This window comes from Talpa europaea (assembly GCF_964194135.1).
Source record: "Talpa europaea genome assembly, chromosome: 14".
Classification (NCBI taxonomy): Eukaryota; Metazoa; Chordata; class Mammalia; order Eulipotyphla; family Talpidae; genus Talpa; species Talpa europaea.
In genome coordinates, this window is record NC_140082.1 from 14489323 (window position 1) to 14558427 (window position 69105).

Genomic DNA, 69105 nt, shown 5'->3' on the forward strand with positions numbered 1-69105 from the left:
TCATGCCTAAACCAGACAAAACATGAGCTATGTCCAAACCACCAGTATGACCAAATATTTCCTTATCCATAAAGCAATTGCTGCTTCTTTATCAATGGAAGCTTTAGTCTCAACATAGTCTTCTCTCTTCTCCATAAGGTTTAAAATACCTAATCAGAACATCTAATCCAAATCAAAATCTTGCCTCTTTAAATCCTCCTCCAAATCACCTAATGCAAGCCCAAATGCTAAATGTCCTTTATAACACTCTGCTACTTAGATAAACCCTCCTCCCCTGTGATCCTCCACCCTGCCCCCAGACTCCTGCTTCACTGTAACAAGCAATAAATGAAATTTGTTCAACCACCAGTGAGTTCCTGGCAGTTTTGATCAGAGGGCAATGAAAGCTTCCAGTTCACTGGTTAGTGATTTTACTAAGTAGTTTCCCTCTGTTTTCTCATCTGCAAAAGAAAAATAGAGATTTATTCCTACCTCAGAAGATTGGTTGTGATGATATGGAACAGGTTTTGCCCTGGGTGAGCTCTCAATATACTTTAGAAATGCCTGCTTTGAAAAAGTCACAGAGACCATCATTAAAAAGGTACTGAAGCCATTAGCTTCAGTTAAGACAAACTTCCTGAGTCTATTCCCCTTCATTCTTTTGGTTTCCTCTGTCAGAAATGAGGTCATTCTCATGGTCTCTTCTGGAAAGCAATAACCATATTCCCAAAACTTTCATGTTAGGGAATCGGCGCTGTTTATTTTTTCATGTTCTTGTTTTTAAAAACGTTCCCAAGAAATAACAGAATTGGAATTACCAAACTCAGAAGCACTTCAGCTTTGAAACTATGTCCAATTATATCTTCTCTGCTAAGCATACAGAGGGAATTATAGACTCCAGATGCTCTGCTGGTGGTATTTGCATTTATTCTACTAGAACCCGGCATGTGGTTTATATTATTTGATGCCTACAGCAAATTGTTCTGAATAAAAAAATATTCATTCAATAGCAAAGAACTAAATACACAGAAGTGTTCTGATTTCTTTCTCTACATGCTCTGAACAGCTCAAGTACTCTCATTTTAGCGGCTCTAACCTTTTTCTTTCCTTGCCCTCTTGCCTCCCCTTAATCCTTTAATTCTACTAATAATAATTGCAGTTAATCTTTATTAGCTGTTTATTAGTGTGCATATACCTTGCCCAGGATTTTATGCAATTTAATCCTTATCCTGTATTGTGAAACAAGTCTTATGACAGGTAAGGAGCTACAGGTCCAGAAAAGTTAAGCAATACATTTAAGATAAGAATCAGGTTCAAGACTAGAATCTCCCCACAAAACCGACTTCTTTGGAAATGCTGTTTGTGGCCGCAGAGGAGGGCCTGTGAGAGATGGAGGGAGAGTTGGGGATGGAAAGGAAAGAATGGTTTGGGATCACAGAGGAGTGGAAGTCCATTTAGAGGTATTCAGATTTTCTTCAGAGAGCAGATGGAAGGGATGGTTAGGGGATACAAGAAAAGTAGGAGGTTGTTGGAAAGCCTCAGAGGGAACAGGATCTGAGCCAGAGTTTGGGACAACACAAGGTGGATAGTCAGAAAGGGCAAGTTATTGGGTTGAAGAAGGATGTGATTAAGGACCTGAGGCCTCAGGTGTTTACCTGCCAGGTAAGGAGAGGCAAAGCGTCTGGTAGACATTCTGACCTATTTGAGCTGCTAGGTACCACTTCATTGGGCCTCAGTTTTCTCATCTGTTCTCATTCTCTCTCTGGGAGAGAGAATTTCAGGATCCCCAAGCCCAGTTCTGGTAGGTGGGAAGGAGGTGGCATCGCTTTTTCTTCCAGTCTCCTCAAACTGACAGAGAGAAGATTCCCAGGGCTTTACCCATCTCCAGTCCTGTCCAAGCTTGGGTCAGATTCCTTTCAGGGGTACAAGAGGCTCAGAGAAAAAGACCAGGTGAGGAGACAGAAGTAAGAATAAGTCAGAGAAAACACAGAGGAGGTGTGCCAGTTAGGAGCATGGCCTCATTGATTACCCAACTCAGGGCAAATTCCTTGCTAAGTGCCTTCCGCTATGTCATTGAATCCCTGGGTCTCAGGGTCCTCTCATTCTCTGCATGCAGGTTCTAAGGTTAGGACGAAGCCTTCTGCAACCCTGGCATGCAGTCTCCTACCCCAGGACAGCTCAAGGTCTGTTTCTTCTGCCTCCTTCTGTGGTCCAGAGCTCTGCCCAAGTGGTGGCCCTGCTGAGTCAGGGGAAGAGTGAGCCAGCCTGACCTCCCAGGTTTGGATCTGGGTAGTATTATTTGTTTAGGGACAAATAAACAAATAACAGAGGGGAGGGGTATCTCAGGGCCATATTCTGGAATCTTCTGAGAGCTGGGTCAGGAGGATCCTATTCCTGGGAGTTCGGCTCTTCCTAGAGTATTCTGGGATATTCCCAGCATAGATGAGGTATGGACAAAAGTCTAGGAAACCAAGGAAGGGAAAAACTAGTAAAAGAGAAAAACTTGGAAAGCACTGGAAATTCATGGGAATTGTGGGAAGGGAGACAGGTCACTCATTGGATAGCCCATCTGCCCTCGTACCTCTGGGAACCCAGGAAGGAAGGGAAAATGTTTGCTCAGTTTACTGCATGCTAAAAACTATGCGGAGGTCCTTTTATATTTTTTCAGTGAATCCTCTTAAAAGTTCATTGAGGAAAGAATTATTGGCCATTTTACAGAGGAGAAAATGGAAACTCAGAGAGGTGAAGAAATGTGGCCATTATTACATAGCAAGGAAGAAGAGCTAGATCCAGCGCTTCCATGTTGAGGAGACTACATTAGAATTCAATTTGCCAAATGAAATACAGGATGCCTAGTTAAATCTGAATTTCATATAAGCAATGAATGGGACATACCTATAGTAAACATTATTATTTGAAATTAAAATTTAACTCAGTGACTTATTTTTGGCTAATTTGGCAGTCCTAGACAGAAGGATCACCCCTGGCCAGGGCAGCATGACTGGGTAGAGCTAAAGACTGGGGTCCAGGAGAGAAATTCGAACCAGCGTGGTGACCCTTCTCAGATGTTGGGGAGAAGGCAAAGGTACTAAGGTCAAGGGTTGCTTGCCATCTACTGCCTTGCCACCAGAGGGCAGTTGAGGTCTGCATAGCTCCTGGGTGGTAGTGACAGGAAGCTTTTGGAGGGCCTGTAGGCAAGGACGACAAAAAGGGACAAAGATCCTACGTACACCCTGAACCCTATCTAGTCACCCTTAATCTCTCCCACCCCAGGAATTTGTTCACTCTTTGTTCTTCTAGTAATTGCTAGAAAACCTAGGACTTACTATTTTTTCCCCCAAGACTGAATAAAATTTGCAGCCAAAAAAGTCAAAATCGGGGCCGCCCTGGTGGCACAAGGGGTTAAGTCTTAGCACTATGAAGCTATCCACAGCTACTGCAGCATCAGTTCGATCCCCGGCCTGGAAGGTGACCCACATGGTGCAGCAGACCTCTCCTGTCTTGCCTGCTGCTCCCCTCAGCTGCGTATTTCAGTCACTCTGCCTGTTGTGCTCCCCATTCTGTCTCTGGTAAATCTTCTCACCCAGCAACTTTGGCCTGTACCCCAGCTCTTGCATGCATGCATAAATAAATCTTTAAAAAAAAAGTTCAAAACTGAAACATAGGTTTCAGTTCTGTGAATTTTTACATATGTACATGCCCATGAAGCCAGCACATGGTTCAAGGTGAGATGTAGAACCGCATGTCAAAGTGCAGTGGGTTTAACTTCACCTGGCTATTGAGTGTTTGAAATGTGATATTTCAATTGAGATACACAGTAATATAAAATGCACACTAGATTTCAAGCAGTAAGAATGAAAAAGGGTATAAAATAGCTCAATAGTTTTAAAATATTCATTGTGTTGAGCTAACATTTTACATATGGATCACAGAAAATGTGTTATTAAAATTAATCTCAACGGTTACTTTCTAAATTGTGACTAAACTTTTTAAAAATTACATTTGTGACTCACATCAGAGTTGTAGTATTCAGTGCTGGTATGGATAGAATCTGATTCACCTATAAATTAAGGACTGGAAGTTGTGGCTGATGTTTATACTGTGGGATGGGAAATCAGGTCAGGCTCCCCACAGTTGTTCCCCACTGTACTCCACTGCCACCTGGCCTAAATGGACTGCCATTTAACCTCTTCCTCAATTCCAACCCTTCCATTGAGGAGATGGGCCAGTTAGGAGCATGGCCTCCTTGGCTTTATCCTTTGAGATATAGCCAATTGGTCATATCCCCTGAGACATCAATCAGTCTTGATGAAAGTGGGGGGGGGGGCTTGGTACTAAATTATGCGGACTACCCTGGGTAGGGGGTCAAGGAACAGACCTCATGGATGAGGTCATTTAGCCAGACACTTGAAGAATGGGTAAGACCAAGCCAGATGAAGGAGGAGGAAGAGAGTTTTAGGTAAAAGAAGCAGCATATGTGAAGGCCCTGAAAGGGCCTGGTGGTCGAGGAAGTGGCCTACAGGGCATGGATGGAGCAGAGAAATGGGTGGATGGTGAGGTTACCCAGGCTCAGATCCTGCAGGCCATGGCAGGCTTCAACCTGAAGGCTGGGGGTTCAAGGGACAGACCTGGCCTGGCTTGTGTTTTAGAAAGATGAGGCCTACTGATCTTATCCTAATAGAGAAAGCTGAGAAACATAAAGGCAAAGGATTTGTCATGGTCACACACTGAGTCAAAGCGTAGACCCTTGTTGAGAACCAGATAGGTGGGAGAAAGGACAAGAAGGCACAAAATCTCCTGTCTTCCTTGTTCAGTTTCTCTAAGAGGCGCTGGCTTTAGGTGCCCAGTAGGTGGCAGCAGAGGTTAACTGAAACTCTGGGGTCTTCTGCCCACCCTGTGATCACACTGGTCTTCCTGGTCCCATGTTCTTGATCTGAGTCCCCTTTTCCAGACCCCAGAGCAGCAAGTAGAGTCCCGACACTCTGCTATCAAGAGTCTCAAGGTATAATCCTAGCTCCAACTCCTGTATGGTGTTGACCTTGGGCAAATTCACAGATAAAACTGTTTGAGAAACTTGAGTCCTTGGCTATAGAAATGGGTATTATTTAGTCTACTGGGGTCCAGATTCTGCAGTCAGACCTTCCTCTGAAGCTCCTGCACCTCCTTTTATGCTCCATATCCATCTTTTTCATCCTGCTGAGTAAGACTTCCAGGGCCTCTCAAGAGCCCCCATGGCCAGGCTAATACTATGAGGGAAGGAGAGGATATGAGTTAATTTCGCTGAGTGTGAGTCAACGATGAGGTCAGGTTTCCACCTCAGTCAAAGAGCTTTGTGTAGGATGAAAGGGTGGATAAGCAGCAGAGCTTTGGGCAAATCCTATCTCCTCCCTGTACTTCCACGTTGAAGTGGGGGTGAAGAGTTGCAGCCCTGATTGTTCTCACCTCACCTCCACTGGGTAGTGTTGCCAATAGAAACATGGGACATCCTGTTAAATTAGAATTTCAGACAACAACAACAACAAAATAATTACACTATTTGGAGCATATAGCTACAATAAAAATTATTCATTGCTCTCTGAAATTCACATCTAAGTAAACATCCATCTTTTCTTTGGCAACCCTGCTACCTGGCTATCGTGCAAGTGTCAGCTGAATAGGAAGAGTGTGAACCTTGTACTCAGTATCATTCTGTTCCATGTTCCAAGGCCCTCTCTGCCCCTACTGTCCAACTATAGGATCTCAGTGCCCATTTTACTACCTTGTTCCTGATGTTTTTTTCTACAGTTCATAGGTGGGAACTCATGCCACATGAGGGACTCATGTGGGCTCTTCATGAACTTTTTCTCTCAGTGAGTGCCTTTTTCCTTCTTAGAACCACATCCTAGGGGAGGTAAGAAAGGTAGGCATGTGCATCCTAATCAGTAGAACACACTATGGGGATTCAGCCAAGGTAAGTGATTTGGCCAAGGTGGCCCAGTGAGGAGAAGCAGAGCTGGGGACTGAAGCCAGGTATGGATAAGGATCTGCTGAGCCTCTTAGGACCCTACTACCAGGCTTAAAGTCAGTTGGGAGATGGAAAGAGTCCACATTCAGTAGCCTGGGCAACTCGGCATCAAATCAGTCATACTGTGATTCTGCCTGGCTCCTTTCCTTAAACCCACCTCTAAACAGAGATCCTACTTACAAAGGTGTTTATCAGTCACTGGAGGACTTTCTATACGCTTACGTTAATCTTCATGGCACAGGTATTATTCTTTTTTGTGAAGACCTGGGGTATAGGCCAGAAGTGGGGGGTGATAGTGAGAGGATTCACCAGAGACAGAGTGGGGAGCAGAACAGGTGGATCTACTGAAATACACTGCTGAGGGGAGCAGCGGGTGAGACAGAAATCAGCTACGCCATGTGGTTAGTTTCCCAGCTGGGGATCAAACTCAGGCCAAAGCAGTGATAGCACTGAGACTTAACCCCTAGGCCACCAGGGAGACCCATAGGTATGATTCTTATCTCCATTTTCCATTGAAGATCAAAGAAGTGAAAGGATTTGCCCAAGATCACACAAAATGTAAGAATAAAGCTAGGGACTCAAGTCTGTGTCTGTCCTGGGCTTATTCTGTCCCACTGCAGTGCTTTCCCCATCCTAGGTATTGGATGCAGCTGGAGTTTCTAGGTAGAAAAACCAACCTTCAAACAGTGACAGTTATGTTTCTTCTGTTCCAAACTAAAGAGTTTGTGTTTATTTTTCTTGTGCTATGCATGGGCTGGGACCCATGATATGTCCCTGAACGCTTGTTGTCTAATGTTACATAACAAATATTTGAAATCATTCTCTCTGAAGAACAATAATTTGTTATCTCACACAATTTCTGCAGGTTAAGAATTTAAGAGTAACTTGACTGAGTGGTTCTGGCTCAGCATCTCGTAAGGTTACAGTGAAGATATCAGTTCTGCAAAGAAGTTATGCAAAGAAGATATGCAAATAGCCAATATGTAAAAATAAAAAAGATATTCAACTTCATTGTCATTTTTTTTGTATCAGAGAAACAAACCACAATAAAATACCACTTCACATCCCACTAAGATAGTATGGGTGTACAAGGCTCCTTTCAAGTTAGACAAGAACAGGACACTTGATGGCCCTGGGGCAATGGTATACACCACCAGGTATGAACTGGGAATGCCTGGGGCTGGTCGGGGGGTTAGGAGGGGCGGTGTTGACTGATATACTTTGGTCCCAGGGACTGATCAGTGGAACACCTTGTTAATGAGATTGGAACCATGGGCGGGGATCAGGAGTATATCAGCAGACTCACCCTCCTTATAACCCTAAGTCCAGTTTTCAGTTTGAGCCACCCTTTTCTCTGTCACTCAAAAAGCCAGGAACTTGCTCTTGAGCAGTGTCCTGCAGTCTGCTCCATGACTCTTCTTTATTTTCTTTATCAGTGTGTGTTGCTCATGCAACAAGATAATTTTATAAAGACAGAAAATTACAAGTGTTGGCAAAAAATGTGTGGAAATTAGAACTCTCATATACTGCTGATGAGAATGTAAAATGGTGTAGTTCTTTAAATATAAAGTTATCAAATTTCATACCTAGATATATATACAAAAGAAATAAGGTCATGTGTCCATATGAAAGCTTATATATGAATGGTCATCAAAACATTCATAATAGGGCCTCCCTGGTGGCGCAGGCAGTTGAGCCCCACACTGTGAAGCTGTCCACAGCCTCTGCAGTGCAGGTGTGATCCTGGTCAGAGGGTGAGAATCCCACATGGCGAAGCAGACCTCTCCTGTCTCGCCTGCTGCTCCCCTCAGCAGTGTATTTTGTCAGTCTGCTTGTTCTGTTCCCTGCTCTGTCTCTGGTGAATCCTCTCACCCTCCCATGCATCTGGCCTGTACCCCGGTACTTATATAAATAAATAAAATCTTAAAAAAAAACAACATTCATAATAGCCAAATAGTAGAAACAATGTAAATATCCATCGGTTGATAAATAAACAAAATATGGTATATACCTACAACGGAATATTACCTAGTCATAAAAAGGAAAAAAGTATTGGCACGTGTTATAACACAGATGAATCTTGAAAGAATTATGCTAAATGAAAGAAGACAGTCACAAAAGATTATGCATTCTATAATTCCACTTGTAGTAAATGTACAGGATAGACAACTCCATAGAGCCATAAAGTAAATTACTGGCTAGTTGGGGACAGGGAAGCAGAAAGATTAAATGACTATTACTGTGTGCAGGGTTTCTCTTTGGAATAATGGAAATAATCTGGAATTAGGTAGTGGTAATGGCTGCATAACTGGGAACATACTAAAAGTGACTGAATTGTATACTTAAACAGGTGAATTGTACAGCACATGAGTTATAGCTCAGCTAGCTTGCAAAAAAAAAAAAAAAAAAGTCAAGGGCCTCCCCAGTGGCGCAGCGGTTGAGCGCTGGGTTGCGAAGCTGCCCGCGGCCTCTGCGACGCCGGTTCGATCCCCGGCTGCTCCCCGGCCACCGGAGGAGGGTCCCACATGGCGCGCAGACCTCTCCTGCCGTCCGCTGCTCCCCTCAGCAGTGTACTTCGGTCCTTCTGCCTGCTCTGCTCCCTGCTCTGGCTCTGGTGAATTCTCTCACCCTCCCGTGCTTCTGACTGTACCCAGTGCTTGTATAAACAAGCAAAACAAACAAACAAACAAACAAATAAATAAATAAACATGCCTCTATTAAAAAAAAAAGTCAAGTTGACTATATTCACCTGAAGACTCTGTTGGGTCATAATGTTATGTTTCTAAGCAGCTTGCTCATAGGCCTGTTGACAGGAGGCTTCCATTCCTCACCATGTGGCCTCTACTTGAGTATCCTCATGACCTGTCAACTGGCTTCCCCAGACCCAGTGTCTCTAAGGGCGAGAGCAAGAGATAGCACAGTGCCTTTTATGATTTAGTCTCAAAAGTTATGTGACTTCACCACATTTTATTTGTTAGAAGCAAGCCATTAAGAACAGCTCATACTGAAGAGGAAGAGCTGAAGAGGAATAGCTCATACTCCACCACTGGAAGGGAGGAGTACCAAAGAATTTATGCACATATTTTTAAACCACCACAGTTTTAATGTTGCTCAATTAGATAGAATGATTTCTGCAGTGTCTCTCTCTCCCCCTACTTTATTTATTTATTTATTTATTTATTTATTAAACATACTTTATTTTTTAAACATACTTTATTTTTTTAAGATTTATTTATTTATTTATACAAGCACTGGGTACAGTCAAAAGTGCGGGAGGGCGAGAGAATTCACCAGAGCCAGAGCGGGGAGCAGAGCAGGCAGAAGGACCGAAGTACACTGCTGAGGGGAGCAGCGGGCGGCAGGAGAGGTCTGCGTGCCATGCGGGACCCTCCTCCGGTGGCCGGGGAGCGGCCGGGGATCGAACCCACGCTGCAGAGGCTGCTGGCAGCTTCGCAACCCAGCGCTCAACCACTGCGCCACCGTTTCCCCCTACTTTAATAAGCTATTGGGTTGGATCAAATATATTTCTTCTTATCTATGCAGATGTTCTTTTACACAGGACAAGGATGAGTCTCATCCCTGACTCCCTTAGCCCTGGGCTGGACTCAGTCTATGCCAGGTGTGCTAGTGTCCTCCTGCCTAGAAATCTGTGATGGTTGTGTACCCATGATCCCTATTCCTTAGTCCTGGGATCCCCTGGAAGAAGATTGCTTTCTGAGTTTCCTCCCCAGATGCCAGGCTCCATGTATGCCACTAGGTCTCCATGTATGCCACTAGTGGGGGCCGCCTCAGCCAAAAAGGAGTGAGTACCTTCCTGGGTGTGGCAGTCACTAGCAACGAGGAGAGAAGCTAGCTGCCAGTCTGCTGTGTCAGCACTTCCACCATCTGAACCAGCACTGGAGTCCGCTGTCTTCCTGGGGTGCCCCCAGCGAACGACTGGACATGGGGGGGCTCTAGGGCCTGGCCATTTCAGCCCAAGCAGGGCTCTTCTATGGGCAATCTTTGCACCAGAGTCTGTGTTGACTGGTGGTGACTTTCTCAGAGCAGAATTCTTCTTCTCAACCCTCTTTCCCGGCTACTCTCTGCCTGTAGATCTCAGACCTTCAACAGAGTCTGAAGGCTGTCCCTGCCCAGTCCTGCCCCCTCCCAGATCTTGCACAGGCATTTCCTCCAAAAATTCTCTTGAATGTCTGGCCATCATGGTGGTGGCTTCCCAGAGGACCCAACTCCCCCTCAGGCCCTCAAGGCTGACAGACCCCTTACCTCCAGGGGATGAGTTCCCTCTCCACCTCCCCTTGAGCATGCTCTGTCCAGCTTCTCCTCCTCTCTGTCTGGGACCTTGCCCTCTGCCTGACACATAATGGGCACTCAGTAGCTATTTGTTTGTGAATGAACAGCAGAATGTTCTGGAGCTAGGCACTGTGTGTACCAGTCTCCTGCCACAGAGAGCTGAAGAGTCCTCTGGTGGGGGGGGGAGGCAGCTCCCAGGGGTAGAAAAAGGGCATCTTTCAGGCAGTGGGAAAGAAAGCCTTGGGGTGGGGAGGCTGTGGGGAAGCTGAGAGTCTCCCTGGGCCAGGGGCACCTCCTCCCATAGGCCTGGGGAAGTCTGACCTGGCTTCTCCCCTGATCTGCTGTGTGACTCCTGACCCCTCTTCTGGGGCCTCTCTCCAGCCATCTCAACAGTGGGATGAGAAGCTGTCTCACCTGTCTCCCAGGGAGGGGCAGGGGTTGTGAGCAGAGATGAGGTCATGGCTGGGGACGTGGGAATGGGAAAGGGCGGGAGCACCAGGTCCTGGGCTGGGGGTCAGGGCGTGGAGGCGGAGGGTAGGCAGAGAAGAGAGGAAGAGAGAAGAATTAGGAGAGAAAAAGAGGTGGGAATACTAAAGGAGGGAAGGAGACACGCAGACACAGGAAACAAAAAAACAGAAAAACTATGGGTGAGGCAGAAACAGAGACAGAGAGAGAAGAGGAAAAGGAGAGAGAAGCCAAAAGACAGGAACACAGGGACAAGACAAGATGGGGTGGGGGAGTGAGGGGGAAGGAATTAAGAGAGAAATGCGGAAAAGAGGGGAAATGAGCGTGGGGAGCAAGCAGAGAGAGAGAGACTCGGAAATTGCAGGGCAGAAAAAATGAGACAGAAATTAAGAAGGATTGGGCCTCCCCGGTGGCGCAGCGGCTGAGCGCTGGGTTGCGAAGCTGCCCGTGGCCTCTGCGGCGCCGGTTCGATCCCCGGCTGCTCCCCGGCCACCGGAGGAGGATCCCACATGGCGCGCAGACCTCTCCTGCCGCCCGCTGCTCCCCTCAGCAGTGTACTTCGGTCCTTCTGCCTGCTCTGCTCCCCGCTCTGGCTCTGGTGAATTCTCTCACCCTCTCGCGCTTCTGACTGTATCCAGTGCATGTATAAACAAAACAAACAAACAAACAAATAAATAAATAACATGCCTCTATTAAAAAAAAAAAGAAATTAAGAAGGATTGTGGGGGGGCACTGAGAAAAGGGGAGTGAGGGAGTGAAACACAGGTAGGGGCTGTGAAAAACAAAGCAAGACAGAGGAGAGAGAAAGAAGGAGAAAGAAATGGAGAGACACTGTAGAACCTTGTAGAATCTGGGTTCCGCTGGTCTGTAACCTGGCAGAGAGTGCAGCTGTGACTTACTGCAAGCCTCCATTGGCTACATTTTGGAGCTAGGACAAAGTTGTGCTGGTGCCTCTAGCCCTTGCTGAGATCCTTGCAGCTATTCAGAGCTTGGGGGTGCGGGGGGCGGGATCAATAAAGCTAAGACTGGTAGCGTCCACGGGCTCACAGAGAAGGAAGTTCTGCTGAATGGCTGGTGGCCACCGAGGTGTGGATGTGGTTTTGTGTCTGTGAGCTCACGGGGAGGAGTGGCATCCTTGGCCTTAATGCCTAAAGACTAATCTTTAACACCTGATTATATTTGTTTTATTAGTTGAGTGTTCTTGGATCGTGCGATCACACTGGTAATTGGATTAAATAAGATCATGTGTCAAAAAAAAAAAAAGAAAGAAATGGAGAGAGAAAATGAAATAGACAGGGTCAGAGAGAAAGAGGGATGGAGGAATGCAGGAGAAAAAGCAAGGAAGAGAATCTGAGTCAGGGAGAGAAAGAGACCAAGAGACAAGGAGGATGAGAAAGAAGCCAAAAGGTGGCAAAGAATGATGGGAACTGATGGAGAGAGACAGGAACAAACCATGGGACAGGGAGCAAGGACTCATCTGCTTCTGAGACCCTCACCCTTACTCCCCACTGAAACTGTGCACCCTGCCCTGTGCTAGACATTGGCCAGGGAACCAGAGGAAAGCGTCAGCCCCCCTCTGTCTGCAGGGCCCAGCCTGTCCTGTTCTGCTGGTTTGCCCCCCACATCCTCTACCCAAAGCCTTTGAGGGGCACCCCAGAGGGAGGCAGGGTTCCTAGAGGCTGACGTGGCTGCCTGGGTGGAATCTGAAGGCAAAACCCAGCGACACCCTCCCTTGAGGCCTGGACAGGCCCTAGCCTGCCTCCTTGTGGGGCCTGGGCAGGAAGAGGCCTCCAAGGTCAACCTTACTGTACCCCTCAATGAACAGAGAAGGGGACTGAGGCCTAGAGAGGGGCAGGGACAAGCCTGAAGTCACAGAGGCAGGCTTGACTAGCCAGGACTAGTTGACTAGCCAGGACTAGCCACTGGAGATCTGTGGCCTAGAAAATTTGGGGTTTGCTGTCTCCTGGGTAAACTGCTTCCTGCTCAGGGGTGTCCTGAATGTCCTGAAGTTGAGGTGTTTTGGATGCCAGGAACTGTGCTGAGTCTTACCCAACATCCTGTGAAGTGCCTCCCATGCTTGTGCCCGTCATACAAACGAGGGAACTGAGGCTCAGGGAAGTTGAGGTTTCTAAGCCTCAGACGGTCACACATGCAGGGAGCCCAGCTACGTCTGTCTGACCTTGAAGTTGTGTTTGTGCCATGGCACCTCCCAGCCCCTCCTTAGTGGTATGCAGGGAAGGGCTCTGTCACATGGAAAAATGGGTAGGGCCGGAGGTAGATGGCAGTTGGTCTTACAACAGGGCAAAGTTTCCAGAAGGATGGTGGTTTCCAAAATCAGCATTTTTCCAGAGGACTCGTCTTTGTCCAGTTATGTCCCTGCCTTTGGGAAGCCCAGGTCTCCCTGTCATCCCTGCCCCTTTTCCCAGCCTCTGCTGAGAAGGAGTTTGGCTGCTAGGTTCCCCCCTCCACCTCCACTCCATGCCCCCTTGCCCCCCCCCCCCGGCCCCCTTCTCTTCATTGGCCGTGACCCCTTTGGACAAAGGAGCTGCTGGTTCTGAAGCCACAGAGATGGGTCTGTATATCCTGTAGTCCTCCCTCTCCTTTCTCAGCTCTGCCCCAGGTTCTGCCTCCCTGGGTTTCAGCCTCTAACCCCTTCCCAGGCAGGGCCTGACTGTCTCCTGCAGTTTCCTCTCCCTCAGTTCCTTCATCTGCACTATGGATATAAGCATCTGACTTCCCAGGACGGTTGGAAGATGAAAGCACAGGAACATGTTTGGGTGTAGCCCTGCTCTTGGGGGACAAGATACCTTCTGTGTTTCCCAGGTGGCCACAGTTCAGGGGTGGGGGTGGCCAGAGACCCAGTGCCTGAGCCACCCTCTGCTCCTCTGGGAACCCTGTTTCTTCAAGTCCGGAGCATCAGCCTTGCCCCATGCTGATCTCAAGGTCTGCTCTGACTAGAGTCCCAGGAAGTGGCGAGCTCTGGGGTACTGTCCCCTGAGTATGCAGAGAAACTTTCTCAGAACCAGGGGGTGGAAGGGTAGGAGCTAGCCCCCCAGGTGGCCAGGGGATGGATGCTCCCTTTCCCAGCAGCCTGAGGAGTTCCCAGGTGTATGGTCAAAGAATCCCAGTCCTATCCTCATCAATTTCTGGCAGAGACCTATGGCTTTCTTCCAGCTCATGGAGGTTGGTTTGGCAGCCACCCAAGGTAAATAAGGTGATTAGGACAAGTTCTGGGCACCTCCTCTGAGCCCCTGAACCCTCTTCCCTCCCCAGAGAGACAAATCCCCTCCTGGCTGCCACCCCCAGGGCCAGGGGCTTTGGCTCACACAGCCCCTATCCAGGCGGGGCCAGGCAGCAGGTGACTAGATAGCGCTGAGAAAAGCTAGAGAGTGGGGGCGTGGGCCCGGCAAGTGCACTCCTCAGCCAATCAGAGGCCTGCCCAGCCGGTGGATTCAGTTACAAGCCTGAGATCACCCCATACTCCAGCCTCCTTCCTACTCCTCCCAAAGCTCCATTCATTGGCCCCTCTGCACCGGGTCTGCTGGGCATAGCTTCCGTTCAGCTACAGAGCTGCTGCCTCGTGGACCACCAGGGGTAGGCGTCACAGGGGCTTTGTCTGCCTGGGCCAGGCGGGATGGGGGTTCTGGTGGTGCTATTGGTGGTTCTGAGCTTCTTCGGGGTGACTTTGGGGGGCCCTGTTATCCTCCATTGGAATAGCACCTCCTGCCACTTGGCCAGGCCCATCTCCGGCAACCCCTTGGGATCCTTGAGCTTCCTGGGCAAGGATGCTCAGGGGCTGGCCCTGTTCCACGCCCACTGGGATGAGCATGGCAGACTGCAGGCTTGTAGCCGGCAGGATGAGTCCGAGCTCACTGAAGCCTTTGGTAACCTCTGTGCTGGTGAGATCACCCGGGACTCCTTCATCCACACCCCTGGATCCGAGCTGCAGAGAGTCCTGGCCACCCTTCAGAGTCAGTGGGAAGCCTGCCAAGAGCATGAGGACAGTCCAGTGAGCACCAGGGAGAAGCGAGAAGCAGAGCAGAGTGGAGTACCTGGCATAGGGCACCAGAGGGTGAAGAGAGGCTGGACCATGCCTGGCACGCTGTGGTGTGGAGTTGGGGACTCCGCCGGGAACTCCTCCGAGCTGGGTGAGCCATGGGGGTGTGGGATGGGGGACTGGAAAGAGAAAGTGCAGGCTTAGCCCCCACTCTTCCAGGCTGTGTTTCCTTGAAGGAATGACTAACCACTCTGAACCTCAATTTTCTTGGCTGTAAAATGGGGGGGGGGGTTGACCATAAGTCTCATAATGGGATGCTTAAATGTGGTCATAGATGGGAAAAACTCAAATCTGAGAGTCTTCCATAATCACCATCCCAGGGAGGGCGCTGGCTGAGGTGGAGCCAGGGTTGGTTAAGCCAAGGGACTGCTACCGGAGAGTAAGCTACGGACACAGAGTGCCCAGTGGAGTGAGTGGACACCGAGATCTCAGGGCCTGGGTTGAAATTCCAGCTCAGCATATCCAAGCTGACCAAGCCACCTCCCTTCTCTGATCCTGCACCAGGAAAGTGGCTCCTCCCTTGCAGGGCTGCCATGAGCTTGGATACAGGAAGTGTCGCGTACTTGGGAGATGCTCATTAAAGGGTGCTATTGCTCAGATGGTGAAAAACACAGATGACTCTTTTTTGTACTCTCAGTGCAACTGTCGTCTACATGGAGGGTTAGGGGGAGGGCTTGGCACCCAAGTTGGAGCAGGTTGGCATCCTGGCAACGCCTCATTGTGCCAGCTGGAAAGGTTGCACCCTGCCTGCTTGCCATTCCATTCCACACACATTCATAACTTCAGAGTTTTATTGGGGATGTGAGCTTGGGAACTCTGGAGGCAGACTCCAACTTCTCTGAGAAAGAGCTTTCCATAGGCAAGGGTTCCTGGGTGGGCTGCCAGCACGTGGAATTGCTCAACAGCATCTGGGTGCTCCCTTTAAGCTGTGAGATTGAGAGTCCCATAGATGAGAGTGACTGGCCCAACCATCCCAGGCATTTGTGTCAGGGCAGGGGGGAGAGCCAGGTCCCTGCTCCCAACATGAGGTGGGCACAACATAAGGTAGTGCCCGGGACTTTACTGAGCTGGTGCCCCCACTGCTCCCTGTAGGAGTCTTCCAGGGTCCTGATCTCTGCTGCCGGGAACATGACCGCTGCTCACACACCATCTCGCCATTCCAGTACAACTATGGCATCCGGAACTACCGATTCCACACCATTTCCCACTGTGACTGTGATGCCAGGTTGGCAGTGGGCAGGGAGGACTGAGTGCTCAGGGGTGAGGTGGTATCACCTAGTTCCTGCATGGAAAGACCAGGATTCTAGAGAATCTTGAAGGGATCAGCCAGCCCGGATTCCCATGCGCAGGTGGGAAAGCTGAGGCTTGAGAGGTGTGGGAACACTTGGGCCCCAAATCACCTGGTTAGTAGCAACTGGGTGAATAGGTAAAGAGCCAGGTGACTCTGTGGTTCAGGGACCTGAGTGCCAGCTCTGGCACAGGTTCCAGCAATGCCTGCAGAACCAGCGGGACTCCATCTCTGACGTTGTGGGTGTGGCCTTCTTCAACGTGCTGGAGATCCCCTGCTTCGTGCTGCAGGAGCAGGAGGCGTGCGTGGCGTGGTACTGGTGGGGCGGGTATGTACCTGGCCCCTTTGAATCCCTTCTCAGCCAGAGGGAGAGATTAGGCTCCAAGCCCGGGGAGGGAGGCCTGTCTGTATGTCTGTCCTCTAGGGAATAGTGTCTCATTCCCCTCTCCTGAGGATAGGGTCCAGGGTGCAGACCCTCTCTAATGCCCCTTGTGAGCCAGTGGGTGAGAGATGGGACTGGCAGAGCCTATATCTCCGCACAGATGAACCCTGGGCCTTTGGGAGGGGGATTATGGGTTACCAATTGCCACAACTGCCACCTCTCAGGTGTAGAACATATGGCTCCATACCCTTCGCCCGCCTCCAGCCCAGGACCCTCTACAATGCCTCCTGGAGCTCCCGGGTCATCCCCCTGACTCCCAGCCCCGCGACTCCAGCCCTCACCAAGGCTCAACGGAAGAAGCACCTTTGGAAGTGGCTACCACAGAAGAAAGGGTCCAAGTACCCCAGCAGATCCAATACCACAGACTTCCGGGCCCCTGTGACCTCTCCCAGACCTGATAAAGCCCCCACAGCTGTGCTGGAGGTCACCCCTCCAGGTCTCCAGGGGCCACAGAGTGGCCTGAGACCTCAGGGTGAGCTCAGAACCTAATCTTGGTAGTTCCTGATATGAAGAGGGTCCCTGCCTCTGCATGTGGGTTGGGGGTATCCTGCTTCCTTTCATCTTCCCTGGGGTTTCCCAGCCTCTCCCATCAAATAATGCACTCGCCAGAGGGATTTCTGGAAACCACAAGCTTGACCATATCACTCCCTGATGAGCCCCACCATTAGCAGATGATGTCTCAACACCCAGGAGCCCTCAGGCACTGGTCCTGCAGACCCTGCTCCCCTGTTGAAACTCGAGTTTCACAATCTTTATTTCTCAAAAGCAGTTTGTTTTCTCCCACTTCTGGACCTTTGCATGCGCTACTCCTTCTGCCTGGACGCTCTTCCTTTCTCTTCCTCTCTCCCAGCTTCAGTTGAGCAGCCTCTGTCTCTAAGAAACCTTTTCTGACCACTGTAGATACTCCAGGGCCACACTACCCTCTCTCTCTCTCTGTGTGTGTGTGTGTGTGTGTGTGTGTGTGTGTGTGTGTGAGCACTTGTGTCAATGTTTCTCTGAATGTCAGTGGGTGTTGGCAGGATCTCCCTTCAGCCCACACCTGCCCCCAGGTGTCCACTGGACCTGCCGCAGCTTCCGCCAACTCGACCAGTGTGAGCACCAGATCAGACCCTGGGACACCAAGTTCCAGCTGCTCAATAGTGCCCCTGAGCCTCTCTTTCACTGCAACTGCACACGCCGGTGAGACCTACGTGGACCCTAGGTGGTGGGCTGCCTGCTGCTGGCACTGGGAAGGGGCACCTGGTGGGTAAACCTTTGCACCAACTTAAATCCGCCTCTGCCCTCAGTCTGGCACGCTTCCTGATTCACCACCACCCACCCACGGGCGCCAACATGCTTTGGGCACGGCTGGGGATGACCTGCTTTAAACTGGCCCCTCCACTAGACTGTGCTGAGGACAAAGGGTAAGTAAAAGGCAGAGCCAGAAGGGATGGGGGATCTTCCAAAGGGGTGGGTTGCCTATGACCCCTTTGTGTGCCTGGGTTGAGGGGTGTGGTGGAAGGGATCAGGGGCACTCTAGGCTCCACTGTCACCATCCCCCTACCCTCCGGTACCCTGGGTTCAGCTCTGCATTTGGCTGTGATGCATCTTGACTGTCAGTTGCTTCCTGTGTGACCTTGCAAGTCAAGTCACCTGTTATATCTCCATTTCCTTATCTGTAAATGGCCTTGGATACTAAGGAAATGGTGTGAGATGCCACAGCCTAAGGCCTGCTGGGTACATAATGAAAATGCTTGCTTACCTCTTACTTCTTTTTCACTGTCTCATTTGGATTCTGATTTTCCAAGTCATCCCCTTGTTACCTTTCCTATTTCACGGGTGGGAAAACTGAGGCCCGGATTGGCCCAGCTTTCGGCAGTCGGCTAGTGGCAGACTGAAGTTTATTCTGTCCCCTGCTAGAGGTAACCTATCTTTTCCTGGCCCCAGACCTGCTCTTCCCTGGGCCAGTTCCTGTCTGTAGAGTAGGGTGCAATCTTTGTCAGTCATGAATGCCTGCCCCACCATTTCCCTCCACAGTTGTTCCAGAGACCCCAGGGCCATCAAGGTGATACCTCGGCACTTACGGCGCCTTCAGCAGAGGCAACTCCAGCTCCAGAGAACAGGCATAGAGGAGTCATGGCCTTTAGAGCACCCAAGAGCCCCCCTGTCATTCTTTGACCAGTGTCTGCAGCTGACCCAGGCAGCCCAGAGATCTGACGGGCATCAGAAACCCCGGAACCAGTGACCTCCATTTCAGCTTTCCTGGGCACCAGACTAGACTTTACCCCTGGCTTTGCCAGGCCTGTGGATTTCAGCCTCCTCTCCATGTGTTAACCCAAATATGGTGCAGGTTCTTATGGACAGCAGGAGTCTGGAGAAGGGCTGGCCAAGAACCAGATGCTGCACAGCGGCTCCTGCTGTGCTGGGTGATCTTAGATTGGTGACATAAGCCCTCTGTGTGAGGATGTGGTACTCAGGAGGAACATTCTGATGCCCTGGACTTGGGCCTAGACAGGGAACTTCATGTACAGATGGGAATGGGGTGAGGGTAAGTTACTGCAGCAGCCCCAGGAGGTGGCACACATATGTTCATATTGCAAACTTAACACTTCTCAAGGATCTGCCCAGTGGAGTCCCAGTGCCCGCCTGCTGACGCCTGGGGTAGCAGGTGGGGAATGAAGGGTGTCACAGAAGTACCTCTGCCCGAATCTGTGATGGGGGGGGGCTACTGCCAGAGAGGGATTATCTCAGTCACCTTCCTCCCTAGGGTATCCCTTTTCTTAACAACTACTATACCATTGCTAACCTACCTTGGTCCATTCTTTCTGCTCAAATCTTCCCCATGCTCTTGAGCAAGAGACCTCTACTTACCCCCTCTGACTCTGAGCCTTAGTTTCCACTGAAAAAGGGGAATGTAAGCAGGACCTACCTCACACTAATTAAGCGAACCAATAGACATATAGCGCTTAGCACCTGTAAATGTTCCCTCTCTCCAATGCACAGTCAAACTGTGCTTAGGTGTCTGATCTTGAAAGGCTCACATAACTTCTCTAAGGCCTCAGTTTGCTTTCCTGTGAAATGGGTCTAAAAATGCATTGAACTCAACACCATAATTCAGGGTGCAGATTAAAGGAAATCGTGTGTGAAATGTACATAGCTGGTGACTGGTAATTGTCAGATCTGTCATCCTCTTGTATTTCTAGTCCTTTCTTCTGACTACCTCCACCCCCCGACTGCTAACAATTCAAGAAGGAGTCAGGAGTGAGGTTGAAGAATTTAATTCCTAATGGATGACCTCCAGAATTGCCCCTCCCTCCATCCCAGATGGGGGCCCAGACAGGACTTTGCTGATTGTCACAGTTAAGATGCCGGGACCAAGCTTGGGGGACCCCAGTTGTCCACTCCTGGTCAGGACAGAGTGGCAGGTGCAGATGAAGCTGGAGCAGCAGCAGGAGGGAGGCAGGCAGGTTTGCAGAAGATGGGACAAAGTGGGGGCCACCTGGGCCCACCTGCATGCCCACCCTCAGGGTGCCAAGTTCTCTTTCTCCAATCCCTACTGGCCCTGGGGGCTGGGAGACAGGCTGTTAGGGGTTGGGACTTTCGTATCAGATCCCCAGGAACTGCCACCACCCGGGTCTACGGTCTCTAGGCGCAAGGCAGGCAGCAAGCGCAGGTTTCGAGGCACAGATGGTGGGAAGGCCTGGTAGCCAGGCAGCCCAGAGGGTCCCTCCTCACTACTGCCCTGGCCGCTGCCATCATTGCCCCTGTCAGGGGCTACCCGGGGTAGGCGGCGGCTCTGGGGTGAGGGGCTGCGGCTGGTACCACGGCGTTCTCGGGAAGAGGGCCGCAGGGCAAGGCTGGGGAAGCGGGCCAGGCCTGGGCTGCGGCTGCGGTGCCGCTTGGACTTGCCAGGACTGGGGCTTCTGGACTTAGGTGCAAGCAGTTCCAGAGTGCTGTCATCCTCATCCTCCGAGCTGGCACCCGAGCTGTCGGTGCTGCTGCTGGCCACCTCCGAGGTAGGCAGCGAGATCTGAGGGGAAGATTAGTGACTGGGGTGCTCTGCTCCCCACCTGACCACTGAGGGCTCTTGGAATCACTCCAGTCCTTCCCAGTGGCAGTCCAGGGAGGTCAGGCTCCTCGCATGAGGTCACAGTGAAGCATGTAGAAGCTGTGGCAATTTGGACCAGGTCCTTTGGTATGCCCTACCCCGCAGTCTGGCTTACTTACCTGGAAAGGTTCAGTGACACCGATGAGGATGCTGTGGGTGTGGCTGTAATAGCCTAGGATGAAGTCTCCATGGCCCTTAGGCAAGGACTCCTCACTAAATGTCACCTGGTGGGTCCAGGGATACAGGCCCAGGTTGGGGTCTGGAAGGCAGCCTCAGGATCCCCAAGCCAAGTTCTGAGCCCCCAAGGGTGAAGGAGACCTCCTCCCACTTTCCCCAGCCCTTTAGCTACCTGATAGATGTTTCCATCCACATCTTCATGTTTGGCCCAGACGTAAGCCACGTAATCCTTACAGTGGCGGAAACCCACCTGGGGTGAGAAGAATCAAGTTTGTGACCCCTCTCACATGACCCCAGGAGCCTCCCAGCATGGTATCAAAGTCTGGAGAAGTCAGTGATATTCCTGAGGACCCCCGGCTCCTTCAGGACCCTCCTCCCCTGGGTCTCTGACCACTCCTGCGCTTCTTACCCGGTACAAGCCGATCCAGTCCCAGGAGCTGCGGGCAAACACTGTTTCCATGCGGTACCTCACCACAGCCTGCTCCGGCCGCACCCACTCGTCTGCCACTTCCAGCCGGACCAGCGGCACATCATCCCTGAAGGCAAACTGCAGAGGCAGGGGCCACATGAAAGAGAAGCTCTTAACAGTCTGTGCACCCAAGGCCCTTGGGCTTGAGTAAGCACAAATTGGTTGGAACGAAGGGCGTTTGAAACCACTGTACAGACTGGGAAACTGTGGCAGAACAGCTCTAGAGTAAACACCAGGCAGCCTGGGCTCCTTCTGCCCAGACCATTCTTAGGGTGTGAGAACGCAGCTTTGAAGCTAGCTGACTGGGGGTTTCACCCTGGCTGGCTCTGCCACCGACAGGTTGTTTGATGCCAAGTGAATTTCCTGACCTCTCTGAATGCCAGGGCTCTTGTCTGTAAACTTGGACTCTTATTTTTTTTTAAGATTTATTTTATTTATTTATGCATACAAGAGCTGGGGTGTAGGCCAGAGGTGGGGGTGGGGGTGAGAGGATTCACCAGAGACAGAGTGGGGAGCAGAACAGGCAGATCTCCTGAAATACACTGCTGAGGGGAGCCGTGGGCAAGACGGGAGAGGTCTGCTGTGCCCTATGTGGGCCACCTCCCTGGGCGAATCGAACTTGCGCTGCAGTGGCTGCAGATTGCTTCATAGTGCTGAGACTTAACCTCTTGTGCCAGCAGGGAGGCCCCAAACTTAGAATCTTATTTAACTTTTGGGATTGTTCTGCAGATTCAATGAGCTACTATTTGTAAAGCATCCCATATACTTTCCAGTACGTAGTCAGTAACCAGTGAATGATTTGCCTATAGCAAGAGAGACATGGTATACTGGGTAATATGGGGGTAAGCTGAACATCCCTGAGCAGGCAAGAGGAGTCTTTGGCAGAAGGCCAGAGACTTCAGTTACCTCCACTAACTTGCTGCATGACCTCAAATAAGCTCCTAGTCATCCCAAGACTCAGTTTCCCCACTTGTCCTAAGGATCCATTAACTATGATCTTGTCATAATTTGTTTTCAAGACAAATCATAACCAGGGGTAGCCTCTCCCCAGGGTCCCTCTAGGTCAATCAAGTGGTCACACATGTGCTTGGGGTTGCTGGGGTGGCAGGTGGCCAGGGTATTGACTATCTCTTTCCCTCGGGGAGGGACTCAGGTGGTGCCAGCCTCAGTCTTTTGTCTGCTTCCCTGTTTATCTGGTTTCAGGTTTCCCTCCATCTGCAGCTTCCAAGCCAGGCTGCTTCAGAAGAAACCAGCACATCATCTCTCTGTCCTTAGGTTCCTAACAGCAGTTTTGGCCAGGTGATGGGGGGGTAGGGCCTCTGAGAAATGCCCTAGAAGACCTTGTGGGATAAAATGCCCACTCAGTCCCATTCTGCTGTGTTGCCTTGGTCAGAGATTTAAGTTCTCCGGACTCTAGTTTCCTTCACCAGTAAAACTGGGAAAAGAATCTGGACACCTCAGGGTCTACAAAGACATTCAAAGTAATGACATACGTCAAGTGTGCTAAACAGGGCCTGGCATATAATAGGTCCTCCACAGGTGATGTTGTGTAAGAGACAGAGAGTGAGAACAAGGAGGGGAGGTCAGGGTGGGGTACCCAAAAGAAGTGAGGTGAGGGTCCTGGTGGAGGATTTAACCCCACAACTAAGCCTTCTGCTAAAGGTCACGGGAGACCAGAAATGAGCAGATTTCTATTCCCAGCTGAGGATATTGGCCAATCTCCCATAACTGACCACGTGACAAAGTTCCCAGGGAAAACAATCTCTGATCTGCAGGGCTTGCCTTATCAGATCAAGAGAACCGGAGAGCCCTGAGTTGGGTTTCAGGGATGGAAAGATGGAATCTACCCCATTCTAACACAGCCAGTATATCATGGCATGTGTCGAACCCACAGAAGCCTCAGTTTCCCTACAGAAAAACCAAGAACTGGACTACATGCTCTCTCAATTCCAGTTTTAACGTTCTAGAATTTCCCCATTTTACATAGGCAACTAAGGACCTCAATCCTAAATATGCTAAATTAATTATTCAGACTTAAGCTTTGTATGTTTTATATGCCTACTCCCCCTCCCCATCACTACCTTAACTCTTACAGTGCTGGACGACACATGGTAAGATGATAAATCATGTATGGATAGGAATGAACGCTACATGAGGGTTGAATAAACATTTTGACTTTGCTAGTCTTACGATATGTGTGAATTTTAACAAAAGTTGCCCTAAAGCTTTCTTGGCAGTAGGAAGTTAGAGATTAGTGGAAAAGGCATGAACTTGGAAATCAGACCAGCCTGGGTTCAAATCCTGTGTTTAGCCATAATGACCCTGGGCAAGTGATGCTTTGTCTCTGAACCTAAGTTTCCTCAAGTGAAAATGGGGATCATAACCCCACTCCTACTCTGCTACAACAAGTGGATGCTGCTGACAACAGGTGTGAGGGGGTACTGGTGGGCACAGGGATGCTGAGCTAGGGTGGGGGATGCTATAGGAGGATGAGGCCAGAACTTACCCGCAGGACAAACTGGGCGGCCACTGGCTTGTGGTCACTGACTGTGTACTCCATGTGGCTGCGGTAGCTATGCTGGGTCACCTGGAGCCGGTGGCTCTCCCGTCCTGAGGGGCTTGGACCCCCACCTGGAGCCTTGACCTTCCACAGAATACGGTCTGTCCAGGCAGGCTTCCGCTTCTTGGCACTGCAGTGGGCAGGAGCAGCCCTGGTGTCAGGGGCTGGGGTTCAAGGCCTAGCCCCTAGCCTGTCTCCTGCCCCTCTTCCCTGTGCCCCTTATCCAGGTCTCAACCCACACCCCCACCTCATTGTAGTGCTGAGCTCACCTGGTGTCATATTTGTTAGTACCCACATCAAACTTGAAGGTGGGCGCAAAGTTGAGGGGCCCCTCCTGGAAGCCCTTTAGGATGGGCCAGGTGGTCTTGGCCATGTTGAGCTGTGAGGGTCCAGAAGGGCAGAATTGGACAGTCGCTTGCGCAAGGCAGGTGAGGGCAGGGACCAAGCCTATGGTACAGGTGTGTCCCGGGGTATGCTCTGTGCACTTCGGGGTTGGGGGTGTGGGCTGGGATTCCACACCTGGTCCTTCTCCCAGAGCTGCTGGAGCTGGTTGCTGTCGATGGCAAACTTGACAAAGTGCAGGTCATAGCTCTCAATACGGAAATTCAGGTCCCCAAACCAGAACACGAGGCTGTGCAGGGGTGAGGGTCAAAAGGGGCTGTGAGATGGAAGAGCTTATCCCCAGCCCCATCCAACGCGAAAGCGTCCTCTGCCCGTAGGGATAATGCAGCGGGTGGGCGGCTGCAGAGCCTCCCGCCCACCGAGGAGCCGCAGGGGTGCGAATCTAGGGGAAAGTTGGGTTGGGACGCTCAGCAAGGCCCTGCCCCTCGGCAAAGCTCCCGAGTAGGCTCAGCACCTGCCCACCACTCCCCCCACCCCCCTTCAAACAGCGGCATTCGCACTCGATTCCTAGTTTGCTAGATGCATTCTGGAGGTCACAGACCCCCCCAAGCCCTCAGCCGCCACCGGCCGCGCCTCTTCTCCCCAAGACCCACCCCGGCCCGCTTAGGTTCCCGCGCAAGTTTGCGGGGCCTCGGAGGCGCGTCCTCCCTTCACCAGCCCCGCCGGCCTCTGCTCGGCCCCGCCCCTGCCCGTACTCGTGGTCCAGGATGCCGTGAGCCCCCGGCCCCTGGAACTGCTGGAGGCTGAGGATGGTCTGGAAGTTGTCCTTGCGCTGCTCCGCCTTGTCCATGTGCGCCGGCAGGTGGCAGTTCAGGAAGCAGAGCATGTGCCCGAAGGCCGCCAGCCGCACGCTCACGCCACCTTTGTTGCCCTTGAGAGGCGGGATGGGGCGGGTCACCCGCCGCGCCCCCGCCGGGAGGTGAGAACCTGGGCGGGGCGTGGAGAGGGGCGGGACCGGCCGGAGGGGGCCTGGAGGAGGAGGTTTCTAGCGACAGGTGCGGAACACCTGGATTGGGGCGGGGGAGCAGGAAGCGGGTAGGGTCTGGAAAACGGGGTGGGGTGGGGGAGCTGCAAGCTTCATAGTATGGGGTGGAGCGTGGGGGGGGGGTTCCTTCCGTGCTTGGCAAGCCGGGGGTCTAACCGGCAGCCCCCTGAGGGACCTGCCTTGCCCTGGACACCCCGCGCTCACCCAGTAGCCGCCCAGGCCAGTGCGGGTGCAGTCTGTCTGCACGTCCCTCAGGAAGGGCAGGTGGTAGTACTTGGCGAACAGCAGCAGGATGACGCCCTGCATCCGCACGGTGCTCACCTGCGCGGGAGGCCAAGCGCCTGAGGGACAGGACAGGGCTCCGCAGCCCCCGCCCTCGCCTTAAGGTCTGCCTCTCCACGCTCCCACTCCATGGCCCGGCGGGTCCCACAGTGGGTCCAGGCAGAGCCAGGGCCAGGAACCCAGGGGTCTCCGACTGTCCGGAGACTGCGGAAGACATTACCAGCACAAAGTTGAAGGGCGCCAGCGCGTCCATGAAGAGCTCGCTCCACTGGTCCGTAAAGAGCGCGTCCTTGAGCCGCTTGTTGATCATGGAGTTCACTTCCTGCAACCTGGGGGAGGAGGCGTGAGGCGGCCCTCGGTGTGGCGGGCACAGGAGACACCCCTCCCAGGGGCGAGAGGTTGGGATGGGAGGCACAGAGGGGCTCGGGAGAGAGGCCACGCGCCCTGCCCCCTCACCCTATGGCGATCATGTCTGCCCCATCAGAGTCATCGCTGCTGCAGCCCAGGTGGAGGAGGGATGTGACATCGTCGGGGGGCATGGCGGTGCCCACGTTCCACGTGACCACAGTGATCCTGGGGCAGGGGCATAGAAGGGTTCTTTAGCACCTCTCCTTGATGCCCAACCTCCCTCCCACAGCGTGGAATTTCTGGGGACATGAGCTGAGGCAGGGGTGGGGGTAAGCCCTCAGAAGGACCCACCGTGGGCTCCGTATTCCTCCTACCACACTTTTCCTAGGGAGGTCAATTGAGGCAGAGGTGGGCAAGTCCCTTAGGAAGGGACACTGTCTTCTGAGGGTGCCCAAGGGCTCTTCCCTGGGGAGGTAACTGGGCAGGGTAAGGTGTGCTCCCTTGGAAGAATGGCTAGTTTCGGAGATGATGCCTCAATAATCTGTCTTGGGAGAGGGCCCCCTCACCAGAAGCCGGGGTCATTCTTGCAGGTAGACTGAGCTGACCAAGAGGAGGATGACGAGGTGGATGTAGAGGAGGAGGTGGTGACTGGGGCTGGGGCTTCAGGAGGCTGAAGGCTGGGGCTCAGGCGCCCACCAGGCCCAGCACTCTGGGTGCCCGGCCTGAGATGGGTCATCTCAGGAGTTGAAGGAACACAGGGGGACCGGTTGGGGGAGCGACTTGGGGAGCGGCTTGGAGACCGTGGAGGCTTGGGTAGAGGTGGGGGCACAGTCTGGTTTGAGGGGCCCCCTGGCCGGAAAGTGGGGGACAGAAGTCCAGGGGAGCGGATGCCAGGTTCCGGAGTGCCCTGGCTCACATCCAGGGGCAGGGTCTGGGGTGGCCGGGGGAGGACAGAATCCTCAGGGCTGCTGCGGGGTACCTCAGGCCTGGCTCTGAAGGAGGGGGAGATCCGGGGGTCTGGGGACGTTTGGATCAAGGATGGGGCACCCACAGGACTAGATGCCTGAGCCAGAGGCTGGAGATGACTTTCAGAAGGAGGGGGGAGTCTAGGGGTTAGGGCATCCCTCTGTTTAGCTGGTGTACATCGCACAGAAGTTGGGGCTGATGTCATGGATGGTGGAGCCAGGGTCTGATCTTGAGAAGGCGACAGAACAGGACTGGGCACTGGGGAAGAGCTGGAGGGGGGCTGTGGAGGCTGCTCCTCAGATGTCAGGGCCAGGCTCAGGCCTGAAGCAGCCAGTGCTGGCTTGGGTCCCACGGAGGCAGGTGGCACCTGCTTCTGGTCCCTGGATGATGGAGCCAGCCTGGGCCCCAGGGTCACTGGGGGAGGCCTCGGCCCAGCTGAAGCAGACATCACCAGTTGCCCCAGGGATGTGGGAGCCAGGACTGAGCCTGAGGTCACTGGAGGAAGCTTTGGCCCAGCCGAGGCCGACATCACCAATTGGCCGAGGGATGTTGGAGCCAGGCTGGAGCTGCTGTGGGCAGGAACTTTTTTCTGCCCTCCAGGGGTAGACAGTGGAACCAGGATGGGCCGGGGAGATGCCAGAACCAGCTTTGGTGCCTCTGAGGAAGGTGGCATAGTTGTTTGCGGCCCCGCAGGTGCCAGAACCAACCTTGGTTCCGAGGATACCGGGCCTGCATTCTCCTTCACCGGGAGGTGAAAACTTGAGTCCACCTTGCAGAGGACAAATCAAAGACTCAGGCTAACCCTAACCAGGGGGTTGGGACCCCGATTTCCATGTACCCCCCCCCCCCAGCAGAGTCCGCCTACCATGAAGGCACACCTTTCCAAGAGAGTCCTTCCTAATTTCTCACCTCAATCCATTTTGCGGTGAGTTGGCTTCTCTCTTGGAGGAAAGAGGACACAGAACACTATACCTCCCCTCAAATCTGACACCTCTTACAGATGGGGAAACTAAGGCCCTAACTCAAATGAGGCAGCGTCTGAACCTGAACCCAGGGGCTCTCTTTGTCTTTTCATCTGGTACCTACCTCTGACCCTGTTGTTAGGCACCTGGAACCAGCTTCTTTGGGCAACCCTCCCTTCAGTCTCTGGTGCTCCCCCGGCCAAGGGCAAATGACCTGGCACCCCAGATCGACCCACTGTGGATATCCTGGGTGCAGCCCATTAATATTGCTCCTTTCCTTTATAGTATTCCAGAACCCTCAGGTTCCACCCCCAGTAAAGGTCCCAAATTCTTGGTCACAGCCCTGTCTGTCCTCCGGGGGCTGAGACTGGCCATGTCAATTCAAAGCCTAGTTCAGGGTGACCCTAGGCAAGCACCTCTCAGCCCAGGGTCTCTGTTTCCCTATCAATAAAACAAGGGAACCTGGGAAAAGTCCCCTGGACACACCACATTCTGGGAAGTCTTGGTTCCTCCCAAGGTCTGCATTTACAAGCTCAACCTTTACTAGGATTCTTTTCGAGTCCCTGTGGAATGGTCCATCCTCTCAGCAAGTGTGAGTCTGACATTCAGAGCAAGTCCAGGATTCTCTGGATCCTGGGGTCACAACTCTGTGCCGTGGTGCCCTTCTACGCTTTCCACCCTATCCCCCACCTGTGAGGACAAGCAGGGATCCCCTTTTTGGCCCAGCAATTGGAGTAGGGGGTGCAGGAACATCCTCTCCCTTTCCCATCCATCCCGTTTCTGATGTCCCCTGTCTCCAGAAGACAGGAGTAAGTGTCCTTTATAAGGGAGGGCAAAAGAACGTCTGTGCTGGCCCTCTGGTAGCCCCATCCTGCCTCCAGAAGCGAAGTTTTGTCTGCATCCGTGTCCTTCTCAGTTCAGAGAACCTGAAACTCTGCTCCCACCTCCCTCTCCAAACTCAGCTTTTGAAGCTGCATTTTGGACATTCTCCTTGGTTGCAAGTGTCCCACTCTGCATCCCCCTGCCAACCACCACACCGCCTCCAGCACCAACAACTTAGACATCCCAGATGTCACACTTTTAGTCTTCAGGAACAAGTCTCCTCATTTTGCATTGGTTCGGAGATTACAAGCAACTTGCCCAAGGTCACACAGCAAAGCTGGAGCACAGTTGGGTCCCCTGACACCTTGTCCAGGGTTCTTTCAAGGGCTCGGGGAGATGGCTGACTCCATCTCTCTCTGGTGTCCCGTTACTGCCCCCTCAGCCTCCAGGGCCCCCTGTTCACTCAGTTCCTACTTGATGGTCAGCGAGAGTACCAGCCCCTCAGTAAGGGGCACCAGGGTGCCTGCAGTGTGTGTGTATGGGGGGGAGCGGGGACAGGGATGGGGGTTAGGTTTTAGGGGTCTTACCTTGGGGGATCCTCCAGTTTGGGAAACTCCATGAGGTCCAGGCAAGAGGCCCAGGCCTGCCTGGGTCCCTGGCCTCCTGCTGCCACTGCTGGTCTGGCCCTCCATGTCTGCAGCCCGGCAGCCCGGGCTCCCTCCCGCTTAGGCTGAAGCTCCTCCGCTCCCGGGAACCAGTGATGTCATCAGCAGATTCAACCTGCTGCGAATTTAAAGGCATAGGCACCCACTTCCCAGCCTAGAGGTGGCCAGGGCAAGGTGGTAGCCCCAGGAACCCTGCAGGCTGGCTGCTGGGGCTGGAACAGCCATGGGAGGGTGGGATAGTATGTCCACTGGCCTGGCCCACATCCCAACTAGCAGCATGGAGAAAGCTGTCTACCCCCACCTCCCACCAGTAAGGCTGGCTGGCCCACGCTGAATGTAGGGGCACTGTCACACCTGAGGGTAAGGTAGAGACAGGTAACTCAGAGGTCAGAATCTTCCTCAGGGCCTCAGAGACACCAGAGTCCCTGCCCAGATCCTTGACCATCCTGACTCCCTGCCAACTCAGGGCTTGCCATGGCCCCCACCCTTGCCCCATTTACAGGCTTTGGTGCCCGCTCCCTCCCTTCTCATCTCAGAAACAGACACTCAGGCTCCAGCCACTGGAGTCCTTTCCCATCTCAACCTCAGCTCTGGCCTCTCCTCTTCTGCAGGCATCTTGCTGCCTGCCCTCAGATGTCCCCACAGCCAGGCCCATCTCAGGTCAGCTCCTCTCAGCTTTTCTCTCCCCAGTACTCACTGGCTATCGTTTGGGAGGGGCTCTGCTCAAAGTTACCTGGTGAGATCTCCTGAGCCTCAGTGAAACAAAAGAGCTCCCTTAGTGACCTGAGACCTGCAGGAGCCACTTAGGGTATCTGAGGATGGGAACTATGGTGAAGAAGGACCCAGGGGTGGGGCAACAGATTGGCAGCAGGGTAAAAAACAACAGACCTGAGAGCTGCTTTGGCCAGAACCCAGCACAAGAGCCTGATCTCCAGCTAGGGCAGTGGTGGCGAATGAACGAGCGAATGAGAAGAGTGACAAGGTTCAGCTTTGGCCAGGGATGGCTTGGGCCCCTTGCATCTGCTTCTTCCCATTCTCACTTACTGCTAAGCAGTCCCTGAAATCTCAGTTCTTCCAGAAACTGCTAGACTGCTTAGAGAGGAGTAATCTCCTTCAGTTTAAGCAGGAATTTTGAGTTTTGTGCTCCAAGCTCTCTGTTGGTCGACAGTCATCCCTGTATCCTCAATGGCCCCTTTGTGAAATTACGTGCACAGACACCTTATTCTCCTCTCCTGGATGGGGTTTCCATCCCAACCTCAGCTCTGGCCTCTCCTCTTCTGCAGACACCTTGCTGCCTGCCCTCAGATGGCCCCACAGTCAAGCCCATCTCAGATCAGCTCCTCTCAACTTTTCTCTCTCCATTATCCATTGGCTGCCATTTGGGAGGGGCACTTGCTCACATTTACCTGGTGAGATAACTGGTGAGCTCAGCCATCCAGGGCTGGGACAGGAGCATCAGTGCCCTTTGGACACTGGCAAATGTCATGCAAATGAGTGTGCAGAGGGCTCCTCTACCCAGCAGATGTCCTGTCTTTTCTCCTCCTTGAGCTCAGAACTTGCAGGTGACTTTGTTTCTGGCCCTGCCACTGACTTACTTGGGGAGATCACTGATTTGTGTAAGGGAGATTAAAAAAAAAAAATAGTAGATACCTCCTAAGGTTGCTCTGAGGATTTAGCAAGATAACTCACGTGAGGTGTTTAGCACAGAGGCAGACTCGGGTAAGCTCTCAGTTAGGGCAGCTGCCCCAGAGCTATTGTCAGCAATGTCATCGTCGTAATTGTCATCTACTCCAACCTACCCATTTGCTGGATACTGAAACTGAGGCCGAGTGGAGGGGGAGGGGAGGGAAAGAAGCTCTGAGACCTAGACATGGCCTTGCCAGGGGAAGGGGGTGGGAGGGCGGACCCTGGCTGAGAAGGGAGTGGGTAAGAGCTATATTTGAGCTCCTGGTGTGATGACTAAGGAGGTTGATAACAGGCTCCTAGGCGCAGGGCGCAGGCAGGCCGGGGGCAGCTGCCAGGGAGAACCGCCCCCCTGGAGACGGCTGTCGGCTGTCTCCGGAGGCCCCTCCTGGCTCTCTGCCTTCTCTCACTCCAGGGGGTGAGGATGGGGGTGTACAGAGACAGAGGGTACAGCTTGTCTAGCCCCCTCCTGGAGACTTTTAGTGCTACCCTTCAGGCTGTTTGGGTCAGAGATAGGAGAAGGAGCTGGTGGTTGGTAGATCATCTCAGATACACTCCATCGTAAGCCTGTGAAGTGGAAACAAGATCCTATTTGACAAATAGATCCTTGCTTGAAGAAACTGAGGGATTACATAGTGGCGGGCAATACGAGACAGAGCAGGGGATAATTCTCCCTCACAGAGGTGACCAGTGAACCTTTTCTCTGAAGGGGATTCTGGGTTACCCAATGAAAAGGAGAAATGCTCTGGGAAGCAGGGGAAGCTTCAGGTGCAAAGGAGTGTAGAAGATTCCAGCATGAAAAGAAGCAAAATTTGGAATTGTGGCCTCATGGCCCTTTGACTCAGAATGAAGACACCAGAAGCAGGGAAGGGAAAGAAGACTTTCTCCTCTTCTTCCTCCACCTGCATCCCAGGGGCCTGAATGATGACAGTCCGAGGGGTTTGTTCTCCTTTCCTGATCCAGGCCCACCGAGAGGGAGGTCATGCTGTGGCTACTATCTGAGAAATGTCTGAAGATGTCAAGGGTGACACAGGTATTGTGAGCTGGAAGAAGGAAGCATTAGGGAAGACTTCCTGGAGGAGAAAATATATAGGACAAGGAGGAACATTTATCTTCCCAGGCTTTCCTTTGGGGCTCCTTCTTGGTAACAAGTGCCACATGTTACATCACTTGCACTGTGTTCTTACCTTGGGGGCAGGTGTCATCTTCAGCCTCCCATTCTGCCCTCAGGAAATGGGCTCAAGGAGGAGGGGTGACTTTCCCAAGGTCACACAGCTGGGGCTGAGCTCAGACATCCCTCTTTCCTCTCCTCCACTCTCCCTCCTCCCAGGCAGCCAGGCACTCTCTGTCAGCTGCTCTGAAGTGAGTGGCTATTTTTATTCTGGTGCGAGGGGATCTCAGGCAGCAGAGCCATGTAGGTTAGAAGGCTCTAGGACATCCGGCTTTGCAGGCAAGGAGACACTTACAAAGGGAACTGGGGCTGCCAAGCTTGCTTGGGGGCTCCCATTTCTTGCAGGCCATCCTGTCCTGGTCTTCTACGTCTCCAGGAACTTCTTTATGGGAGTTCTGAACAAAACATAGTGCCCAACTAAGCCCTTGTCATGGCCTTGATCCCTATTTGGTGTTAACTGACCCCTGATCCCATGTCAAGACTCTGACCATGGGTCCTGATTCTAGTCACATACTAAGTCCTGATCCAAGCCTAAGATTGATTCCAACACGAGACCTCAATTTTGGACCCAGGTCGAGCCCTGTTCCTATTCTAAGATGGAGCAAGTCACAGACTGAAGTATTATCCTGGTCCAGACTAACCCTAGATTTTGGACTGACTGACAGACTCCAGGTTTGGTCATCTATTGAACCCTAAACCTGGTGACTGACCAAGCTCTGAGCCTAATTTTGGTCATAGACTAAGCCCAGAGCCTAAAATGGACTGAATGACCTTAAACTGAGTTCTGACCCTAACTGTGCACTGAGTCTGGTCAAGGACTGAGCCCTGAGCGTACTCAGAGATTGAACCTTGGTCCTGGTCACAGTCCAAGGTCTAAGTTCAGTCATTGACTGAGCCCTGCACCAGCCCCAGATACAGTTCTAAAGTTGGCCTTGGGCTAAGGGCTGACCCTGGCCTTGTCTGTCTTATCCCATCAAAGATTAAACCCCAAATCCAGCTCTACGTAAGGAAGGCTGCTGGCCTAGATTACCAAGTGTCACATAATGGTATGGATTATGAGCAGAGATCTGTTCTGGGAGATCCTGGGCCTACCTTGGCGGCTAAAGCTAGAATGTTCCGGTACTGTTATGGCTGTGTCCCTACTATTGGTTTCACTAACTGGGTGGTGAACTCTCAGCAGCCCAGGCTGTGGCCCCTGTAGGCCACAGTGTCCAGGTTAATGCAATGAGAGTGCTTCAATGGCGTCTGTCCAGTGAACAGTGTGGGCCTGTGGGGGCCCTGAGGTTTGGCTCTGTTAGCAGAAAAACCACAGGCTCCATGAGGCCTCTGGTTTCAGCCACTCCGAGGCCCTTGTTGGGATGTGGGATGGGGTAGTGGGAACCCGTGGCTTGTATACCACTATTTTTGCAAACAAAGTTTACTTTCTGTTTAGGTAATATATGTTTATTATAGAAGATACAGACATTAAAAAAAGTATAGCAGGAGAAAAAAATTCGCCTATAATGTCATAATGTCATCTACATTAAGATGAGCGTTTTGATTTCTTGGGTTGTGTCCTTCTAGAGTTCATTTTTTTTGGTCCAGGACTGTATATATGCATATTTTATAAAACTGATTGGCTATCTGTTGCTGCTACAAGGTCCATTGTAGTCCACATCCTTCTTGACAGGCTTTAGGAATGTGTCCCAGTTGGTTAACCCAATGAGTAATTCCCAGTTACATCATGGCTGAACTGTGAGATATAAAAAGACTTCTACTGAGGGTTTTGGGAAAGAAAGTTTGTTTTCTCTCCTAAGAGGTCACCAAAAAAAAAGATGACTTCTTGATTAGCTGTGAATGAGGAAGTCTGTGGCCCTGGTTACTGCTAAAAAACACCTCATACCATGCAGGCAGCTGGCCTCATGATAAGCTGATGCTATGAAATCAGCAGAATGGAGAGAGACCAGGTTTTGGTGACTTTGTAAACCAGATCAAACCTTACCAGAACCCGCCCTTGCCAGTAGACATTTTTGTTTGTTGAGTCGATACAGATTTCCCCTTGTCTTTTTTTTTTTTTTTAATAGAGGCATGTTTTATTTATTTGTTTATACATGCACTGGGTACAGTCAGAAGTGCGGGAGGGTGAGAGAATTCACCAGAGCCAGAGCGGGGAGCAGAGCAGGCAGAAGGACCGAAGCACACTGCTGAGGGGAGCAGCGGGCGGCAGGAGAGGTCTGCGCGCCATGTGGGACCCTCCTCAGGTGGCCGGGGAGCAGCTGGGGATCGAACCTGCGCCGCAGAGGTCGCCGGCAGCTGCAGAGGTCGCCGGCAGCTTCGCAACCCAGCGCTCAACCACTGCGCCACCGGGGAGGACCCCCCCTTGTCTTTTTTTAAAGACTTATTTATGCATACAAGAACTGGATACAGGCTAGAGGTGTGGGGGGTGAGAGTGGGGAACAGAATAGGCAGATCTACTGAAATTCACTGCTGAGGAGAGCAGTGGGCTAAACAGGAGTGGTCTGCTGCGCCATATGTTGGACAGCTCCCTGGCTGGGGATCGAACTCAGTCCAAAGCAGTGATAGCGCTGAGACTTAAATTCTAGTCCAGCAGGGAGGCCCCCGAATGTGTGGTTTTCTATCCTATTAAGGTGCCATCATTCCCCTTCTGTGATGTGCTTAGGTTGTGTCTCCAGTTTTTCACCATGATAAGCAGTGTTTTGATAAACAATATTGACCCAAAAATTGATTCCCTTTCTATTGATTAATTTGAGTCAAACTGTCCTTCCCAAAGCTTGGAGGAATTCATATTTCCACAGCAGTAAGTAGACATAGCCTATCACAATAGTCTGGACAGAACCAATTGTATTTACAGTGTCCTCATTTATTTATAGAGAATGACTATTAAACAACAGCTCTAAGACTACTATTAAACCTTTGCAATAAAGTCAGTGAATGGAGGTAGCAGGGCCAAGCAAAGGGCTGGGAACAGACCTGACATCGATGAGGCTGAGTGTTTAGGGCCCATGAAAATGTTTTAATTTTAATTTCTTTTAAAATTAGAAGCAAGGAGCCTCCTGGTGGCCTAGCGGTTAAGTCTCAGTGCTGTCACCACTGTGGCCTGAGTTCGATCCCCGACCAGGGAGCTAACCCACTTACAGTTCATATAACAGACCTCTCCTGTTTCACCTGCTGCTCCTCTCAGCAGTGTATTTCAGTAGATCCCCCTGTTCTGCTTCCGACTCTGTCTCTGGTGAATTCTGTCACCCCCTGCACCACTGGCAGTTCTTCTATACAAAAATAAAAAAGTCTCAACACATCTAAAAAAAATTAAATTCAGAAGTGAAAAATAATGACTATCTAATAATGAACCCAGCCTGGATTAGAATCATCTTTTAATCAAAGTAGTTATAAAATCTAATTATATTTATTTATTTTAAATTTGTTATTATTATTTTATTGGAAGAAGGGCCCCAGGCAATCTGAAAGGTTTAACATCCATGCAGACATCATGTAGCCCTGGTTTGATGTTGAGAAGGAACTGAGTCCCAACTAGCTTCACTGGCAACGGGCACTGCGGGCAATTTACTGTGTTTGCCTTAGGCTTGCAGGGGGAAGAAACACCCTCATCTAGTCATCTTTGGTTTAGTGAGAAAGCACAGAGACAAGTGTGCTCCAAATCCCAGAGTGGCAATTCAATCTTTTCACCCTTCTGAGTCTTTCTGTTTTCTGACCTGTGAAATGGAATTTATGGGGCCTTAACGAGGTAAGAAATGAACGAATTAAAGCTAACATTATGGGCCTCCCTGGTAGCGCAAGGGGTGAAGCACCGCACTATGAAGCAATCCACAGCCTCTTCAGCATGAGTTCGATCCCTGGCCTGTCAGGGAGTAACCCACATGGCGCGCAGACCTCTCCTGACTCGCCCGCTGCTCCCCTCAGCAGTGTATTTCAGTCAGTCTGCCTGTTCTGTTCCCCACTCTGTCTCTGGTGAATCCTGCATTTATAGCCTGTACCCCAGTTCTTGTATGCATAAATAAATAAATCTTAAAAAAAAAAAACCCTTAAAAAAAAAATAAAGCTAACACTATGTGCATACTGTCCTAAAGGGCTTCATGTGCACTAAACCTCGTTTTCTCTTAGCTCCTACCGAGAATGTAATATTCCTAGCGCCCAATGTATTTCCCATAGAGTTAAAGCCCTGATCAGAGTTTCATCCTGGGAACTAAAAAACACAAACGAGGCTTCCCCAAGGTGTCAGTTTCCCCATTCTGCACTGTCGGGTCCAGAACCCCCTAGTCCGCTCGCGTCCGCCGGCGCCCTCTGCCGGCGCGAGGCGGCACTGTCTGGCCGGCTGCAGCCGAAGCGTCCTCGCTCTGGGCCGGCAGGGGGAGCGCGGCCGCTTTCGGGGCTGGGGATGCGCAGGACCGAGGGCCGGCAGGGAGCCCCGCCCCGCCCGCAGCCTGCGGAGGCCGCCGAGGGGCTCCGGGGCGGGGACCGAGAGCCGGGAGCGTGGTCGCCCGAGGGGCGGGGCCAGCCCGCGAGCCCAGACGTGGCGCAGCGGCCCGGCGCTTGGCCTCCAGCCTGCGGGGCGTCTGCGGCGGCTTGATGGTCCCCCCGCTGCCCCCGCGGCCCCTGTGGCTGTTTTTCGCGGCCCTCGCGGCTGCCGCCACCACCTTCCGGCCCGACTGGAACCGTCTGCACGGCCTGGCCCGAGCCCGGGTAGAGGTGAGTGTGCGGCGGGGCCCCCTCTCTGGGCGCACGGCCCCTTGCCGTGGCCCCAGAACCCCGCCGATTTCCAAATCCCCATCGCTCTCGCTCCCCAGCTGTAGAACGCCCCAGCTGTAGTACGCCCCAGCATCTTCCATGGATGCCGCAGGCACCAGATTTTGCGGCCTGGAAATATAATCCTCTCCCCAAGTCCCCATCCGGCCGGATAGAGAACCCTCGCCCGCCCCCAGAAACAGTGGCCAGGTCCCCTGGCTCTTCTACAGGCTCATGACGTTCCCAAACCTGCCCTCTGGAGCCCAGCTTCCCACCCCCCATCACTCCACTTTTTCCTGGAATTCCTTTCCCACCCAATTCCCTGTGGTCTCTCTTTGCTTAGGGTAGGGAGGACTTTGGGGCGCAGGCCTGCACTCCGCAAGAGCCAGGGAAGGGGGTTGGGAACTGCATTACCTGTCCTTATTCCGCAGCAGCCCCCACCCTCCCCTGCCAGGAAATTCCCGGCCAGAGTGTCGTGCTGTGTGACTTGGATCATGATGTAGGCCTTCGTCTTGTGTCTGACAAAGGGGAGGGAGCACAGAAGGAGGGGGGATTGGACGGGTGGTTGTGGGGTCTGGACATCTGCTTGGAAGAGGTCCCCCACAGGGAGTGCAGGGAGAGGGCCCTCCCAACCTCCTGTGTGTGTGTGTGTGTGTGTGTGTGTTGTCTGTATGCACACGCGCATATGCGCACACGCACAATCAGATGGTTTTTAGAGCTGGGTCACAGTTGGCTGGGAGGGCCCCCTCTGTGTGGAGTGGAGTGAGGACCAGATGGCATGTTTCGCCTATGGGGACCCCCATGGCAGTTTGGAGCTTTTTGCTTCTGAGCTATCTCCCTCCTGTGATTCTAGAAGTCAAAGGCCAGGCCCAGGTCTCTACTGCCTAAAAGGGGTAGGGTGATCCTTTCTCTTGGGCAATGGGAGTGAGCAGACAGTAAAGATGTGTCAGCAAGAACCCCAAGGCTGGTAATGGCCCTTTGAGTCTCTGGTCTTGCTTTTCTTTTCCTCTGGTGTCGCTAGGCCTTAGTTGCCCCTTGCGAACAGTTCCCCTGCTGCTCACAAAGGGCCTCCATCTCTTTCAAACCTTGGGATCATTCAAATCCTCACCTAACTTGGTGAAATAACCTCAAGGGTTTGGTTGGGGCAGATTCCAGGGACTCCTGACCTAACCCATTTTGTCCTCATCCAGACCTGTGGGGGATGACAGCTGAATCGCCTGAAGGAGGTGAGTTTGAGGAAGGTGTCCCCAGCTCTTGGGGGGTGGGCAACATGGGCCCAGTGATTGGGTGGAGGAGGGTCCCGGCACTGGGGGTCTGGAGTCTGCTCCTGCCTGGCTGTGCGGCCTCCCCAGACATCAGTTTCTCCAGGTCCCTGGAGGGGCTGAGGGCGGGGGTCTGATGCCCTGGTTCCTCCCCAGGTGAAGGCCTTTGTCACCCAGGACATCCCTTTCTAGTATCCTTTTTCTGTTCTGGGGAAGGGAGATGGGGAGGGAATCTGGGAAGTCTCCCATTTACCTTCACAGAGATAAAAAATGGTTTTCATCTGATGAATGGAGTTGACTGGTAGTGGCTGCCCAGAGAGTACTGAGGTGGTCTCTAAGTTGGGTGGGCAAGGGAAACTGACTAGCAGTGAGTGCCACAGACACGGGAATGGAGAGGAGGGCCTTTACTATTTACCCGAATTTCCTCCCATAAATGGGGATCATGCCCCATCTGGGCAAATGTGGCTGTGCTGTCCACATCGGCCAGGCCCCAAGGGCCCCCACCCTCCACAGTCCACCGCTACCCACCTTAACACCACCTCCAGCCACAACCTGGTAATGAAACACCTCCCGGGCGCCGACCCAGAACTGGTGCTGCTGGACCACCGCTACGAGGAGCTGGAGGTGAGGCCCTGGGGTGCGGGCGGGGAGGCCGGGCCACCGGGCGCGAGGTGGGACCTGGCGCGCTAACTACCCTCCTCTTTCCCTTCAGCGAATCCCACTAAGCGAGATGACCCGCGATGAGATCAACGCGCTGGTGCAGGAGCTCGGCTTTTACCGCAAAGAGGCGCCCGACGCGCCAGTGCCCCCCGAGTACCAGCGGGCGCCCGCTCGGCCCGCGGGAGACGCTCCTGACCGCTCCGATTTGTAGGCCCAGGAGCGTGATACCCACCGCTCCCCCCCAGCATCCCCCCCCCCAGCCTGAGCCCTGGGGACAGAATGAAGCGCTCAGCGTCCCGGGAGCATCTCCCTCGCTGAGGGTCGACACCCCGTCCCCAAGCCAGCAGGGATGAATTGGGGGTTCCTCTTTACTCCTTTCTCCCCTTCCTACCTCCATTAAATCTTCCTTAACTGAGACTCGACTCCTTCCTTGCTGTGGGAGGGTGGGGAATAGGAATCCCCCAATGTCCCGGGGAGGCCCAGTATCCCTGGCTGCGCTGCTGATGGATCTGGGAAGGAGGCACACCTTGTCGAACTGCTCTCCACGCAACCCTCCAGGAGAGGCAGAGCCAGGATCGTTGAAAACCAATAATTTATCAAAAACGCTGCGTGTGCATGTGGGGGAAGGTGTCGCGACAGACAGGGCGGCGGTGGGCAGGCGCAGAGGGAACGTGCCTGGACGGTGGGGGCAGCTTGCTGCGGGCTGGCCATGCGGGGCGGAAGGCTAGACATTCTTGCCACGCAGGCGCAGCTCATGGCGCCGCAGGTGGTTGTAGAGCGACTGCACATAGGTGAAGACGCATTTGGGGTCGGGCTTCTTGCCCATGATCATCATGTCCTCCACCTCCACGAGGGGCACGCAGTCCACCAGCATCCTGCAGGGAGGGGGCACGGGTGTGCTGGTCAGCGCTGGCCCTGCCACTCAGGGTGACCCTGTACCGGGGTCTTTTCCATTGGTAGGCTGCTGGTCTTCCACAAGCTCTTTATCGGCTGAAAGGGGGAAAAGCCTTCCAGGAAGGCAGGAAACCCCAGGCCTGCTCACTCAAGCCTGGAGGCACCTGTGTGGGGCGCAGGGCCCGACAGGCCGGAAGGGAGGAGGCGAACTGTGGCCCCTTCCAGTAAGGCAGAGTTCTAGCCCTGGGGAGGTACTGGCTCCAGACCCACCTTCTCTCTGGAGGTGGGCCTCCTGCCCACACAAGCCTGTTGGGCCCCTGCATCTGAAGGTGCCTGACCACTGGCAAATTTTCACTGCAGCCAGGACCTGCCCTAGGGGCCCTCTGGGCTCTGAATTATCTGCCAGTTGGCTAGCTTGGCACCTCATGCAGAGGCCCAGGAACCCCTATCCTTGCCCCAAGGGACAGCCCTGCTGTGTGAAATGCTGAGGGGGTGTGGGGAGGCTGTGTATGTGTGTGGAGGTTAGTTCTTTAACCCTTACTGTCTCCCTTGAGTAGAACAGGGGAGTCAGGGGAGGGCTCCAATCAATACATCGGAGCATCTACATTATGCTCAGGGGCATGGCCATCCTTGTGTACATGCTGTACTTTACAGAGAGGGAAACTGAGTCACAGAGCAGTCATTTGTTTCAAATGCCGCAGCTTAGTAGTGCAGGGCTGGATGGGTGTTGGCACCTGATTGGTGCCGCCTCCCCACTCTGGAGTCAGTGGACTAGTTATCCAACAATTGACAGCCCCTGGGCCCATTTCCCTTCCTCTCCCAAAGAAAGGCCTTTTCTGCCTTGTACCCTATCACCTGCTGTGCTGCGTACAGTAAGCACACAGTGTTAAGTGAGTTTCCTTTGGCAGGAAGGCCTAAGGGCAGGATTACTTGGTCCCAAGGCAGCCAAGAGTTCTGCACTACCTGTATTGTGCCTTCAAGGTCAACCCCAGGACCTTGGGAGGGCTGGGACCTACTCCAAGCTCACCTCGACTCCTTGAGGGAATAAGCTTGGGAGGTAGGAGGCCTCTTCCAGACCAGGTTTTACTGCTGACTAGATGTGGATGCTAAAAGCATCTATAATGCCCTGCCCTGTGACTCAGTTTCCCCATTTTTATAGCAACAGTTTATTCTCAGCCTCTGATGAGACCTTGGAAGCACTTCAGATGAGTGAGGGGTTCCTGACTCAAATGCTGATGTGCTACCGAACCTTAGGGTTGTCCCTGCCCCTCCCCTGGGTGTTTCTCCATGGTGGAGAAGCAGTTTCTCTCTGCAGCTTCTTCCAGCTGTGGCTGTCTCCCCAGGGATTCCTGCCTCCCTCCCCCAATTTGAAGCTCCCTCCCACTCCTGGTGTCTTCCCTGGAGACCTTATAAAGCCATTGTTTAGACCGGGGCTCAGGGCTCTGGGCTCCAGCTACCCCAGTGACAGGCCAAACACCCGGCAATTTGAGCATCAGGATGGCTGAGTCACACTTTCCAATTGGATCAGGGCCGGCTTGGGCCCCTCTCCCTCCAGACTGGCCTGCTGGGCAGCAGCTCCTAAGTCCATATATGACCTGGAGACAGCACCAAACCCATCCTCCCCTCACCTGCATGGCTTCTCTGAGTTTATGTATGTATGTATGGACTGGCCCCCACAATTGCTCCAGGCTCCCCAGGGCATCTAAATGCCCCCCAAGGTCTCTCCTGATTCATATTACTTCTGGCCATCTCCTAGCTCCCTCCTCTGTAGAAAGATCCCTTTTTCTTTCTACAAAATGGGGTAAGGAAAAAGTGATGGGGTAAGGAAGAGCCACTGAATGAAGAGTGGGGGTTCCAATGTGTGGCCCCTGCTCTGCCCTCATCCTCAATCCCTGCCCTGGGCACTCTGAGGCCACCTCTCTCCTTCTCCAAGCTCCTGGTCTGGAATGGACAGTTAGCTCAGGATCGGGATGCTCTGTGGCCTTGAGGTAAGGTGTCTGGGAGGGGGAAGTAGGGGATCAGAGAGGAAGTGCCATAGCTGGCTTGGGGATCAGGTCCCCAACCAGAAACATCTACCTGTTTAAATGGCCCTTGGTCCTGAGCTTCCCAACAGGGAGCCTGGCACTGCAAGTTGCTAGTGCACAAACTAGAGGCAAGCAGCTTTGTGGGCCCTCCTCCCCACCTAAACTGGATCCATCAGGAAGCCTGTCCTGTTCAAGCTGCTCCGACTATCTATTATAGTACATCCCTTCCTTCCCTTCCCTCACCCAAGGGAAGGGAATAATTCCAGCATTATTCTAGAATGCTAACCAGACCACATGTATCCATTCTCCATCCGGAAGCCCTTCATGACTCTTGCCTCAGGTAGAAGTTCGGCTGCAGCCCCTTCTTTTCCTCACACCTAGACTAAACTTCTTGCCCTTCCTGAGTGTGTCGTGCTCTCCATCTCGCTCAACCTTGGCTCTGTGCCTAGGCTGACCCCTCTGCCTGGGACTCCCTGTTCTTCTGTTGGCCTGAACTTGGTCAGATCCCAGCCTAGTTTGCACTTTTTTTCAGGCAGCTGTCCCAGACTTGCAGGCCGGTCAGCTGACTCCACTGGGTTCCCACAGTCTCCTGGGCTACCTCCCTCTCAGACCTGCTCACCTGGGTTTTTGCTGCCATTTAGTAGAAAGGTGTCACTTGCTAGGCCTTGAACGACCAGAAACAGGGTCATATTTGGCTCTTCTGGTTCCTCTCATGGTCCCCTTGCTCCCCCACCCACTTCCCAGGTCTCTCTCTGCACCCTACTGAGCAGATTCCAGCATAACGGGGGAAGGCGGGCAAGGCGGCATTTCTCACCGTGGGGCCCCGAGCAGGGGTTAGGACTTTTTGGTTTTTACCAGCCCCTTCTGGACCAGACAGCGGTAGAACTCCTGGATGTACGTGTACACGCACTTCCAGTCAGGCTCTCGAAGCCGCACCATGTCCTCTGTGTCCAGGAGCTGCGGGCAGTCCGCATGGGTCCTGGGGAGGGTAGGGGGCCGGGAAGGGGCGGGGTGGTGGGGCCCGGGTGGGGAAGAGAGGGGAGAGGCAGAGAAGAGAGAGGGGAGGAGAACAGAGAGAAACGCACATACACACACACACACAGAGACATGAGTTCAGTTACGTTCTCAGTGCCGCAGTCTGCCAGCCCCCCGCATGCCCCCTCCCCATTGTGGACGTGCCGCTTACTACCCATCACTAATGGTGTGCGATGCAGACAGGGGTGGGGGGCCAGACCAGTCACAGGTGCAGAGAACTCTTGGGACAAGCAGGAACTCGGGGTGGGGGGCAATGGCACTGATGCCAAGGTTGGAGAGGAGGGCTGTGCCCCAGGGAGGGGGGTGAGGGAGGCGTGAGAGGAGGTGGAGGGAGAGAAAGAGGAAGAAATCTGGGAGGGGGGAGTAGGGGATCAGAAAGAGAAAGGGAGAGAAGACAGAAGGAAGAGGGTGCTGAGAGTGAGGTGAGCAGACGGGGCAACGATTCCAAAGTGGAGGGCTTGTTGATATCCTATATAAGCCTCTGGCAACACCTATATAGGCTGGGCGGGCACGGTGCCCGGGCCAGGAGCCTCCTTTTGGAATCTCCAGCCGGGATCCCGTGGGAGCAGGAAGCTCTGGTGATGGTGGGAGGAGAGCAGGACAGAGAAAGGGAGAGAGAGGGAGAAGGGGGCAGAGGGAGGATGGAGGGGATATGGACAGGGCCACCTGGTGGGCCTTGACTGGGGCTGGTAGGCGGGCCTGCGGCTCCTTCGTTCCGGCGGCACCTGGCACGCTCAGCAGCAGGTGGGTGGGGTGGAAGAGGACAGGGGCTTTCTGGGGAAGGGGGTCTCAGCTGATGTCTGACTGTGGTTGACAGCTCCAGGGGTCCTCAGGGCATCTGGACTGGCCCAGAAGCTCAGCCCCAGATGCCCAGCCGACACCAGCAGGGCTGGGGCCCAAACTTACTCAGCAGATGAAAAGGCCACCTCGAAGTTCTGGCGCCGGTTCTGTGGGTTGAGCTGACCATAGTCGAAGGCCTCTGGGAAGAAGTTGTGAACCAGGGCACAGAAGGCCATCCCGTCACTCCAACTTGAGGAGAAGTTCTGGATGTCCACGTGCTAGGGGTGGTGGGAGTACTGGTCAGATCCCGCGTGCCCTCTCCCCACCCCAGCATTTAGAGATCCCAGACCTAGGGTACAGGCTCTGTAGCCTGCTCAAGGCTGCACAGCAGATGAACAAGTCAGTTTGTCAACTTCCTTGTCTCCTATTTAGGGGGACAGAGTGACCAAGAAGTCCAGCACCACCCACCCTAGGCATGGTCATGCTGCCTTCACTCCTTCCCTTACTTATAGAAATTTACCCAGTGCTGTCCACAGAGCAATGAGCAGGGGACTCCGAGACTGGGGTCTGGCCCTGAACTCCCACTAGGCTTTGCCACTTAATCACTAATCCTGGAATCTAGGGCAAGGCATGTGACTTCAGGAAGCCAGTTTCCCATCTTCCCAGTGAGGCATGGTGGTTGTGAAGTGTACTGGGATGAGAAGGAATTCTTTCTGCCATGAGGGAGGTGCCAAACTGCGCTCTGGGGGGCCTGCTGGGCGGCCTGGCTTTATAGAGCTCACCTCGTAGCCACGCGTCTTGGCCCGGCACCAGTCCAGCAACATCTGCTTGATGCTGTTGGCGTTGGGGACTCCGAAGCTGGTGGAGCGCTGCACGGCTGCGCGGGGACCGCCAGGGCTGCTGCAAAAAGTGGGAGATGGGAGGGGAGCTATGAGAGGAGGTCTGGCTGCAGTCGGGAGCCAGGTCACAAGACTGCAGGGCTTGGCCCGCCCAGGCAGAGGACCCCAGGCCCCACTGTTCTGACCCTCAGAGCCCTCCCATCATTGCTCCCACCGAGTCTCGGCCCCGCCCACACATCTTAGGCCCCGCCCCCAAGTCACGAAGCCCCCCCACCTCCCAGTCCCAGTCCCCAGCCTCTCACCCTGCTGCGCCTTCCTTCTCCAGCTTCTCAATCATGGCCTTGCGCGCCTGGGACGCCGAGGTCTTGGGCAGGCTCTGTGCTTTCATCAGCTCTTTCTTTTTCTCTGCTTGGCGTTTCTCTAGTGCCGCCAGGCTGCCGGGCCGAGGGCTGGCCTCATCCTCGCGGTCAAAGATGCTGAGAGGTAAAGAGGTGACTTAGACCAGCGGGAAAGAGCAGGCCCACACCCCTCACACCCCACTCTCCAAGGGAAGGGCTTTGCAGTGTCCTGACCCTGCACCCTGTAGTATCGCCACAACCTGCAGGGCTGGCTTGCAAGGGAGGGAACTCATCACACCCATTTTACAGAGGAGTACACTGAGGCTGGAACAGGGTGGAAGCCAAGCTCTTCACCCCTTGAAGTTTCCCGAGAAGGCTCGTGTATTATCAAATTACAGGTGAGTTCAGACTGGGAGCTCTATCAACTGACTTCGAGCCTCCTCATCATCATGGTATAATCACAACGCACGGCTCTGTGCTTTCCCATGTGCAGTTTTAAGCTTCACACAAGGAGGGTGGGGCCCTTATTCTTTCCACTGAGATGAGGAAACTGAGGTTCCGGGTTTAGATTTCACAGGACAGAGCAGGAACTTGAACACAGGTCTCCAAGTCCCAGGACCCGCTGGATCCCAGCCTGACTTCTGAGCCTGTGCCTGTTTTCTAGCAGCCCAGACATTCTCTGTGACACGGAGGTGTTGCCTTCCTTCCAGAGGCCAAGGGCACAGGTCTGCAAGGTGCAACATGGTCTGCAGACACTGCAAAAGCACATGGGGCAGCTCGGTGTGCTGGGTAGGCCTCTCTAAGGGTCGCTCAGAGCATTAGACTGCAGCAAGTCTTGCATCTCTCTCCTAGCGTAGCTGACGATTAAGCGAAAAGCAACCCCGCCCTCCAATGCTTGTCACCTCCCAGCACCTCCTTGAGTCTATTCTGTAAAATGGGTGTGCAGTGAGGTCCTTTGAGGGCAAGAGTCTGAGGGGAGAATGTGAGGGAAAGAGTCACTGGGTCCAGGGAGGATGTGTCTGGGGAAGGAAGTAGCTGACTCCTCTGTGGTTGGGGGTGGGTCGGGTCTCACCTGCCCATCTTCTTGGAGGAGGAGGACGAAGAGGATGAGAAAGTCTTGGTCTGCACTGTGGTGCTGCCACCGCCATCTACAAGAAAGAGGAAGTTCAGAGGTGAGTGCCTAGGCTGGACACCGGAGATGGGGCCAGGGGCGATGGTGGTAGCCACAGGTGGAGAAAAGTGACAGCTGGACAGAGAGACACACAGATCAAAGTATGGAGAGAAAGTTCGAGGAAGAGCCTGAGGAGGTGGCCAGGCAGGCAGGCAGAGGGCGACACCAGGCGGCCTTACTCTCCGAGCGCCTCACAAAACTTGACTCCACCGTGGTGGTCCGGGCCGTCCGTGTGCCATCACCTGGAGGGGCAGGAAGAGAGGGGAAAGGTGTGAGAGGCATGGAGTCAGTGCGGTGGATGCATTCCCACCCCAACTCTGCGCGGCCCCTTACTGGATTGGACAAGCCGCTCGGTCTTGGTGACAGTGCTGACAGATGAGCCATCGGATGCCCGCTGGCTGTGCCGCGTGGTGGTTTCGGTGGTTGTGTTGCCTCGGCTCTCCCCTGCCCGGGCCCGTGCCTCTTGTAGCCGCCGTTCCCGCTCCTTGTCCCTCTGGTCTGTGCAGGGGATGCCCCATGCATGCCGGGAAGGGCCACCCATCACCCACAGAGCACATATGCACAGGCACACAGGGCACACAAGGGGGTGAGGGCAACTTGTTAAGAAATACTGAAGACACAGGGGAAAAGGCCCTCTCTAGGAGTAGCTAGGGGTGAGGGGTCATAACTTGGCAGGGAGTGGGGGTGTGTGGTGGGTGGTGATGAATTTGGGCAGAAAGGAGTGAATATGGAATTCAAAGGGGAATTATTGGATCCAAGAAGGGAGTTTTTATGGGAGTAAAAAGTTGAGTCCAGAGGGAATATTTAGACCTAGGGAGGGTGTGCCAGGGTCCTGGGATAGATAAGCTGGGCGAGGGCAGTACTGAGTGTGCTTTCACATGGGCCTTAGGCAGGAGAACAGCTAGAGAATCCCATGAGAGTAATTGGTACTTGAGAAGCAATTTGATATAGGGAAGGAATAGCTGGGAGGCAAGCTGACAAAGGGAGTGACTGGGCCTAAAGAAGTGGAGATCGAGCCTGGCGAGCCATCAGTGGGCCTTGGAGGAAGCAGCTAGATTCAGAAAGGGAGCAACTGAATATCTGGAGAAGCAAATGAATCTAGAATCTGAGAGAAAGAGTCACTGGGTCCAGGGAGGATGTATCTGGGGAAGGAAGTAGCTGTGCCCAGGGAAGGGGAAGCTGGGTGGGGGTGGAGTCTCAGGTGGTCATTAAAGGACCTCAGGAGAAAGAAGCATCTGAGAGAAGGCGAATCTGGATTCAGGGAAGGAGTGGTTGACAGTACTTGAAGAAGCAATTGGATCCAAGAAGGAGTAGCTGGGAAAGAGAGTAACTGGGTCTAGGAAGGAGAAGAGAAGCTGGTTGGGGACAGTAAGTGGGGTGGTCAGGGAGAGAGAAGCAGCTAGGGATGGGAGCTGCCGGGTCCAGGGGGAGGGCGGCAAGGGAATGACTGAGTCTAGAAAAGGAGAAGCTAGGCAGGATGGTTGTTGAGCTGGAGTGTCTAAGAATGAAACCTAGAATGAGAGGAGTAGCTGGGGAATGGGGCAACTGCATCTAGGATGGGGCAGCTGGCTCTCTACCTCTCTTCCTCTGTCGGAGCTCACGGAGTGCTGTCCGGATGAGCTTCCGCTCCTCAAAATCTGTAGCCTGATCCAGCTGCAGAGAGAGCCCCTCTCATTGGTTACCTGGTGCCTGCTGGCCCTCACCCCCGCCAACCTCTAGTTTGCACCAGATCCGGCCATACCATCTTGTCCAGGACGCTCTCGTCCTCAATGGCCATCAACTCCTCTGTACTCAGTGGGCTCCGCCTCTCTGGTGCTTTGTTCACCTGAGTTTGCTTGGCGTCATGGGCCACTTCCACTGCTGCAGAAGGCTCTGCTGGCTCTGGCTCCATCTGCAGGATGATGAGAGAGAACATGGGCTTCTCTCAGGGGTGTAGATGAAGCTGGACCATGCCCCCACTGGGCAGGAGACCAGGCCCTGAAATAACCACAAGCCATCCAGACTGCCTGTCCACGGACAGCCATGGTAGTGTCAGGCTCAGAGAAGAGGTACTGCCAGCCTTGTTGTAGGGCTTCCCATGAACCCAGAATTGTGTTGACACAAGCGTGGCAATAATGGTGCTTTCCATTCAGCAGTAAGCATTTGTAGAGACCAGGCATTTTACTGTCCCCATTTAACAGAAAGGAAAAGTGAGGCTCCGAAGCTGTATGACTTGCCACATCCTGTAAGTGTGAAGTAATCCGGGGTTCTGAAGGTAGCCTAATTATTGAACCCGAGTTCTTTTTGCTGCTCCCTTCTCAGCCCCAGGTAGGCTGTGCTCTGTTCCTGCCAGTTCCCAAGGCCTGGGTCCTCCAGGGCCAGTGCCCAGGCAGCACCCCCGCAATGAGGTTGGACCAGAGCCCTCACTCCCTTGGCAGAGGGCAGTCAGGTGTCTGCCCCAAGCCAAGTCTTCTCTGAAGCTTGCCCCCCACTCCCTGACCCCCCACTGAGAACCACCCTGTAAGGCCCCTGTAGCTCCAAACTAGCCCCCGTCTTTCCCACTTCCAAGGTGTCTCCCCAGCCTCTTTCAGACAAGCCCCTTGCCCAAATATCAGAGCCCCATTCCTTCTGGCAGGGCCTCTCAGCCTGCTGTAAGAGTAAGGAAAGCTGAGGTAGCAGCTGTTTCAGAGAGGTTGGGCCTGGCTGAGGCTGGGGATGGGGGTGGGGGTGGGGACTAGGCCAGAGGCTGCCAGGGTGGCCGCCACACACACCAGCGGGCCAGGAGCCTGGCACCCTCTTGCTTTGGTCTTGGAGCATACAGCTCAGTCCCCCATACAGATAGGTAAAGTGAGACTCAGAGAAGGTGCTGGCACACCTAAGGTCACTCAGCAGAGGCAGAGCCTAGCTCAAAACCATCCCCTTCCCCCGGCCCATCGGGACTTACGAGACTGCTGCTGCGGACAGGGCCGGCAGAGGAGTGGCGGCGGGTGCTAAAGGCAGGTGGGTGGGCCACAGGGGTCCCTGCATCCTCAGCCGCTTGAAATAGGGTCTCAGGGTCAGCAGCGGCCAGGAGCAGCTCACTGGGCTCCAGCTCAGGCTCAAGGTCAGGCACAAGTGGGACCCCTAGATGAAGGCTCAGCACCTCCACCTGCCTGCCGAGTGCATCCAGCCGCCGGCTCAGTGCTGTGGTCTCCACCCTCAGCTCTTCAGCTGCTCGGGCCACTGGCTCCACGGCAGAGGCAGCCGCCTCAGCTGCCTGGGTCACTGCCGCCCGGCCTGCCTCAGCCACTGCCCGCAGCTCCTCCATTGCCCGACCCAGTTGCTCCTCAAGAGCTACAGCTAGCTCAGACCCTGGCCCTGGCACCCCCGGCATGATGCTGGTGGGTGTTCTATGGCGGGGTGACGGGGACAGTGGTAGGGGCTGCTGCTTCTAGCTGGCAGTGTCAGTCTTTGCAGCTGAGGGCGAAAGCAAGGGCAGTGGGCCTGCCCCGCCCCTGCTGGCCTCTCAGCCTGCCACCAGCCAGCTGGGGCTGCTGCCCAAATAGAAACCTATTCTGGGCTCCCCGTGGAGGGGGGGAGGGGGAGGGGTGGCCTGCCCAAACAGGCCATCCAACAGGCCTAGCCTTAGCCCTGCAGAGATCACAGACCCAAAGCATGGCAAGGCTGCAGGGGTTCTGAAGGATTACTGAGGTAGGGAGCAAGGAATGCTGTTTTAGAAAATCTTTATGCAGATGGGTAAGTGGAGGCACAGGGAAGCAGGACTTGGAGCAATCTGCTGTAACAAGTGTCTTGTCCCTGAGATAAATGTCCTTAGGTCTGCCTGTGGTGCTCAGAGCCAAACTGCGCAAGTATATTAGAGGTACATTATCTGCTTCCCCTTGGCTCTAGATGGGGAAACTGAGGCGAGTTGGTGGTATCAGACCCGGGGCACACTGCAGCACCCTCTCACCCACCCAAAGGTCTCAGCTACACCTCCCTCACTCCCTCGGCAGAGAGCAGTTAGAACCTGCTCTGTGGGGGGAAGGGCAGCGAAGCGGCTGCCTCCTCCGTGGAGCCAGTGGCCCAGCAGCTGAAGAGCTGCGGGTGGAGACTGCAGCACTGAGTCAGTGGCTGGCTGCTTTCTTGTCCCTGCCTTCTCCCTGTTACCCCGGAGAAGGTCCAAAGCCGGCTCTAGCCATCTCACCTCCACCAAAGTCCTATTCAGTCCCAGGTGCAGCACAGAGGGCATTACCTAGGCAGACAGGTGGCCCGGTGGGGATCCCTTCCCCAGCTGAGCTCTCAGCCAGCTGATCCTGGGCTTGGGAATTAATAATGGAAGGGTGTAGAGTATTTCATTCCTGTGACACCTGCTAGGCTGCCACCTAGGCTGCCACTTGACTGATACCCCCCCATCAGTGCTTCTCCCCAGTCCCCCAGAGATGCTGACGCAGATGCTAATCGCTAATCTCCAATCTGCTAATGGACCTTGGATCTTGGCTGAGCAGATGAGCAGCTCTGCACCTTGGGGCTGAGGTTCACTGTGGGATAGCAACTGGGGCAGTGGTCCTGCCACAGGAAGAGGGAGAACACCCTCTCTGAGCCTCAGTTTTCTCAGCTGTTCATTAGGAATCAACCCACCATCCTGGGGTAAGTATCAGAGATCAGCATGTGGGAAGCTTAAGAACAGAGTAAGCCTCTGCTGTGTCTGATGGCTGATACCCTAGTTGGCTGTGGCACTGGGCAGCCGCCTTTTCTCTCTGGACCTCAGTTTTCCCTTTTGTACAGTGGGGAAGGAGTGGCGCAGAGGAACGCTGATATCCCTATTCCCTGAAGCAGTCTATATAAGGTTAATGGATGGATAAGGCTGGTGGAGGGACTTACCTTAATGCTGTAGCCTCTCCGGTTACCAGGGGAGGCATGGCTGAAGCTGGTGACTTGAGTAACATTGCCCACCCGGGACAGGGTCCCTGGGCTGCTGATATGGGTGATGGTGCTCTTGCCCCCGCTGCTGGTGCTGAGGAGGGTAGGAGGTGCCCGTAGTGTCAGTTCTGGAGGTGGACAGAACTGCTGTTAGGATCAGGTGAGGTGAGGGCAGTGCCAATTAAGTTTGCTGGCATCCCCTGCTCCCAGTGTACCCTTTAGAAATACCCTGTGCCGTGGCCACAGCATCTGAGCTATGTACAGAGCTGGTGGCTGCAGGTGCTCACCCAACAATGGGGAGGTAGTGGGGAGGCCTACCTGCCCTCTGGTTGCCTGCGGGCAGCAGCACCCGGCCCGTGGAGGCCTGGCCTCGGCCATCCTTGATCTCGATGGTGAATGTGGTCTTCATACTGCCCCCTGGCTCGGCAGTGCCGACAGGCAGTGGGGCACTGGGCTCCTCTGTGCAGGCCACGGGCCCCCCTGCTCCGTTTTCAAGGGGCCTGGCAGCCAAGCCCCGCCCCCGGGGGCCCTCCCCCTGGGGGCAGCTCTGAAGCTGGGCCAGGGGACGGGCTGTTTCTGGCTTCTTACTGAACTGGGAGGAGGTAGCACCAGGGTCCCGTGAGGAGTTGTTGGAGGAGGAGGCAGGGGTGGTGCTGATGAGGGAAGGGCCTGGGAGCCTTGCGGGGGTCGAGGGACCTAATTCTGCCCGGGATGGGCCGTCCTGGCGTGCAACAGCCACAGGAGAGTCAGATGTGAACTTGCGTACGCGGTCACGCACAGAGCCAGCCCGCTGGAATGGCGAGAGTCCGCCAGCAAGGGGGGTAGGCTCTAGAAGGGACAGGAGAGCTGTCAGTAGCTGGGTGGGTCAGAGTGGACTGCCCAGAACCTGGGGGAGTGGGAACAGACCATACCTTGGTTCTGGACTGGCTGGCGGGATCTGAGCACAGACAGGGAGCGTTGGCAGGGACGGGGTCCTGCCATGTCTGACAGTATGGGGAGGCAGTAGTAGCCATGTGGGGGAAGAGAAGAGAGTAGATATGGAGGAGTCACCTCTCATAGTCCTTTTAGCCTCCCAAACCGTCCCTGTATCCCAACCTCTCCAGCCTCCTGGTCTCCCCGCTTAGTTGCATCTTTCTTGCAGGACTCTCCTTTCCTCCCCGAATTAACCCCAGAATGACCTGGACACTCTTGGGGCCTGGGGCTGAGGAAGGGTGCCCAGATCCTCCCTGCTGATGGGGGGCAGGTGGGGGACACCCCCCTCCCTCCTTGACCAGCACTGCCCCTGGCTCCAGCTGGGAGATGGGCAAACTCCCTTATTGGGGAAAAGAATGTGCCTGAGGCCCGTTGCCTTTCAAGGCTGCGGGGAGGCCTCTGGCCATGGGTGGGGGGGCGGGCCAGGCCGGAGGCGGGACACCTCAGGGGCAGTGGGAGGAGTGTCAGAGACAGCCTGGACCTGAGGAGGCTGGAGCTGTTAGGCACAAAAGCCCATTTTCTAGGCAGGGAAAGGAAGGCTGGGGATGGGGAAGGCCGATGCCGCCCCCTGGGACGCTCACCTGTTCTCTTTGTGTTGGAGGCACTTCTGGTGGAATCTTCAGCAGCTGCAGGCTCCGTGGGACCAGGCAGGAGCTGCAAGGGAGACAGGGCATGGGCAGGATCTGACTCGCAGACCAAAGAGCTCACCTGCCTCGCGCCCCTAGCCCTCATCCAGACTCACCTTGTTGACCACCTGTCCCTCAGTGCAGGGGGGTGCTGGCAGCTCCTGGGTTTCAGGGCTGGTGGCCCTGGACAGGGTGGGTGGTGGCTCAGAGGTGCCTACAGCCTTGTCAGCAGGGCACTGGGCCTCAGTAGGCTCCAGTGGAGGCTCAGGAGAGGCAGTGGTGGGCGAACTGTTGGGTGAGGCAGGTGACCTGGGTGTGCCCCCAGGTGCAGCCCGCAGTAGGAGCGTCACCGTGGTCACATCCTGGTTGGTGCCCTCAGGGCTTGGGGTTGGCTCCGGGACCTCTACCTGCTGCTTCTGTTCTCGCTCTGGCACCTGAAAGGGAACCACAGGATATGTGTGACCAAAGCTACCCAGACTGGCAGGTGCCTGGGGCAGGGCATGCAAAGCAGAGGGGTTGGGCATAGCTTCTTAGGGGCACACCTGCATGAGCAAGGGCACCGGCACTGGCCAGCCTTGAGTGGTCTCTGATCCTCACTTCCCAGCCTCTTGTACTGCCTAGTCAAGGGCAGTTCAGAGAGGACCAGATCTAATGCCAGGGGTTGGGGATGGCAGGAGATCTGCTGGGGACTCCCAGCCTTCATAGACCATCGGCGCCAAGGCCCCTGACCTGTCCCCTGGCCTTAGCCTGATTAATCGGGAATAGCAGGGGAGTCCTGCCAGGACCAGGGACCCAGTAACCTCTGCTGGCTACTGAGAGAACCCACACAGCCTGACTTCTCACCCACATTTCTGGAAACAAAGCCGAATCTGTGAACAGTACTCCACCAGTCAGCAGGCTCTGATATACAGGCCCTGGTTAGCCAAGGTAAGGATGTGGATGCCTGGGGGGGCGTGAGGGGGGTAGCCTTGGGATGGGTTTAAGCTGCTGAGGTACCAGGGTCAGATATGCATTTCAAGGAGAGCCCTTTGCCTGCTGAGTAGAGGCCGGAGAGCCAGAGTGGTGGCAGAAGTTAAGTGTGAAGATGACCCAGACAGCAATGAGGGTGGTATGGGGGCATTTAGGAGCAGTGGAGATAGGCTGGCTTTGAGGGGAAGGCCTGGGTAGAGACAAAGTCTGGAGTTGGGGAACATGTGGCCAGGGGTTGCCTGGGAGAGAGGTCAGAGGCCTGAGATTGAAGAACCCACAAACAAGCTGGGGGGCCCCTCTCAGTGGAATACCAGTCTTGCAAAGACATGCAGGTGCTCCGTGCTGCTGGTATCTGTGGGCACAGGACCCTGACCCTGCTCCCAGCATGCTCGCACCGATTACCTCACACTGTTCCAGCCTGTGGGCTGCCAGTCCCTTGCTGTTCTCGCTTGAGTCACTGTTGGGACGACCACTGCACAGTCTCCCAGCCAAGGTGGCAGCTGGAAAGGAAGGAACACACCAGAAGAGTGGCTGGGAGGTGCTGTGGGAAGCATGCAACAGGGCAGCGGGTGGGCAAGGGCAGGACACATACCCTCAATCTCCTGGGCCCGCACGCGGCGGATGGCAGCCCGGATCAGCTTGCGTTCCTCGTATTCACCGGCACTTCGCAGCTGTGGGAGGACCAGATGTTGGGCTTTGACGTCCAAATCCTCTGCCCTGTTCCCGCCCGCCCTGACATCGCCCGATCCTCACCAGCACGGTCAGCTCCTCCACATCACTCATGGACTCCAGCCGCCCTGCCAGCCGTGCCAGAGCAGCCCGTTGCTCGGCCTCCCGCTTCTGAGAGCTGCAGGGACATCATGACTGTAACCCCCACTGCCATGGCCTGGTCATGAAGGATGTGGACTGAGGGTAGGGACCAGGACAGGGAACCCAAAACTGTAGCAGAGATTCAAGTGGCTCTGCATACCCTCCGTTTACACGCTGGCACATACACGCCCGGGGATGTAACCACCGATAGCACATGCTGGGATATGCTGTCCGTGTGGGCGTGATGGGCATGTGGTCCATGCCCATAGATATGTGTGTGTATCCCAAATGGCAGCACTGTGTGCCCTGGTGGGTAGCACACATACCTGTGCTCTCGCCTGCCTACACACACAAGCTGAGCCCTGGCAATACACCCCCCACCTGCATGTCCAACCCCTGCCACTCACTGCAGCCAGTTCTCCTTGTTGTCCTGCCGCTCAGCACGGAAGCGCTTGGATGCCAGGGCCTCCTCCTCACGCTCCAGCTCCTGCCGCTGCAATTCTCGGATGGCCGAGCGTATGCGCCGCCGCTCCGCCAGATCCGCTGTGACCTCCAACTACAGGGCGAGCAGGAGCGAGGAGCTGGTCATTTTGGCTGCCAGGGTGGAGGGCGGGCACTGGCTGCCCACGGCTCTGCCTGGGGCACAATGAGTGATCTGTCTATATTCCCCCCATCTCAAGCCCGTCCCCTGCCTGCCCGCCCACCCAGGACCTCCGGGGAGACCCAGCTCATAGAGCCCAGGCTCCCGATCAGCCCACTCTGCACAATGGTTCACAGAGTGTGCAGCTAGCAAATGCCCACCTGTGCCAGGTGGCACTCCTTCCTGCAACTCTACTCCTACCCCTCAGAGTTCTGCATCAAACCCCCAAGAGCCAGGGACACAAAGCAGGAGGAGGAGGAAGACCCACCCTCTGGGTCCCTAACAGTGTCTCTGGGGAAGGAAGGTGATTCAAACAGTTTGTGCTCCCTGTTGAGCAAGGGAGACTCCCATGCTCTAGTCCCAAAGCCCCACAGCCCTGCTGAAGGGTTTCCACATTGGAAAGATGGGGAAACTGAGGTAGGGCCAGGAGCTCAGAAGTCCCAGCCCCTTGCTTGGCTGGGGACTATTTTTTCCCCCTGTGCTGGCCCAGTCCTAGACACCACGCAAGGGGTCCAAGTGGAAGGGCCCATCCTCCAGACAGATAAGGCAGCAGATAGGGGCCACCCAAAACCTTAGAGAGAATGTTCTTGGGGAACAGGTGCTCTTACCAGATTCTTAGCCCCCTAGTCCCTGGGAATTGGGGGTGGCTGGTATAAGCAGGTCCAGGAAAGGGCACCTTCACTAAGCAGTCAGCCAATTCATACCTCCACCCCCCACAGAGCCTCTGGCTCAAGGAAGAGAAGTTTGGCCCAGGGCCCCCCAGGAAGGCAGAAATAATATCAGAAATAATCCTGCAGTGTGAGACGGAGTCAGATGAGGGCAAGTATAGGTACAGTGATTTCTTCTGGCCCCGCCCCTCCAAATCATTCGGGGGCAGGACCCAAGAATTCTCTACCCCTTTTTAAACTCCTTCGCCTGCTCCATGGGGGAAGCTGGGTGTGTGGGGGGACAGGTTTTCACAGGGAATGTGGGCTGGCCCAGCTCATCTGGGACTTCACTTGTTCCAGTCTGAAGAGAACAGGGAGAGTCCTGGAGGACTCCAGGGTCCCTTCAGGTTCCTCATTCCTGAGGAGCTATGGAGGGGGTGGGGTTCCCTGAGGCTCATGCCAGACCCCCCACCTGGCTCCAATCTCATTCCAGTACAACTCTGGCCCGGTGGTCAGGAGCGTGTCCTTTAACCTTTCTGTGTCTTGATTTTCTCATTTGCCAGAGGGAACACTGGCTCCCATCAGGGCAATGGGTGGGGATGGGGGCAGGGCTTGGGGGTCCCTCCCTCCACACAGCTGGGGCTGCTATAAGCCTCACATCCCCAGGCTCAGTTCCAGCCACTCAAGAGCAGGGAGAGGCAAAGGCAAATGAGGACCAGATACAAGAGGCATCAGGAACATTTATTGAGAAGCTTATGTTTAAGAAACCCCACTGCTTGACCTAACCCTAGCCCCCCAGAAACCCTAGGCACTTTAGTGATTACTCCCATTTGACAGATGAAGAAACTGAGGTTTGGGGAGAAGAGACCTGCTCAGGGTCAAATGACCTGCACTATGGTTTGAACCCAGGTCTTTCTGATTCTGCACCCTCCCCACCCCCGGGCTGAGGATAAGCTCTGTTACTGGGGTCTGTCTACCACAGTGTGTACCTTGAGGACCTTGGCACTGCGTTGGGCACCCCTCTAATCTGGATTGGAGATACCTTGGGAACTCAGTATGGCAGAAGGAGGGAGAATGGCTTACCTCCCCAGTCTGCTGTCCTGGCCTTTCTCTGTACTACACGTGGAGACTGGGGGCCTCGGCATAGTTGGTGCAGCGCAGCCCTCCAGTGCAGAGGGTAAAGAGGCTCAGAGATGCACTGACTAGTCCTTTGTCTCCTGGGTCCGCCTTCCCCATGCCCTGGGCTCCAGACATGGGGTCTTTGTCCCAGGAAAAGCCTGATGTGGGAGCTTGGCCACCTCTGCAACCCTCAGTGTCCCCAAATGGAAAGTGGGAGCCTCTGTCTGATTGCCCCTGAGTGGGTGGGGCAGGGCTGAGGAACCGATCACCTCATTCCACGGGTCACCCTCCCCCATGACCCTTCCCTTTGGGCCTGGGGGCAGAGTTGGCTCACAGTGTCCCTGCTGTGCATCCTGCTTCCCCGCCCTCTCAGGCCTCCCCACTGCGTGTGAGGAGGGCCGAGGGAGGCAGGGAGGGAAGTACAAAGCGCCATTGTCCACCCAGGGAAAGGGGAAAGGGATGGGGCGGGTTCTGGAGTTGCCCAGTGAAATTCTCCCGGGAGGAAAGAAGGCGCTTCCTCCTCCCGGGGGGTCAGGCCTCCCGGTACTTTCTGCCTTCGCTGCTGGGGTGGTGTCTCCGGGCCTGGGTCTCCCCATCAGCACGGTGGGGGACACTTTCCAGGCGGTCACCCAGTCCCAAGTGGGGCACCCGCCCGCGCCGGAGCGAAGTCTCGCCAGGGGGCGCCGCGGGCCCTCAGGCTGGGAACCCGCCCGCCCCGCTCGGGCCCGCCCCCTCGCCCCCCGCGCAGCCCGGCCGGAGGGGGAGCCAGACAGGAAGGCCCCGGCTGCTGCCGGCTTCCAAGCCCCCGGCCGAGGAGAGGAAACCGAGGCTCACAGGAGGCGCGCAGCTTCCCCAGGTCGCTGCCCCGGGGAGAGTCGGCGCCCGCGCGCCAAGGCCGGGGCGCGGCGCAGGGGCGCGCGGCGCGCCCGTCCCCAGGTGCCCCCGCCGCGCGGCCCCCCGCCCCGGCCGCAGGAATGTGAGGGAGCCGAGGCCGGAAGCGGCTGCCCAGGCCCCGAATCGGCCCGACGTCGGGGCGCGGGCCAGCTTTTCCTTAAAAGGCGCGGCCCTGCGGGGAGGAGCCCGCTCCGGGACGCCCCCGTCCTGCCACGAGGCCGGCGGGGCCCGGCCGGCGCGTGGGGCGGGACCCTCGCGGGGACGCAGGAGCGGCGGGCGTCGCGCAGTGAGGAGCCAGCCCCGGAGGGAGAAGACCTGGGGCGGCCCGGCTCGCAGACTTGAGGGGCGGGGTCTCGTCAGTCCTTTCCCAGAGTGGGGGGCGGGGATCGTCGCTCCAGCCTTCCCTCCCCTTGCTCGAAACCCCTTTACCGCGTGCCAACCCCGCATGGTGCCCTTAGGGGCTGACGGATGGAGAGCCCTGAGACTCAGAGCGATCCCCAGGTGACAGGGTCGCTTGAAGACCCGGCTGTTTCTCTGGAATGCTCTGCCTCTCCCGGAGACCCCTGTTAGGATTCGGATTTCCTGAAAGGAAGTCGCGCTGACAAGGTGGCAACCTTGGGAAGCCCAAACCCGTTCCCTCCAGGCAGCACACAGCCGGCTGTGGTGATGGCGAGACACCCAGAGTCCAAGAGCTGGCCTGAGGATCCAGGCCGAGTGCCCGGTGTAGGTCACGGTAGTGGCCAGGCTAGGCTGGCTGGGTCCAGCCCCAACCTCCAAAGGAGTGGGGGGTAGGAGGGGAGTCCGAGGTAAATCTTTAATTTTCCCCTTGGACAAGGGTCAGGGACTGGGAGGTGGGGCTCTAGCTCCTCCGGCTCAAGTGCTCCTGTCCTTGCTGCTGGGCACATGTCTGCCCTGGTGCTACCCCCCGGCCTCTCTGTGCCAGTGTGTGTGTGTTTGTATGTGGAGTGGGGGTGTTAAATAGGGCATTTAAGAAGCTAGGGAAGGGGGATAGTGACCCCATTCTAACTCAAGATCAAGGCCCATGTGCCTTGATTTCATCCCCGTGCCAACTCGAGGATCTAGAGAATATGTTTACACAATCCCCCCTCCCATTTTATAGGTAAAGAAGCTGAGGCTCAGAGTGGGAAAATGAGCGTAGAAGTCACAGAAGGGCCCCTAAGTCCTCCTCTATAGGCTTTTTTGACCTTGATTTACCCAGGACACTTGGTCCCTCATAGGGTTTGTTTGGATCCTGTCACATCCTCTTTCTAGCTGGGTGTCCTGGGACAGGTCGTTTCGCCTTTTTAAGCCACAGTTTCCTCCTGGCTCTCAGAACTCTGTCACCATTCTGTGACATGGTGTACTAAGTACCCAGAAGGCCCTTTGCTGGGCCCTGGCAATTTCAGTAATTGCTGTTACTGTTCCCATTGGACCAGCTTCCAGGGCACTCCCCAGGCGGTTGCTTGGGAGAGGCAATTCCAGTCTCCCCACACCTGTGACTGCACATGGGCGAGTCCTCAGCAGTTACTGTTTAAACAGGTGGTGGCAGTGGGGGGCTGGGAGGGACCAGGTCTTAGCACCTGGCATACACAGGCACATGCCATGGGGGCCTCTATATCAGTCATGCAGAACCAGCCTGCTCCTGTTCCCCTGTTCTTCTTCTTGCCCCCTGCCCCCATGACCTCCTCTTGTCAGCTGAGAGGGAGCCTGGACAGGCTCTGCCTCTCTCCTACATGACTTGCCTGTCCCCCGTAGTGGGGATGATAGGATCACTTACCAGCTTCCGCAGGGCTCCCTCATCCAGCCCAGCTAAGGCCTCGTCCACCATCTTGCCGGCCCCTAGCTCCATCTGTCCCCTCGTGGTGAGATCCCCAGTACCAGTGGCACCTGACACCAGCTCAGGGGGTTCTGCAAGGAACAGACATGAATCAGGGCCTGTGGGGCCTCTAGAAACCTGCTCAGTCATGCCTCAGTTTCCCTTTCTAATCTATGATCATGTACCGCTGTCCCATCCTTGCCACCTATGATGTGGCTCCTAGTTGGAAGTTGCCTTCTGCCCTGGTGTGGTATGCTGGAAAACTCACCAAACCAAGAATAGGAGTCCCTGGTCCCAACCCAGCCAACTCAACTGCCAGCCTGCTGTGTGGCCTAGGCTGGGCCCTCATCCTAAGCATAAAGCAGAGAGGGAAGGGATCTGAACTGAGAAGCCAGGCCTCAGCAAGGCCCACCCAAGCTGTGCTCACCACCAGGGGGTGCCTGCCAGACTCTACAGTTTCCTGCCCCACCCACCCATCCCCAGAGCTGGTTCAAGCCCCCACCCACTTTGAAAGCTCAGCCTCTGGCTATGGACTGAGCCCCTGTCCAAGTCCTTGCTGCCACTGCCACTCTCATTTCCCAGGTAGCTGAAACTATTGGAAGTAACACTTCTCTTCCAATTCTTGGAGACAGCCCTCTCAACACACCCCTCTCCATACCTCCCCTTTCTGTTTTCCTCCTTAAGCTGTCTTGACCTGGTGAAGCAAGAGGTCCAGGCACCCAGCAACTCCTGTCAATTCACAATCAGAATTCAGTTCCCCAGCTGGAAGGTCCTTCAGAAACTGACCATCCAACATCTGGATTTAGGCAAATTCGAACATTGGAGAGGGCAAGGGATATGTCAGAGGGAGGAGATCCCAAAGACACAGCAGGTAGGGAGGAATTTAATAAAAATCTTGGCCACTTCCACCTCTGAAGCCCTCATTATCCTAGGAGTCAGGACACTCCCTCTTACCCCGTAATGGACCCCTAAATCCTGGCCCAGTCTCCCAGTGTAGCTCTTTCTTTCCTCCTGCCAACGCTAATGTCTTCTGGAATTTGAGGGCCACAGCCTGACAAACCATAGGTGCTTAATATATGACTGAAATGGTGCGGGGCTTCCCCTAGTCCCCAACTCATCCCTCAGTCATCTCTTCCCCCTCCCCAGAAGAGTCACTGGTTGAGTCACCCTATGCGGTAAATGGATCTGGGGGGATCCTAATCCACACAGTTGGGGGGATCCTAGTCCACACAGTTGGGGTTCTTCCTACTCTACCTGTTCAAGTTGCCGCTTGCTTTCCCCATAGGGTAGGCTCAGAAGCGTGTCAGCCTCCTAACCTGTCTGTTGGGGTTCTTGCCTCTTTCCTACTTACTTTGGAATAAGTCCCGGAGTCGCTCAGGGTCGCCGACTTTAGGTTCTGGTGCCTCTAATTTCCCCCATGCCTTCTAGGGGTACCTAATGCTTAGTCCAGGATGCCCAGGGGCTGCCAGAAGTTTCCTTCTCAGAGATTCCTACTGCTACCCCCTTCAGTCCCCTGTCTCTGCCACACAGTCTGGGGTCCCCCTGAGAGGCCTCAGGGGGATGTGGAGCTTCCCCAAATGTCTGCCTCCTGGGGGTCATGGAGCCCCCTGGAGGTCCATGAGCGTCCATCCTGCAGTTTCAGCAATTTACCCCATGGCTTAGAGCCTGCGTGGATAAGTAGGGAGTCCCAGAACCCCTATCCAAAAATCGGGGTTCTAGTCCAGACCAGTTGGGGGTCTTGGTGCTGCCGGGGACGCGCACACCCACCTCTGTGTCCGGCCCGCCCGTCCGGCGCGGGCTCGGGTTAGCTCGCTCAGAATCCGACAGATGGACCAGGCTCAGCCAGGCGGAAGGCGCCGCGACCTGGAATCCAGGCCCGCTCTGCAACCGTTCTCGGGGTTCTGCAAGCACCGCCCGTCCCGCGGCGCCTGCAACTCCTCCGGCTCCGCCCCGTGCTGCCCCTCCAGCCAATCGTTGGGGTGGTCCCGCCCATCGCCTTGCCCCATTGGGGGAATTCAATTTGAGGCCACGCCCCTAGGGTAGGCCCCGCCCCCAGCGAGATTGGCTTGTAGGGGTTGTGGGCTTGGGGCCGCTGTCTGCGGCCGCGGCCTTGGCTGGTCGGGTGGGCGTCGGCAGCGGCAAGCAGCTTTGCATCAGAGTCGGGGAGCGATCCTTGACCTGGGGTATGAGGCCCGGCATCGTCCCAGGGGCCTCAGGACAGCTCTCTCTGCTTGCCTCTTTGTTCGTGGGACTGCGTCCCCTCCCTCGACTCCGCCCCCTCCTGGTGTCCGGACCCAGGTTTGGCCACCGCAGGCCCTCAAGTTGCTTTTGAGACAGCTGGTCCCGCCCACCTCAAAGCTGGGACTGAGTGGCCGTCAGCACCTTGACCCTATGTTGAACTATTTCAGGGACCAACTGAGAGGGAGCAAGATGAAACAACAATCCTTTCCCAGCTGACAGACTTTTTCACAGATGTTACCCCCATCTATCACGCATGTTTCTCCCTTCCAAGCCCCTGGGGTTAGCCTCTGGGATGGAGTCCAGATTTCCAGTCAAGAAATGGGGTAATAAGGAGTCCCAGAGAGAGCCACTTTGTAAAGTCACTCCCCAGTGGCGCCGCCCACAGGTCTCGCAGACCAAAGGCAGTGTGGCACCAGGGAGGCTGGAAGATGGAGCCCAGTCGAAAAAATAACAATATTAATAACTCATTTATATTGTACTTGCCACGTACCAAGCATATAACCCCTAGAACAGCCATTTGAGCCTTTAGATTATTGTCCCATTTTACAGATGAGGACAATGGTACAACTGCGATTCCTACCAGCACCATTTGGGCCCAAGGTCCAAATTCTGTGCTTTTAACAATTATGATATGGAGTTGTGGGGAAGGTTTCAGCCTGTGCTGAAATGGCCCTGAATGCAGATCCTCTGTGACTTACCCATCCCTAACTAGGGAGACTGCCATTATCCACTTTGAGACTTTTCTATGTGTCATCTTATGTCACATCTGCTTCCCCCCCCCCCCCAAGTAGTTCTATTTTACACATGGGAAACGCAAGAGGTAGAGAGGGAACCGACTTGCTAAGGTCACATGGTAGGAGGAGTATACAGAGCCCAGTTTGGAGGATGTAGTTTAATGTCCCTTTCCCCTGAGTAGGTCTCATTTATGACCTAACTGCAATCTTATTCTACAGAAGACTCAGTGTCCTCCAAGGTGAGCTCAAGTCTACTTCAAATCTCGCAGCTCCCCTTGGCACAGCCTGGTGGGGTGGGGCACACCGAAGCTAGCTGGGATTCTCAGAGCCTGCCCGAATGGCGGTTGCCGGCTTCCTGCTAGCTTCCTTCTCTCCACCTCCAAGTCTGGGAGGAATGACACAGGTGAGTCTCTGAGTTCCTGCTGAAAGTGTGGCACACCTAACCAAAGAGTTCTGGCTATACAGAAAAAATGTATGGTCGTGCCCTGCCCTGCCCTGACACAGTCTGGGGGCCTCATCCAGCTTCTTTCCCCTCCTCCCTGCAAGGGGCAGGGCAGGGCAGGATAGTGGTGGTAAAACAAAGATCAAAGGGCAGCTAGTGAAGCTGGTGAAGCTTGCAACTGCCGCCTTAGAAGGAATAAACATCCTGAAAGGAGGGTCTTGGCATTTACTGAGCCAGACACAGGGTGTCTGCAAGGTGACCACTGTGCAAGACAAGTATCACCCAGATTCTATAGAGGAAATTGAAGCTCATGGAGGTAAAGTCACCTTGGACTGGTAATGGCATTTAAACTTGAGTGGAACCCTGTCTTGTGCCAAAGCCCCTATTCTTCACCTTACTGCTTCTAGGTTGGGGGAAATCCTGGAAGACTTCTCAGAGGAGGTGATATACAAACTGATCCTTGAGGAAAGGTGCAGAGAAATCCACCCCACAGAGAAGAGGGGGGAAATCATGGAGGGGCAATTGTGACAGAGTCACTGTGTGAGTAAAACTGGGAGGTTTGTAAGTGGAAAAGGAAGAGAGAGGGCTGTGGATAGAGCAGAAAATGGAGATGATGAAAGTGGTCCCATCAGTGAAAGGCCTTGAATGCCTGGTGAGCAGGGTAGACATATCTTGTGGGCACTGGGGAGACTTAGGCCTCGGTCTGAGTATCTGTAAAATGAGGGAATTAAACTGCTGCTGGTCCTCCCAGGGCAAGGGGCTATAATAGGAAAGGTTCAGATTTCTCCAGATCCGACCATGGACTGGTAGAGTGGGGAGCAGCTCAGGGGCCAAGGGTAATATTTTGCTCCAGGGCCTGAGTCTGAGAATAAATAGTTTACCAAGCTGGCAGTGCCAGATCCCTGAATCACTCTGGCATCCCTTCCCCCTGTTCCCCAGACAAGGTCCTGCAGAGAAAGCAGGAGGCAAACTGGGTGATGGGTCTTAGTCCTTGCTTTACCACATTCTTGGTCTCCTCAGGGCCTTCATTTCCTCATTTGCAAATTGGGGGAGTTGTGCCTCATGCTTTCTAATCCCTCTTCCCCTAGACTAGACAACATACAATTCCAAAAGGGGACTCCACCTTGGATGTGCTCACAAGTGGCTGTGAGGCCAGCCAAGGTCAAGGCCTAGGACATCTAAAGGAGTACAGGCACTGCCGGGCCTTGGGAAGGATGGAGGGGTTAGAGATGGGCTGCTGTTGGATCTGCTGTTGGGGTCTCATAGCCTAGTATGAGGAGAGGGAGAGGTGGTGTCTGAACTCTAAAGTTATAGAGAACAAGGCCCTCACTTACTGTCAGACATGCTGAGGGGCTAGGGAAAGGTAAAAAGCATGGGTAAAGGATAGGAAGTGGGGCTTTTTGAGGGAAAAGTTAGGTAGGTGAGGCTGGAACATGGGGTTTCTAGGGGAGAAGAACTGGTTCTTTCCAGGATTGGCTGGATCCAAAGACTGTGCATGGGCAGAACTGGAGGTCCCCAAGGTCATGACCAGCAGTCCCAGGAGTGGGGCTGGGGACCTGTTTGGCAAACCAGTTTGGCAAGGCCATATCCTCCATGAGGTCACTCAGCTGCTGTTCCCAGACAGTGCCAGGAAAACTTCTGGCCTTGGAGGAGAAGGGGGCTCAGCCTCCGGGGCTAAGGGATGGGAGAGGAATGACTTCAACACAGGAAGCTCCCTGGGAAGGAGCATGGGGCCTGAGGCATTTATTGGGCTGTAGTGAACTCCAGGAAACCAACTTCATGGACAAAGGAGAAGGTTCTGGATGGGCTGACTTTGTGTTTGTGTGTGTGTGTGTGTGTGTGTGTGTGTGTGTGTGTGTGTGAAGAAATCCCAGATGCCTGATGTCTAGGCTCATGGCAGGGGCCCCGTGTAATTGCTGCCCAGTTACTGGGAACTTGGTTCCATCCCTATATAAGTACATGAGTGGCAATTTTGTCACCATGACCCTCATAAGCAGATGCTGTGAGGTAGGACCTTTATTATACAAATGAGAAGACAAGCTCTCTGAAGCCAAAACATACCAGGATTTGAACCCAGATCCCTTGCTGGTAGTCACTGTACCCTGCCCTCTGTTATCTGGGAATTTCTGCCCACATGGGGCCTGTTCATATTTCTTAACTACTTGTGAGCACAGCAGCTGAATCTTGGCATCACAGAGTTCTAGATGCCCACTTGGTTGCCCAAATACCAGGTAACCTGAGTCCAGAGACCTGAAGGAGCAGGCTTCAGGTGACAAAGCAAGTTGTTTTTCCCTCAGCCTGGCATATCCTAGTATGAAATCACAATACCGGGCACAAATTGAGTGCCTTCTCTATGCTGTTCACTCATTTGATCATCACCACAGCCCTGTGGGGTAGGTGCCAAGATTATGTCCATTTTGCAGATAAAGAAACTGAGGTTCAGTGAGGGGAAGTCACTTGTCCAAGTTGACACAGCATGTTGGTGGTATGGTTAAAATTTGAGCCCAGGAGTGAGGGCTCTTCCCCTTTATGGTGAGGAAGATATGCAGCCCCTTTGCAGGTTCTGGAGGCAAGCAGGGTCCAGTCCACAGTTTCCACGCAGGCCTGGCCTCCCTGAGGCGGGCAGAAAAGTGCTGAGGTTGTGGAAACTGCTCTGAATCTTCCCAGAGGAGGCGGCCACGGTGGGAGGGAGTGCACGGTGCAGACCTCAGAGCCAAGTGTAGACGTGGCGGCTAGACCCACTGCAGGCGAGGGAGGGCAGGCGGGTGGGGCCCAAACCTTAACCCGGCCTCCCAGCCATATTCCCAGCCATTCCCCAGCCAGGCCCAACCCTGCCCGCCCTCCTCACTCCCCATCTGGATTTAAGATGAGGTCTCTGCCTAATAATAGCCGAATGGCAGCAGAGGCATTGCCAGGAGCCGCAGCTAGTCGGGGGCTGGGGTCCCCCATTGTCTTATGCTGACCTAGAACAGGTTTCAGAACTGTAAAAATAATAGCAAGGGCTTATGAAGTGCATCTTGTGCCAGGTATTGTGCTAAGACTTACCCCAAAGTAATTTATTTATTCTTCATGACCACCCTATGATCTTTATTAACGCATTTGCTGGCTAGAGAAACTGAGGTACAGAGCTAAGCAGCTCACCTCTGGTGATGATGGCAGCCCTCCAGTGCTGAGCGTGCACAGGGACTCTTCTGTGCTCTGTGCTAAGCACTGTCCATGCGTTGGAAACACTGACTCCCCACAGAATTATGAGGCAGTGCCCCATTTATTTAGATGAGAAAAAATGGGATCCAGAGGTCACACAGCAGTGAGGGGCAGAGTTGAGACTCAAATCCAGGATTCTAACTCCAGAGAGGTTAAGACCTTGACTTCTGGAGTCAGAGAAACCTGAATATACTGCTGACATCATTGTTCCTTGGCTGTGTGGCCTTGGCAAGTCACCTCACCTGCCTGAGCCTGTTTTCTCTTCTGTGAAATGGGTTTGTTTTTGTTTTTTGAGATGATTCTAATACCACCTGCCAGCTATTAAGTCAATCATGGGGTAGTAGGAAACATACACTGTGCTTTCCCCTCTCAGTTCTCACAAAAGACTCCTTTTCTTTTGTCCCACACCCATTTTCTTTTTTCTTTTTCTTTTTTTTTTTGATTGATTTATTTATTTATACAAGCACTGGGTACAGTCAGAAGTGTGGGAGGGTGAAAGAATTCACCAGAGCCAGAGCGGGGAGCAGAGCAGGCAGAAGGACCGAAGTACACTGCTGAGGGGAGCAGCGGGCGGCAGAGAGGTCTGTGCACCATGTGGGACCCTTGCCCGGCGGCCAGGGATTGAACTGGCACTGCAGAGGCTGTGGGCAGCTTCGTAACCCAGCGCTCAACCACTGTGCCACCAGGGGAGGCCCCTCCGCACCCATTTTATAGGAGATAAATGTGTGTTTCAGAGAAGGGAAGGGATGTGCCCCAGACCAACAACAATGAGGCAAGATCCGAGCCCAGTGCTGTGATTCCAGGGACCCAGCTCTCATCTCTTTATAATTTGCATTCTGATACTGAGCCCCAGAGGCATGTGGGATGCACCCGGGTCACACAGAGTGGTAGAACTGCATTCTGTTCTCTAGTCCCAGGAGTCTGAAAAAATGCCCTATTCCTCCAAAGGCTAGAGCAAGAATCAGATTTTTGGGAGGCATGGGGACCAGACTCCGGGTTCACCTAGCAGAGTGGGGAGGGCCTTTCTGACCAAAGTGGACCAGGGCACAAGTCCCCAGGGAAGCCACAGGAGAGCCTCAAGTTTTGTTTAAATCCTGATTTGTCCGTTCATCTTTCAAATGTGGGCATTATTACGTCCTATAGTTGATCGTTGGCAAAAATGACTTGGGGCCTCCCTGGTAGCCTAGGGCTTGAATCTCAGCGCTATTACCACTATGGCTTGAGTTTGATCCCTGGCCAGGTTGTTAAGCCACATATGGCAGAGCAGACCTCTCCTGTCTCCCGAACTGCTCCCTTTAGCAGTGTATTTCAGTAGATCCACCTGTTCTCCCCACTCTGTCAGTGGCGAATCTTTTTACAACCCCTCCAACACTGCGCCTCTTTCCTACACCCCAGTTCTTCTACAAACTGACACACACACACGCAGACTTTGATGATTTGTCTGTCTGCAAGCCCCTTTGCAATGCATTTTGGAAATTCCTCCCACTGGGAGAGTCTTTTCTCTCACTTGTTGAATCTGGGCTCACCCACGTGACTTATTTGGCCACTAGAATGCAGCAGAGATGACTGCCAGTTTTGAGCCTAGAACTTATAAGGCCTTGTAGCTTCCACTCATTTTCTTGGAACCCTCAGAGCTGTCATGTGAATAGTCCTGGACTGTCTTGCTCAAAAATGAGAGATCAGGGCCTCCCTGGTGGAGCAGGGGTTAAAGACAGTGCTATCAAGCTATCAGCAGCCACTGCAGCAGGAGTTCGATCCCCAGCTGGCCAGGGAGCTACCCACATGGCACAGAAGACCTCTCCTGCCTTGTCCGAGGTTCCCCTGAGCAGTGTATTTCAGTAGCTCTACCTGTTTTGCTCCCCACTCTGTCTCTGGTGAATCCTCTTACTACCACCGCCCCCCACCCCCTCACACCTCTGGCTTACACCCCAGTTCTTGTATGCATAAATAAATAAATCTTTAAAAAAAAAAAGAATGAGAGACCACTGGAACAGAAACAAGTTGTCCTGGCTAAGGCCAGGCTGGTCAGTCACCACCTGAGCCAACAGCAGACCACTGGTGAATGAATAATTCCAAACAGAGTGCTGAAGAACATTTAACTGTGCCTAGCCCAAATTGCCAGTCCATAAAATCATGCGCTAAATTCATGGCTGCTGTTTTAAGGCAGTAAGTTTTGGGGTGGTTGGTTATGCATCATTGCTGTGGTGACTGATAACCAATATATAATTTTATTCAGTGTAATTAATGGAAATTGTTGTAATGAAAGCAAATGTCTCAGTGGCTTCACCCAGACAGAGTTTGTTTTATCTGATATAGGTGAGTTGTCTCCTTACCCATCTCTCTCGGAATGCAATTCTCTTCAATCAGTGAGTCTCCCAGGGCAGCCAGGAATCTATTCCTGAATCCTCTGCATATGGAAAGGGAGCTGGAAAATCAAAGTAAACTCACCTGCCACATTAACTGCTGTGGCTCTGGGACTGGCCAGAAGGTAATCTCACTATTCTGCTGACCCAGGGGAGGATGAGAATGGGCCTGTCCTGTGTGCCCAGGAAGAAGAAATAGGTTGGAGAACAGTCATTGCTTCTGCCACATTCCTTCCTTCACAAGGACGCAGTGAAGGATTGCGCAGAAAATTAACAGAAAAAGAATCAACTGCAGCACCTGGCACAGGGTGGCTTAAATAAAGTGCACTTCACTTCATGGAGTCTCAGAGAGGTTGAAGAATTTGTCCAAGATCACACAGCAAGTCAGCTTAACTTTTGTGATCGTTAAGGGCTCAGGATAGATTTGGAGTTGGACAGGTCTGGATGCGAGTCCCAATTAATTCTGTCACCTCATTAGGAACTTTGCTCAGTTTATCTGGGCTTCAGTTTCCTCATCCACAAAAATGGGGAGAGGAATAGTTCTAACCTCAGGTTGCTGAGATGAGCATTCAGTGAGCTGCAGAATGTCATGAACTTAGCTCGGATGCTAAGATGTGGGACCAACTTAGTAAATGTGAGATACTTGGGTGAAGGTGATGTCATTTATGATTTTACCTTGTCAGGGTCAGCACATTTGGCCAAGGGGCATTATTATGTTTTGCGTACATCCTGTCCTCCCCCACATCTTGTGGTGTGAATCGTTTTATTGACAGCACATCCTTTAATAATGTCCTTTTGTCCAATGTCGTTTTGTTATAATGAGACACAGTCCTGACCAACATTTATGGACCCATCTTCATCATATGTCTTTTTCCGTAAAGTCACATTCTCCAAAAACCTATG

General features: G+C 54.0%; 4 protein-coding genes across 9 annotated transcripts; 2 read left to right on the top strand and 2 right to left on the bottom strand.

Moving 5' to 3' along the window:
• Positions 1–14372: 14372 nt before the first annotated feature.
• On the top strand, positions 14373–18776 carry PLA2G3 (phospholipase A2 group III; the record flags this gene model as incomplete). The annotated part of the gene is made up of 7 exons (XM_084253393.1): positions 14373–14886; positions 15888–16027; positions 16284–16411; positions 16690–16997; positions 17575–17704; positions 17812–17928; positions 18542–18776. The coding sequence occupies 7 exons, from the start codon at positions 14373–14375 to the stop codon at positions 18747–18749; spliced, it is 1545 nt and encodes a 514-aa protein (XP_084109519.1). The 3' UTR covers positions 18750–18776.
• A 1193-nt stretch (positions 18777–19969) lies between these two features.
• On the bottom strand, positions 19970–29277 carry INPP5J (inositol polyphosphate-5-phosphatase J; the record flags this gene model as incomplete). Of its 6 annotated transcripts, none has more annotated exons than XM_084254214.1 (13): positions 19970–20534; positions 20732–20836; positions 20962–21039; positions 21199–21336; positions 23765–23948; positions 24088–24197; positions 24338–24449; positions 24916–25091; positions 25410–25526; positions 25708–25816; positions 25944–26060; positions 26402–27552; positions 29173–29277. In XM_084254214.1, the coding sequence occupies 13 exons, from the start codon at positions 29275–29277 to the stop codon at positions 20058–20060; spliced, it is 2979 nt and encodes a 992-aa protein (XP_084110340.1). In that variant the 3' UTR covers positions 19970–20057. The 6 variants fall into 6 exon arrangements, with proteins under 6 accessions (XP_084110340.1, XP_084110342.1, XP_084110339.1 ...); XM_084254216.1 differs by having other exon boundaries at positions 27509–27570; XM_084254213.1 differs by having other exon boundaries at positions 26402–27570.
• A 7411-nt stretch (positions 29278–36688) lies between these two features.
• SELENOM (selenoprotein M) lies at positions 36689–39153 on the top strand (the record flags this gene model as incomplete). The annotated part of the gene is made up of 5 exons (XM_084253476.1): positions 36689–36808; positions 38035–38070; positions 38263–38297; positions 38652–38730; positions 38819–39153. The coding sequence occupies 5 exons, from the start codon at positions 36689–36691 to the stop codon at positions 38975–38977; spliced, it is 429 nt and encodes a 142-aa protein (XP_084109602.1). The 3' UTR covers positions 38978–39153.
• Positions 39154–39422: 269 nt separating this feature from the next.
• SMTN (smoothelin) lies at positions 39423–59567 on the bottom strand (the record flags this gene model as incomplete). The annotated part of the gene is made up of 21 exons (XM_084253618.1): positions 39423–39641; positions 43626–43777; positions 44282–44399; positions 44641–44814; positions 45749–45824; positions 46027–46089; positions 46181–46345; positions 47425–47500; positions 47589–47738; positions 48771–48863; positions 50687–50853; positions 51044–51553; positions 51637–51708; positions 52279–52351; positions 52440–52757; positions 53695–53792; positions 53885–53963; positions 54046–54139; positions 54510–54658; positions 59180–59310; positions 59483–59567. 21 exons carry the CDS (start codon positions 59565–59567, stop codon positions 39491–39493), a joined length of 2994 nt encoding a protein of 997 aa, XP_084109744.1. The 3' UTR covers positions 39423–39490.
• Between the last annotated feature and the right edge of the window lie 9538 nt (positions 59568–69105).